This window comes from Cucumis melo, chromosome 1 (assembly GCF_025177605.1).
Source record: "Cucumis melo cultivar AY chromosome 1, USDA_Cmelo_AY_1.0, whole genome shotgun sequence".
In the NCBI taxonomy this organism is placed as follows: Eukaryota; Viridiplantae; Streptophyta; class Magnoliopsida; order Cucurbitales; family Cucurbitaceae; genus Cucumis; species Cucumis melo.
The window spans coordinates 20,724,992-20,797,080 of record NC_066857.1 but is presented as its reverse complement, the minus strand read 5'-3'; the positions used below and the strand labels follow the sequence as shown (position 1 = coordinate 20,797,080).

Below are 72,089 nucleotides of genomic sequence, written 5' to 3'. Positions count from 1 at the left end.
ACAAGAGATATGGGAACTCAATTATAATACGTTTAATGTTCCGATGTTTAAATGCGATTGGGTTCAGAATAGTGGTGGTGTTCAGATCGATGAACTTGGTTATACTTTAGTTGATTTAAATAGAGTATGACACAAGTCAGACTCATTTATACTAGCAAGCCAAGCAAAGCAAGTGTTTTATGTTGAGGATCCAAGTGATGTTAGATGGTCAGTTGTACTCACTCCACCACAAAGAGACTTTGAAGATAGATATAATGATGACGAACTTGGTGATACAATACTCCGGTGTGAAGGAATACCCAATGATATGCCAGATGTCTATTTAAACAATGATTTGGATGAAAATGTCTGAACGTACGTAAGGTCAGATTGTGAAGGCACATGGATACCTACATAATATTATAATGTGTATTCACAATTTCAAACAAGTAGACCATAAGTTTATTATGTTCATTTATCTTATTTCATTATTTATTGTTTAAAATTTGTATATCATGCTAATTTTTTCTTCATTTTGATTGACAGCTTCGCATAATATAATATGAACGATCTTAATGAAGAAGTTGGTGTCGGTGAGTTGAATGCAACAGTTGAAGAAACCCCAAAAAGAGTTGAAGCGACGACGACGACCTACTATTATGTTTGATGTAACTCGCATTAGAAGTTTGGGAGACAAGAAGATGGTGAGGTACAATGAAGACGGAGCACCTATTGGTGAGAATGGAGCGAAGTTAAAGTCTTTCATAGGGTCTGCAACCCATTATCATGTCCCAGTCACATATACGTCTTGGAAAAGTGCGCCTGCAGAACTGAAAGATAAGATATTCACTACAGTTGAGGTATATATAACTTTAATGTCCTTATTATATTTGATAATGTTCTTGTTGTATGGACACTTGATTAAGTACTTTTGATTATTTAGGCTGCATTCGTCATTGATCCAAGATCTAGGAAAAACGTTCTCTAAACTACAGGTATTTCGTTTCGTCAGTTTAAGAACTGGCTAACAACGAAATACATCATGCCGCATAAAGATGAACCACAATTGCTTCAAGTTCCACCTGAAAAGTATTCCTTCATTGAGCAAAATCACTGGGAAGAGTTTGTAAGGTCAAGGTTATCCGAGACCTTTCAGGTATGAATAACTTTTATACATGAAAATCATTCGGAATAATATTTGCTACTTTCTCATTAACAAATACATTTAGATATAGGAAAAAAAGACAATTACAACAAGATACACGATCGAAGAACAAATACAATCATAGAATCTCAAGGAAAGGGTATGGCAATCTTAAGGAGAAAATGGTAAGATGTTTAGATATTTAAGGAGGAAACTCCCATTTTTGTAGTTTGTTCTTTCTTTGTTGCCGAAGAAACCTTATAGGATTTGGGATGTCTAGTTTGATATCTGGTGTAATGCTTCTCTTTGCTTGCGTGGTGTAAGTTTGTTTGTCTGTTTGTTTCTTGTAAAGGGTTGCATAAAAAGTTGTAAGTTTGTTTTTTGTAAAGCTTTCTCATTTGGGGGGAGGGGGGGGTTGTTTGTTTCTTCTAAGGGGTTGCATAAAAAGTTGTAACTAGAATTGTATGACTTTGTCATTTGGGGGGGAGGGGGGATTGCATAAAAAGTTGTAAGTAGGATTCTTCTAAAGCTTTGTCATTTGGAGGGGGGGGGGGGGGTTGTTTGTTTCTTGTAAGGGGTTGCATAAAAAGTTGTAACATGGATTTTGTTAAGGCTTTGTCATTTGGGAGGGGGGGGGGGTTGTTTGTTTCTTGTAAAGGGTTGCATAAAAAGTTGTAAGTTTGTTGTTTGTTTCTTGTAAAGGGTTGCATAAAAAGTTGTACCTAGGATTATTGTATGACTTTATCATTTGGGGGGGGGGGGGGGGTTGCATAAAAAGTTGTAAGTGGGATTCTTCTAAAGCTTTGTCATTTGGAGGGGGGAGAGGTTGTTTGTTTCTGTAAGGGGTTGCATAAAAAGTTGTAACATAGATTCTTGTAAGGCTTATCATTTCGGGAGGGGGTGGGGGGTTGCATAAAAAGTTGTAACTAGAATTCTTGTAAGACTTTGTCATTGGGAGGAGGGGGGTTGTTTGTTTCTTATAAAGGGTTGCATAAAAAGTTGTAAGTTTGTTGTTTGTTTCTTGTAAAGGGTTGCATAAAAAGTTGTAACTAGGATTATTGTATGACTTTGTCATTGGGGGGGGGGGGGGGGGGTTGTTTGTTTCTTGTAAGGGGTTGCATAAAAAGTTGTAAGTTTGTTGTTTGTTTCTTGTAAGTTTGCTGTTTGTTTCTTGTAAGTTTGCTTTATACCTAAAATGGAACACAAGCTAATATGTTTACCACTTGAACTCCATGTTCTCGAATGAAGAAGGAGGGTTCAAATGAAGTTTATGTTGATCGAGCTAAAATGTGGAAGAAAGCTCGAGTTAACAAACAAGGACAGTACGACAACGACGACATTCAGCAAGTCGTCCATAAAATAGCAAGTCATTACATGTAAATCACACATTTCAATTATCCATTACATAAGCAATCATTTCTATAACTTACATTAATTTCGCTATCTTTTTAGGATGAGATATCAATGAATACAGATTCATCGTATGTGAATAGACACTGTTCGAATGATGTGTTAACCCAAGCATTGGGTACAAAAGAGCACAATGGTCGTGTGCGTGGGGTTGGTGGATACGTTACTCCAACAACGTACTTTCATTTAGTTGAGAAAACATCAAAAGATGAGGCAAACATTCTAGTTGAGAATGAAGAATTCCGCAACGAGTTAGTGAATTAGAGACACAAATTCGCTCAAACTTATCTACACCATTGTCTGCACACCAGAGTTGTTCAAGGCCAATAATGTTAGAGGGGATTGAAGAGAAGGGTAAGAGAATAGAAGTGGAATCGTTGGACAAACCAAAGCAGAAGGAAAAGAAAGGGAAGGAGGTGATGAAGGTGAATGAACCAGAGTTGGACGTCTTGAAGGTATGTAATCCACTATTAAACTCGAATGTCTAATATTGTAACGACCCAACTTTCCGGACTAAGCTGAGGTCACTACTCAATACCAAAACTCGACCACACAACATAAAATTTATAACGGACTGGTTACGATTTCTTAAAACGTTAGAAATATTACAAAAAAAGAAAACAGTGTCGGGCCCTATTTTAAATCACAGTCACAGAAGTTTCAAATAAAAACTCAGGTCATCAGTTCAAAAATCACAAACCAAATATTCTAACAAAATACATAGCGGAAGCAATAAGAAAACCAGACGCGTCCATATGGCCTTCACGCGTCTTTCCTGCCTCTCGTCGGTCTGCCCCTTGCTGTGCCCTTACCTGAAAAGTTTAAGAAGAGAAAAGGGTGAGTATAAACATACCCAGTAAGGGACCTACTACTGGGCCTGTTAGGGAACAATAGTTAACTTCCTATTCGGGGGTACCCTACATAACAGTCTAGTGGTTCCGTAGAACGCACATATCAGTCTAGTGCTCCTGAAGGATGCACACATCAGTCTAGTGCTCTCGAAGGATGCACACATCAGTCTAGTGCTCCCGAAGGATGCACATATCAGTCTAGTGCTCCCGAAGGATGCACATATCAGTCTAGTGCTCCCGAAGGATGCACACATCAGTCTAGTGCTCCCGAAGGATGCACATATCAGTCTAGTGCTCCCGAAGGATGCACATATCAGTCTAGTGCTCTCGAAGGATGCACATATCCGTAAGGCACACTACCCTATAGATGAAGCTAACCGTTACCCCTCAGTCCATACTATACCGTCTACAACAGTCCTACCCCAACGACATTCATATTACAGTTCCGCCATAGGCTTTGTCAGTCAGATAGTATAGGTTTAAACAACTACACCCGCAGTTGCTATACGCGTTTCCAATTCGCACACCATTAATAACCCCTAGACCCGGTCAACCAATCAATCAAAATCGGACTCACCGTCCTTCCCCGACCAAACTCCGTGATAAATGTCCAGACCAATGACTACCACGTACCTAATCGTAAACTTCAGGGTCCATCGACATAAAATCCCAATCTACAACGTAGCCCATTAACATAACCACCCTATACCGAACATCCAGCATCGGGGTCTATCCGCAAGCAACTCCTTACACCCGATCGCACACAAGCTACAACTAGCGGTCGCGTTACCTTTACATCAGACAAGAGTATAGCAACAATACTTAAAAGTCAATCACACATACATTTATTCGGTACAGTTACTAACGTGTAATCCCCTGAGGATTATTACGTTTCCAGCCTCGATTCGAGGTCCAGTAGTAGGAAAACCCTTACCTGAAATTCGGTTATGCCCCTCGATCGAGTCCACGCTCAACGGATCCACCTAAACGAAAACACAAAGGTTTTAATCGATGATACTAGTAGAAGTCATTTTAAATGGTCCTAAGCAACATCCGTTGACTTACACAAGGAAAGGAAACTATCTCCAAACAAGCCTGCCGCGGAACCCGAGAACTTATACGTCAATTCCTTAATACCTTCAAGGGATGAAAGGTAGGACCATATCTTATTCCAATATTCAATTTCGAATCGGACGTAGCAACATTAGGAAATTCATCAAAACAATCCTTACCGAAAACTCACCGTGACCCGGAGTGGAGGAAGGAAGGCTTAGGTGGCTCGGTGAACAGGGAGCTCGGCTTGGCTTGGAGGCGTTCGGCTCGGCTCGGCTCGGCTTGGCCCTTGGCTCGGCTCGGCTCGCGGCTCGTAGCTTGAAACACGGGTCGAACTGGAAACGGGTTCTCGGGTCGGGTCGGCTTGAAATCGGGCAACCACAACAACAAACCTTCGGGCGTTCGACGACGGAAATGCTTCGCCGCTTGGAGGAGTTCGACGACCGACTCTGCTTCAACGCGGCGGACGGCCAACGGAGGGGATACACGACGGTGATTGCGAACGGATAGTGGCGGCGTTGGCATTTGCTGGGTACGAAGTGGAGATTTGGAAGGGCCGACGGCGAAACCGGACGAAAACTAAGGTGAAGGTGAGGCGTCGAACGGCAAGGCAAAGAACTGGCGAAGTTCGGACGACGGTCGGGCTTCCACTGTCGCGGAAAAATGAGGCAACGTGCGGCGGCTGCGGCGTTCGTGAAGACGAGGAAGAAGAAGACGAAGTCGGGGGGGGGAAACGCGCGCCTTAGGGTTTTTAAAAAAATTTATTTTATATATATATATATATATATATATATATTAAATTAAATAATAATTATAATAATAATATTTAATAATAATAATAATAATATAATTAATAATAATATTAATTAATAATAATGTAATAATAATATTAAATAATAATAATAATAATATTAAATAATAGTAATAATAACAATAATAAATTATAATAATAATAATAAATAATAATAATAATATAATTAATATCATATTATTATTATAGCAATTTACAAAACATTAAATTCTAAAAAAAAATTCGTATCCCCACAAAAAGATAAAATTTACCTCGAAAATTCGGGACGTTACATTCTTCCCTCCTTAGGGAACTTTCGTCCTCGAAAGTTTTATTCCTCGAACAGTTCGAGATAACGGGACCTCATGTCATCTTCACGCTCCCATGTAGCCTCTTCTACCCGGTGATTCCGCCATAAGACTTTAACCAAAGGGATTTCTTTATTCCTCAACGGGTTGTTCAGTATAGCTCAAGTTTTCATCAATCTCTAGTGGCTCGTAATCCACTACATGGGATGGATCTGGCACGTACTTCCTCAGCATAGAAACATGAAACACATCATGAACTGTCGAGAGTAATGGTGGCAACGCCAAGCGGTAAGCTACAGGGCTAATCCGTTCCAGAATCTCAAATGGCCCAACAAAACGGGGACTCAGCTTTCCCCTCCTTTCAAATCGTAAGACACCTCTCATAGGTGCTACCTTTAAGAACACCTTGTCCCCTACCTCAAACTCAAGATCCTTCCGCCTCACATCTGCATAACTCTTCTGCCTACTCTGAGCAGTATGCATGCGTGATCTAATCTTCTGTATCGCTTCGTTAGTAGACTGAACTAACTCAGGACCCATCAATCTCTGCTCACCCACCTCACCTCAGCAAACCGGGGATCTACAACATTTGCCGTACAAGGCCTCAAATGGTGCCATGCCAATAGTAGCCTGATAACTGTTATTATAAGCAAATTCCATCAAATGTAAGTGGGAGTCCCAGCTACCTGGAAATTCCAACGCACACGCCCGCAACATATCCTCTAAAACTTGGTTCAGACGCTCAGTCTGACCGACAGTCTGTGGATGGAAAGCTGTACTAAAGTCTAACCTCGTGCCCATAGCAGTCTGCAAACCCTTCCAGAATTTGGAAGTGAAACGGGCATCTCTATCAGAAACAATCGACACTAGCACTCCATGTAATCTCACTATCTCCGACATGTACAGCTGTGCCCACTTACTAGCAGTATAGGTGGATTTACCCGGAACGAAGTGCGCTGATTTGGTAAGCCTGTCCACCACAACCCAAATCACTGTAAAACCCCTCAGAGTTCTCGGCAGTCCTGTAATGAAATCCATGGACACATTTTCCCACTTCCATTCCGGTATGCTCAAGGGTTGTAATAAACCCGCTGGTTTCTGCCTTGGTGCCTTAACCTGCTGACACACCAAACATCTACTAACAAATTCTGCTACCTCCCTCTTCATGTTACGCCACCAATAAACCCGCTTCAGGTCCTGATACATCTTCGTACTACCCGGGTGCATGGAAAATGGGGAACTGTGAGCCTCAGATAATAATTCTGTCTTAACCGCACTATCTGACGGCACACAGAGACGTCTCTCAAACACAAGTCCACTATCAGAGGATATGGAGAACCCATCCGCTTGCCCTGCCTCTGCTAGGCCACGTTTCTCAACCAAATAAGGATCGTTACTCTGAGCACCAATGATCCTTTGCCTCAAAGTTGGCTGTACCGTCAACTGGGCTAACTGCATAGTGACTGCCCCCACTGACACTGCAATCTCAGCCCGCTCGAGATCCCGATGCAATGGGGCCTGTCGGGTAATAAGTGCTGCTAAATGTGATACCTTTCTACTAAGAGCATCAGCTACCACATTTGCCTTGCCTGGATGATACAGTATCTCACAATCGTAATCCTTCACTAACTCAAGCCATCTTCGCTGTCTCATATTCAATTCTTTCTGAGTAAAGAAGTATTTCAAGCTCTTATGATCCGTGAATATCTGTATCTTTTCACCATATAAGTAATGCCTCCATATTTTCAAAGTAAAAACCACCGCTGCCAACTCTAAATCATGTGTAGGGTAGTTCTGCTCATGACTCTTCAACTGACGAGACGCATAAGCGACCACCTTACCCTGTTGCATCAAAACACAACCCAAACCCTTCTTGGAAGCATCACTATAAATCACAAAAATGCCAGAACCATCAGGTACAGTAAGAATCGGTGTGGTAACTAGCTTCTGTTTAAGGTTCTGGAAACTGTCCTCACATGCCTTGCTCCAAACAAAAGGAGCTCCCTTCCTGGTCAACTGAGTAAGGGGAGTAGCTATACGAGAAAAATTCTCCACAAACCGTCGATAATAACCTGCTAAACCCAGAAAGCTACGAACCTCACTGACTGTGGAAGGTCGGGTCCAACCGGTGACTGCCTCAATCTTAGCTGGATCCACAGAGACTCCAGCCTTAGAAACCACGTGGCCCAGAAAGGACACCTGCTTCAGCCAAAACTCGCATTTCGAGAACTTTGCATACAACTTATTATCCCGAAGTGTTTGCAAAACCATACGTAAATGCTCCTCATGTTCGGCCTCTGTCTTGGAGTATATCAAGATATCATCAATAAACACGATCACAAAAGTATCTAGGAACTCCCTAAACACTCTGTTCATCAAGTCCATAAACACTGCCGGAGCATTCGTCAAACCAAAAGACATCACAATAAACTCGTAGTGTCCATATCTGGAACGAAATGCTGTCTTCGGTACATCACCATCCTTAATCCTCAGCTGATGGTATCCCGACCGAAGATCAATCTTAGAGAACATTGTGGCTCCCTGTAACTGGTCAAATAGATCGTCGATCCTGGGCAATGGATATCTGTTCTTTACGGTTACCTTGTTCAACTCCCTATAGTCAATGCATAGACGCATCGATCCATCCTTCTTCTTAACAAATAAAACTGGCGCACCCCAAGGTGACACGCTCGGTCGAATGAATCCCTTATCCAGCAATTCTTGCAACTGCACCTTCAGTTCTTTCAGCTCTGTGGGGGCCATTCTGTAAGGGGCTCTGGATATAGGAACCGTGCCCGGCTCCAACTCTATGGCAAACTCAACCTCTCTGTGAGGAGGTAACCCTGGAAGTTCTTCAGGGAAAACATCCGGATAGTCCCTCACCACCGGTTCTGATGACAGGGATACATCGACCTCTCTAGTATCCACCACGCTCGCTAAGATACCCCAAGTACCCTGATTGAGCAGTTTACTGGCCCTGATGGCTGAGATTACCTGAGGCAACGACCTCGACCCTTCTCCTTTAAATTTAAAACTGGCCATCGAGGGAGGGTCAAACGTTACCTCCTTACGGGAACAATCTATGCTGGCGTGGTTAGCGGCCAACCAATCCATACCCAGGATTACATCAAAGTCGAGCATATCCAGGACTAACAGCGTTACTTCAATCACATGGCCTGCTATCTCAATCTGGCATGATTTCACCTTTTCCTTCGACAACATACACTCCCCGGAAGGAGTAGATACTGATAGAACATGGTGTAAGGGCTCTACCTCTAAGCGGGCATGCAACACAAATGCGGAAGAGATAAAAGAATGTGACGATCCCGAATCAAACAAAACTAAGGCGTAATGCCCCAATACTGGAAGCGTACCTGTCACCACCGTGCCTGCCCTCTCAGCTTCAGTCTTGTTGGTAGCATGACCCTACCCTGATGTGGAGCACCTGCTCCCTGATTCTGCACGTTCTCCGTAAGTCTCAACGGGCATCTATCCGCTGTATGACCCTCTTGCCTACACTTAAAGCAAGTCCTGGTCCCGAATAAGCAACGGCCCAGATGGTGCTTTCCACAAGTGGTACACAACGACTTCCCTCTGGCTGCTTCCCCTGCCTCAAAAGGTTTCTGCTGGAAGCGGCGAAACTCGCCACCTGATCTGAAGTTCCGCTGTGGCACTGGAACAGGCTGCTGCTCAGCCTTCCTCTTCTGTCCCGATGTTGAACCTCTACCAGCGACCTTAGACGAGTTAGCCCTCTCCTGTAAACTGAGATCCACTGCCAGGCGCAGTGCATCGGCATGAGTAGCGGGTCGGAAAGCTCGGACCAAACCCTGAATGTCCAGTCGGAGGCCTCTAACAAACTTATCAGCTCTGGCCGCCTCGGTCGCTATCATCTCGGGGGCGAAGCGGGATAACATGTCAAACTCCGCATCATACTGCTCCACTGTCATGTCACCCTGCTCTAAGTTCAGGAACTCCTGCCGCTTGGCATCTCTCAAACTAGCAGAGAAGAATTTCGCAGAGAAGAATTTCGCATAGAAACTCTCTATAAACTGTTGCCATGTGATCTGACTCACATCACCACCTAGCATTCTCTCTGTAGTCTCCCACCATGCAGTACCTCTGTCAGTCAACATAAAAACAGCACACTGAACTTTCTGATCCTCAGGGCATTTCATGTATCGGAATATGGTCTCCAAAGACGATAACCACAGCTGAGCCCTGGTGAGGTCCTCCAAAGACCCTTCGAATGTCGTGGGATTATACTTCCTGAAATCCCTCAGGTGCTTAGCCTCTGCTGACAACTGATTCGGCACAACCTGGGGCGCAACTGGTACTAGAGCCGGAGCTGGAGAAGGAGCTGGTGCTGGAGCTGGCGCTGGAGCTGGCGGGGCAGGCTGCTGCTGCTCCCGTATCTGCATAATCAAATCTCTAAACCTCTGCTCCATGGCAGCTAGATCCGCATGAGTAACTGGCGCAGCCGGGTAAGTGGCTTGGGCTACAGGCTGCACCTCAGGCTGAACACGTCCTGCTCCTCTTCCTCGGCCTCCTCGGCCACCCCTACGTGCACCTCTCTTTGGCGGCATTTCCCTAACAACCACCAATGATCCCTTTAGTCATAAATGGTAATTAACTTTGCAGTTTAACTTAGGTAAGGTAATGCATATAGAGTTATACATATACTTTCATGAGAGCGTACCTGACGAGTGGCAAGGATCGTTTTAGCCATAAGGACACAAAACACGGACTCACATTATAAGTCAGTCTACAGAACCTAAAACTTAGGCTCTGATACCAACTGTAACGACCCAACTTTCCGGACTAAGCTGAGGTCACTACTCAATACCAAAACTCGACCACACAACATAAAATTTATAACGGACCGGTTACGATTTCTTAAAACGTTAGAAATATTACAAAAAAAGAAAACAGTGTCGAGCCCTATTTTAAATCATAGTCACAGAAGTTTCAAATAAAAACTCAGGTCATCAGTTCAAAAATCACAAACCAAATATTCTAACAAAATACATAGCGGAAGCAATAAGAAAACCAGACGCGTCCATATGGCCTTCACGCGTCCTTCTTGCCTCTCGTCGGTCTGCCCCTCGCTGTGCCCTTACCTGAAAAGTTTAAGAAGAGAAAAGGGTGAGTATAAACATACCCAGTAAGGGACCCACTACTGGGACCGTTAGGGAACAACAGTTAACTTCCTATTTGGGGGTACCCTACATAACAGTTTAGTGGTTCCGTAGAACGCACATATCAGTCTAGTGCTCCCGAAGGATGCACACATCAGTCTAGTGCTCCCGAAGGATGCACACATCAGTCTAGTGCTCCCGAAGGATGCACACATCAGTCTAGTGCTCCCGAAGGATGCACACATCAGTCTAGTGCTCCCGAAGGATGCACACATCAGTCTAGTGCTCCCGAAGGATGCACACATCAGTCTAGTGCTCCCGAAGGATGCACATATCCGTAAGGCACACTACCCTATAGATGAAGCTAACCGTTACCCCTCAGTCCATACTATACCGTCTACAACAGTCCTACCCCAACGACATTCATATTACAGTTCCGCCATAGGCTTTGTCAGTCAGATAGTATAGGTTTAAACAACTACACCCGCAGTTGCTATACGCGTTTCCAATTCGCACACCATTAATAACCCCTAGACCCGGTCAACCAATCAATCAAAATCGGACTCACCGTCCTTCCCCGACCAAACTCCGTGATAAATGTCCAGACCAATGACTACCACGTACCTAATCGTAAACTTCAGGGTCCATCGACATAAAATCCCAATCTACAACGTAGCCCATTAACATAACCACCCTATACCGAACATCCAGCATCGGGGTCTATCCGCAAGCAACTCCTTACACCCGATCGCACACAAGCTACAACTAGCGGTCGCGTTACCTTTACATCAGACAAGAGTATAGCAACAATACTTAAAAGTCAATCACACATACATTTATTCGGTACAGTTACTAACGTGTAATCCCCTGAGGATTATTACGTTTCCAGCCTCGATTCGAGGTCCAGTAGTAGGAAAACCCTTACCTGAAATTCGGTTATGCCCCTCGATCGAGTCCACGCTCAACGGATCCACCTAAACGAAAACACAAAGGTTTTAATCGATGATACTAGTAGAAGTCATTTTAAATGGTCCTAAGCAACATCCGTTGACTTACACAAGGAAAGGAAACTATCTCCAAACAAGCCTGCCGCGGAACCCGAGAACTTATACGTCAATTCCTTAATACCTTCAAGGGATGAAAGGTAGGACCATATCTTATTCCAATATTCAATTTCGAATCGGACGTAGCAACATTAGGAAATTCATCAAAACAATCCTTACCGAAAACTCACCGTGACCCGGAGTGGAGGAAGGAAGGCTTAGGTGGCTCGGTGAACAGGGAGCTCGGCTTGGCTTGGAGGCGTTCGGCTCGGCTCGGCTCGGCTCGGCTTGGCCTCGGCTCACAGCTCGGCTCGGCTCACCCTCGGCTCGGCTCAGCTTGGCCTCGGCTCACAGCTCGGCTTATGGCTCGGCTCAACTCGGCTCGCGGCTCGGCTCAACTCGGCTCGCGGCTCGGATCGCGGCTCGGCTCAACTCGGCTCGCGGCTCGTAGCTTGAAACACGGGTCGGACTGGAAACGGGTTCTCGGGTCGGGTCGGCTTGAAATCGGGCAACCACAACAACAAACCTTCGGGCGTTCGACGACGGAAATGCTTCGCGGCTTGGAGGAGTTCGACGACCGACTCTGCTTCAACGCGGCGGACGGCCAACGGAGGGGATACACGACAGTGATTGCAAACGGACAGTGGCGGCGTTGGCGTTTGCTGGGTACGAAGTGGAGATTTGGAAGGGCCGATGGCGAAACCGGACGAAAACTAAGGTGAAGGTGAGGCGTCGAACGGCAAGGCAAAGAACTGGCGAAGTTCGGACGACGGTCGGGCTTCCACTGTCGCGAAAAAATGAGGCAACGTGCGGCGGCTGCGGCGTTCGTGAAGACGAGGAAGAAGAAGACGAAGTCGGGGGGGGGGGGGGGGGAAACGCGCGCCTTAGGGTTTTTAAAAAAATTTATTTTATATATATATATATATATATATAAATATTAAATTAAATAATAATTATAATAATAATATTTAATAATAATAATAATAATAATATAATTAATAATAATATTAATTAATAATAATGTAATAATAATATTAAATACTAATAATAACAACATTAAATAATAGTAATAATAACAATAATAAATTATAATAATAATAATAAATAATAATAATAATATAATTAATATCATATTATTATTATAGCAATTTACAAAACATTAAATTCAAAAAAAAAAAATTTGTATCCCCACAAAAAGATAAAATTTACCTCGAAAATTCGGGACGTTACAAATATTGTACGTCTTACTGAATTTGGATGTTCTTGAATTAGGAGAGGAACTTAATAAAAATGCCTACAGAAAAAGAAGTTGTATGTGAATCGACATCAACTTTGTCATTAGCGTTGAAGTCGATTCTCAGATATGCTGAGAAGGTAATGTAGAAAGATTCCAACATCACTTTTTCACTACTCGCTGACCTTTTTGGCATTAGTCAAAAGACTTCTGTGCTTCGAGAGGATATCATCGATCTTTGTAACATGAACGAAGTGAAAATGTTTACATTGGTGGCCTATATGATGTAAGTTAATTTCATTCCTTTGCATCTAAATTTATGTATCTTCTTTACGAGTTTATATATTTTGTAGGTACTTGTATTCATCTGTTATTGGTTCGAAAGAAAATGTGCAGTATGTCTTCGTAGATCCGTCCCTAATCTCTTCTGGAAACACACAAGAATCTCGAATTCGAAACTTGTGTAGTAAATTGATGGTGTCAAAACCAAACCAAGTAGTTCTTGATCCTTTTAATCCCGGGTAAGTTTAGTTAGGATATTGGTTGCATTGACAATAAAATAGTTGTAACAACCCATAAATTGAAGGAACTTATTATGGGTATTACATTAAGTGGACTTCGAAGTTAAGGAATGTATTCGGTTGTTTTGTGTTGGATTAATTAAATATATATACATGGGTGTGTATATTTAATTAAAGATTATGGAGTTTGGTAGAATCTGTTATTAATTAAGACATGAGAGCCAAGTATCCCAAGTTGTTTAAAGATTAGAACTTTCGAGGACGAAAGTTGTTAAAGGAGGGAAGATTGTAACGCCCCAAAAATTAAGATAATTTTAGAGTTAACTATCTTAATTTTGTTTAATTAGATTTAATTTATTGGGCGTTATTTTGAATTCATTTAATGAGAATTATTTGGTTTATGTGGAAATTGAAATTAATTAAATATTTCTTGGATGAATATTTAATTAATTAAAGGTTTTGACATGTGATGTTTGTTGAGTTTTTGATTAAATGGTAAGTTAAGAGAATTAAGTAAAGTTGTGTATTTTTAGTGTTGTTGAAGTTGAATTTAATTAAATAAGTATGGATGTTATTTAATTAAACTGTAGGGTGGAAAGTTTGTTGGAGATTTAATAATTATATGTATATGTGGAAATATATATATAATTATGTTAAAGAAAAAGATAATTATATTTGTAAAAGGATAATTATTTTGGAGAAAGATAAATAATAATTAATTATTGTGGAAGATAATTAATTATTTTTGGAGAAAGATAAATAATAATTAATTATTGTGGAAGATAATTAATTATTTTTGGAGAAAGATAAATAATAATTAATTATTGTGGAAGATAATTAATTATTTTTGAAGAAAGATAAATAATAATTAATTATTGTAGAAGATAATTAATTATTTTGAAGAAAGATAAATAATAATTAATTATTGTGGGAAATAATTAATTATTCTGCAGAAAGATAAATCTTGTTTATGGAGTGAAGTTGTTATGGTTGGGTTAAGATAATTCATGTTGGAAGTTATAAGTGATTTATTGGAAAAGATTTGATTGATTAAATTAGTTGAGAATTTAAGTTAATTTGAGATTTTGGAAGGAAAAGTTGGTTTTGGTGGAATTGGATTTAATTGAGTATATATATATGGATATATATATATTTAATTAATAATTTAAAAAAGTGAAGTTAATTATATTATGGAATATAATTATATTTATTTGGAAAAGAAGATAATCCCTGAGGAGAGAGATGGTTGATTTGATTGGACGAAAAAGATATATATTTATTTATAAGAGAGAATAATGGTTGAAATAAATATATATGTTTATTGTACATTTTGGTGAGAGAAAAATAATAATAATAAAGAAGTATTATTATTATTAATGGTTGTGCATTTAAGACATTTATTTAGGAAAGATAATGGGAATAAAGATATATGTATATTTTTTGGTATTATATATATATCCTAAAAGGAAAAGGAAAATGAAATAATAATAATAAATATTATTGTTATTATTTGGGTCTATAAATAGCATTGGAATTAGAAAGTAAAGGAAAAAGAAAAAGGTTCTTCATCTTCTTCTCTAAGATAACCATCTGCTGTCACGCCTCATCAGTTGAAGTTAAGATTGGTTTCTTTGGAAGCTTGAGGATTTAAAGTGATGAATTTTTCCATCAAGGATAAGAGAATTTTTCCAACCTCCATTTGAGTAACCTTGGTAAGCCAATGAAATTAAATTAATATTTTATTAATTTAATTTTGGATCTATTTGGGGTTTCTTTAAAAGTTCAATTGGCTAAACTTTTTAAGATCTAAATCTTGGATTTTTCCCAATCAAGGCTGAATTGGTTTCAACCCATTTTGTTTGAGAAGTTAATTAATTTTGGAGAATTTTTTGATGTTAGCCAATTGCTAATTTTATTAATTAAGATATTGAGTTTTCCTTTTATGATTAGGATCAAGTTAATTGGAGAATTTTTATTGTCACTTAGGGAGTACTTTGTTTGGCTAAAATCTCAAGGTAAGAGATTCTCCTACTAGACCTTCGAACTAAATTTAAGAGACTGCATGTAATTATGATTATGCGTTAATGGTAGTTAAAATGCATAACTCATTATATTGATTGATGATGATGACTGATGTTATGTTAATGACCGGTAGATTGATGTTGATGTTGATGCATGATATATTAATCACATGATTAAGGATGTTAAGATTAATACTCATGCCATGTTATGATGTTATGTTATGCTACATGCTATGGATAGTGTGTTCTGTTAACTTTGTCTATTAGAGTCGTACCTGCATGGGTGTCCTTCGGGATCACTACCTATTCAGGACTGCGTAGTCCGACGGAACCGCCAATCTAGCATGGATATAGATATGATTCGAGTGATTCGACGGGATCCTCGCAGCCCGATTGTCTTAGTGTTTCCTCCGGGTTCGCTACAGACCAGTATGTCTTAGGTGCTCCCTCGGGACGTCGAAGACCAGATTTTGTTCCTACGGGAGCGCATGTTACACGTGTTCAGGAACGTGCCAGTTATTGGGTACCTTTTTCAGGACTCTAATGGGAAGTTAACAGATACCTAGGGGGACTAGTAGTGGGTCCCTTACTGAGTATATGTTTATACTCACTCTTTCTATGTTTAATATTTCAGGCAAAGGTAAAGGTAGAGGAAAGCTGGCGAGCGACAAAGAAGGATCCGTGACATGCCATATGGGGACTCAGTTTTGCTTCCGCGCCTATGTTTCAGTGTTTTAATATTCCGTTTTTAATGAAAATTTAGTCTTCCCTCGTTTAAAGAAAGTGTCTCTTGTCATTGTTTCTTTTTAGTAATGACCTCAGCTTAGTATAAAGAGTTGGGTCGTTACAATAGTACTTACATTTTTGTATAATTAGGGATCATTGGGCACTGCTTGCTATAAATGTGTATGAGGATACAGTGTTTTACCTTGACTCGCTAAGGATGACATCAAAAGCAACTACAAGATATGTAACCGACACGTAAGTTTAATCTTTTATATCATGTAGTGCTGTTAATTCTAATGCATGTACAATATTCTAAGATATGTGCAATCTTATCTTGCCAAAACAGAGCAATAGCGATATTTCACTCGCAAAAGAACATTAATAAAAGCAGAAAACAAACTTTATGGCGAACAGTAAAGGCAAGTATAAATATTTATATTCAATTGTATTTTGTAGATTATTAGCAATTAAGACTAGTCCGTTATTCTAATTTTTTTGTTTTTATAGTGTCCACTACAAGTCGGGAGCACTATGTGTGGATACTATGTCATGAAGTATATGAGAGAAATTGTAAATAGGGGAAGCATTGTCATCTCGAATTCGGTATGTTATATATCAAACTATTTCTTTTGTATGTATAATAATTTTCATGAATACTAATTCATTTATTTTGCATGTCTACAGATTGATACACGAAAATCATACTCACAAGCCGAGTTAGATGAGGTGCGGGTTGAGTTGGTAGAGTTTTTGGGTTCGTACATATGATCTAGGACTTATTTGTCATCTCTGAAAATCTGTTGAAATTGTTTATATATATATATTGGTTTTGTAAATGATATATGAATATGATGCAAAGTTTTGGAAATGATATTGAATGGATGATGTTTAGTAGCCATTTGATGTATATTTGTCATTTATATGTAGTTGAATTTTTGAACCAATGAGAGCATAATACAGGAAGAATAATATAAAATAAATTACAATTAAAAAAATGAAAAATTGCTTGACGGTTTTGAAATGTCATTAACAATATATTTCTTGATGGTTTGCAAATGTCATAAATAACAATATTCTTGATAGTTCTAAAATGTCATTAAAAAGCACTCTTGACGGTTCCCAAATGTCATGAAAAAGAGTACTCTTGACGGTTATTAAATGTCATGAAAAATGAACTCTTGACGGTTTCTAAATGTCATGAAAAATGCACTATTGACGGTTTTTAAATGTCATGAAAAATGCACTCTTGACGGTTTTAAAATGTCATGAATATTCGTATTCTTGACGGTTTTCGGACTTCATCATCTCATTCTTGACGGTTCTAAACGGTCATAAAAACGTATCCTCTTGACGGTTCTCAACTGTCATGAAAAATTGAATACTTGACGGTTATAAATTGTCAACGATACCAATTCTTGACACTTTTTACAACCATCAAGAAAATGACCTTTCTTGACACTGGATTCAACGACGGTTTTGAAACCATCAAGAATACTCATTCTTGACAGTTTAAAACCGTTAAGAGAGTCAGTTTCTGTAGTAGTGATATTACGTGCGTTGTTGACAATGTGATTGATAAGACACTTTTGGTATTTTTCATTGTGGGCCTGTAGGCTTTTTCCTTTTTTGCAATTGTTATATACAGTGTAAATATTTTGCTGCTTTGTTATATTTTTTAAAAGATCCCATTGTTGAAATTTATGTCATAAAAGTCGTAGTTTGTAATCATATTCTATTCAATAAAGTCATTGTTAAGAAATTGAATACTATAATCTTAAATCCAATAAATTAACATCCCGAGGCTATTTTTTGAGTAAACTCGAACTGTATGTAGAAACATAAACTTGGATCAAGTTCAAGTATATAGCCTAAATAGTCTATAGTATATGAATAAAGGTTGGACGCCTTATTTAGAGAAACTATGGATGTGGCCCATTTTGTATTTAGTACAAATGAGGTGATCCTGAATCGTTCATGTTAAGACATGAAAATGGGGGTATCCTATGTAAAGTTTTTATATAAGATTGAACCAGGAAATAGTCACTTTTACGTTATAACGTTGTTTACTATTTAAAACTGACTATCTCGATTATTGATAGCCTAGGTAACTTAATCTTAATCCTAAGATAACTATGAACTCCTGTTCACATGAGATTATCCTTAGATCTGCACAGGTGAGGACAACTCATTAGCATTGGCCCAATAAGCCTTCCATTTCAGGGGTAAGATCGGGTGGATAGCTGGAAACATAGGGTGGAAGATGGAATTCACTCCTACCCATTTTAGGGTTAGTAGATAGGTTGTTCCCTTAAGGACTGAATCCAAGTCTTGAACAAGGGGCCCCACCCTCTCATTAGCTCGAGAGGAATTCAGTTTGTAGGTTGGACCTTAAACGAATTGTTCAATAGTGGATCAGTGGGATTTAAGCAGCAAGATGTAGTCTTAGGGATAAAACAATATTTTGACCCAGCTGAGCTTAGGAACAACTTGTGAAGGATTAACTTACTGATCATGGTTATATCAAATGGACATAAATATATCTATAGTGAGTGCAGTGCAACTATGAGACTTTAGTGGAATGACTCGTTAGTTAACGGATACTGGTTAGCTCGGTCTAAAAGAGTTCAGTCAGTTAATCGCGAATTGTTGGAGCCCATGATCTATAGGTCCATTAGGTTCCCTTGCTAGCTCATATAGACTAAACTTAGAACAATATGATGGAATGAGTCGAATTGTTCGAATTCTGCGAGGAGAGAGAAATCGACAAGTATATGTGATATAGTCATTGGATTTCAGTTTAGAGGTGGAGCATTATGTTTAAATGGGATCTAAATATTAAAAATATGAATGCGGATTCATACTCGAAAGCTCAAAAAATAATGGAAATAGTCAAAGTTGTAAAAAGTCAAAATGTTGACTTTGAATTTCAAAAGTCAAACTTTGACTGGTAATGTATTCAAATGTGATTTGAATCTTGAGAAAATAAATGCGGATTCATGCTTAGGAGGTCAAAATTAGTCAAGATGGACAAATTGTAAAAAGTCAAAATGTTGACTTTTTGGTTTAGAAAGTCAAAGTTTGACTTTGACCAAATGACAATTTTACCCTTTGACCAAAGTTAGTGGAAAAATTAACATTTTGTTGGATAAACCCACTGACTATAGTGGGCTAGGTGTTAGCACACTATCACTACTACAGAAATTGGATTACTTGACGTTAATATAGTGTCAAGTAAACCTTTACTTGACGTTTTTAAAAGCGTCAAGTAATCGACTGTCAAGTATAGTCAGATTACTTGACACTAAAAAATCGTCAAGTATACCTTTACTTGACACTAAAAAACCGTCAAATTTACCTTTACTTGACACTAATAAATCGTCGAGTATACATTTACTTGACACTGTATTGACGTCAAGTAAACTACTGTCAAGATCGCATACTTGACACTATTTTACACGTCAAGTAAAATTGTATAGTTGACACTAAAAAACCATCAAGTAAAATATTATATTTGATTAAGGAAGATCGCATACTTAACACTATTTACACGTCAAGTAAAATTGTATAATTAACACTAAAAACCGTCATGTATTTAACGTTATGTATATTGTTTATTAATATATTAAATATACAAATTTTCTATTTTCTGTTTCTTACATTAGGTACATTTCTTTCCAACCATAAGTTACACAACAAGAAAATGACAAATAAACCAGTAAACCAACAACAATTTCATTCTTCTTAGTAATGTCATCAACAATTACAGAATTTCAATCCAAATATAACCAACTAAAATGTGTTGTATACAAAAACTAAAATCTATCTCTTTGCATCTATTGCCTTATGTATATAAGCATAATGGCTATGAACAAAACATTTACACAAAAAAGGTTATGAGCATTCTCATATGTTAGCCATTTAAAAAATTAAGATCATATCTAAGTGTCTAGCATATGTACCAAGCTAAAAATTCAGCTCACTCCACTCATACTTCATTCAATTCAAGCTGTGAGTATGAGTTTCTCGTATCAATCTGTAGAACATAAAAAGTCGAGTAGACATTTTGTTAAAAAAAAAAGGTCACATATTATACTATTTATAACATTACAATGTAAGTAGTTTAAAAACATACCGCATCAGTAATAATGCTTGTGTCCTTATTCACGATTTCGCGCATATATCTCATGACATAATATCCACATTCAATAGTACCTACTTGTAAGGGACACTATAACACAAAACCAAATAACAATACATATTAGATTATGTGCTAAATTAAATTGCAAATAATTTTATAAATATATTTACCTTTACCCCTTTCCAAAATGTTTATTCAAAATTTTATAAATAATTCAAACGTTTATTACTAAAGCAATGCAATTAACAAAGAGGAATATTTGGTTCTTTATTAAAAGAACATACACATATACTTCTATTAAGAAAAGAGAATGTGTAATTGTATAAGAATTCCTTGGTTATGTAGATGCAACCTTTCCACTTTAGACAAAAAAAAAAAAAGGACGAGTGGAGCACAAATACCTAAATTCCTTCCTGGTTTATGGCAACTACTTGCTTCTTTGGGGATAGATGAAATTGTGTTGAATATTAAAACAACATCCAGTAATATCTGCACAACAGAAAAAAGATACAAATGCATCATAATCACAAAAAATTTGAAAATAGTAATTATGTTACAATTTACAAAATGACAATCCTTGAAAATTTATTTGTAGGAATAGGTTTTTAACTTAAATACTAACTATGAAATATTGCTAAAATGTCAAATGATACCTATTTTCTTAAATACTAAATAATAAAAATGGAACTTGTTGAACTAACACCCAAATATGTGCCTCTAATTCCAAAATTACAAAGCAAAACCCTGGAAAAAATGTCGACAAGTAAGATAAATTTCTCACAATCAAATGGTCAAGGGTAATATTTTGCATAATGAATTTTTCTTTTTCCAAATTAGTTTCCATAGTCTGGCAAATAAATTAGCCAAGTGAACTGTAAATTTTGTTGACTTAAAATTGTTATATATGAAACTATTAGATCGGTCCCTACAAGTGGACTATTCTACCGGTTAAACATTAAGAAGAATATATAAGAAGCTTCAGTGCATGCTCAACTACTACTTCATGCATCAAAATTGAACAATGCACCGTAAAACATTAAGCACAATTCAATGAGAAAGTTTAGCAAGCTTTATCACTTTCAAAATTGAGAACTATCGAAAATTGGTTGGCAACAAAAACGACATACCTAATGCCTCCATGAGGAATAAGCTATATCATAACTCATGCATCTCCAAAGGAATAAGCTATATCATAACTTTCAATTTTTTGGGTGAAATTCTCAAGGATTTCGAACAAAAGTACCAATGGTTGTGAATGATTAACATCATCAATTAGGAGAATATATCATTGATGAAATAAAAGAAACCATTAACTTTTTGGAGTACATTTCTAGAAGCACAAAAGAAGTAATGAATAGTTAAAATGTAACCCATGTCAAATTTCAGTGCAAAATTTGAAATTTTATTAAATTGTTTCTCAAGGGATTTTTCACAAACACCTTAACTCCAATTGAAAGTTTACCTGTTGAATAAGTGTAAGGCTGATGGAGACGTCACAACAACTAGATTCTGAGAGGAGGGTGAAAGCTTCGGAGTGGTTTAGAAGCTCATTGCCAAGGCCCAATACACGATAGTGACCAAGGCAAGCATTTAAGTGAAAACGTATAATATAGCCATCTATTTGATGTACTTGAATTTCTGTGGCTTTCATATAGTGTACATAATTTTACTGAAACATTTGGGACTATAGGGGTTAGAACTTTTGAATTCTATAATAATCATATTTGAAAGTGATAGTGATAAGTTGTTTTTAAATGGCTTGGTTATGAAAGTGATGCATATTCTTGACACTCTCAACCTAAAATAAAATTGACAGAAAATAAAATTAAAGTGAAATGCAAAACCAATTTCTTAGGGCCAGAATTCAAATAAAAAAAAATTACAGTCACAGAATGGCTTCTTTTTTGTAAGAGAAAAACATTTGAATTGCAAATCAACAAACATATATCCAAAAGTAGTATTTATAAGTTCTTTATATATATATAATAGTTATCAAATGAGGCGGAATTACACACCTTATTATAGGTATCCTAACTTTGAAGCGGTTTAGGTGGCAAGAAGGTCTGCAGTCGTCCTCAACCGTGCTCGGTGGAGCGAGTTGGCTCCTACGTGAACGTCCATGATGGAGCGGAATGGGTCTATAACCATGCACGGTACCTGTGCGTGAAGCGTTTGTAGAGAAAATTGGTGAAGCGTCTGCGTCTCTAGACAGAGCTTGTCCTCAGTCGTGCACGGTGATTGTACGAAGTTAGGGTCTGGTGGAGCGGGAGCGTCTGAGTGTACGAACGTCTGCCGTCTAGAGGTTGGGTGTGGAGGGAAGATCGCGTAATGGTGAAGAGAGAGAGTCGTAATTGAAAAAATTGGGGAAAGAGGGAAAAAAGATAGGGTTTTGTAGAAATTTGGGGAAAATGGAAATATGGAGGCAAACGGAGTGTGAGAGATATGGAAGGGGAAAAAGTTAGGCTTTTTTTACAAATTTGGGGGAAAAGGAGATTTGGGAAAGTTAAATTAAAAGAGGAAAAAAATTAATTTAATAAGTTTATTTTAATAAGCTTATTTTATTATGTTTATTTTAAATTTATTTAATGAAAGGATGGAATAAATAGTATTTTTATACTTTTTATTTTTTATTTTTTTATTTTTTTATTTTTTATATTTCCAAAATATTTTTAAATAAAAATGTAAACTATACTTGACGTTCTTTTCACGTCAAGTAAATATTACCTATACTTGACGCGACCACAACGTCAAGTAAACTCTGCACTATACTTGACATTAATAAACCATCAAGTACAATCTCTACTATACTTAACGCGAAATAAAACGTCAAGTAAAAGCTAACGTAAAATAATTTTAAATTTTTTTTTCTTCAAACTATACTTGACGCGTTTTTCGCGTCAAGTAAATGTCCACTATACTTGACACGGATACAACGTCAAGTAAACTCTCCTTTATACTTGACGCAGAAAAAACGTCAAGTAAAAGCCCACGTAAAATAGTTTGAAAATTTCCATAAAAACTCCGCTTTTTTTAGATTATACTTGACGTTTTTCCTTTAAAATTGTGAATACTTGACGTTTTTTTAACAAAAGTGTCAAGTATGTAAAAGTGCCTAGTGTCAAGTAAAGTAGATTTTGTAGTAGTGTATGCAAACATTAAGCGCACTAATGGTTAGTGGGTTATGTGTTGTTGACCCATGTGTTTGCATGTACATGCAACCTTGCATGTGAATTTTCTATAAATTGGGCTCTTGAGGCTTTATGGAAAAGGCTTGACATTTTTCTAAAACAAAATTGGGCTGCTGAATTTCCTATTTGATTTTCTAAAATCAAAATTAAAACCCAACCCTTTTCCATATATTTTCCATCTTCTTTCTCTCTCCTGGTTTCCTTCATCCAACGGGTCCCACAACCTGGTTTTGATTCTAAAGGATATTAGGTCAATGTTAGTGGTGGTTCAAGCATCAATCGGAGCTTCGAACGTAAGTTTTTCTTAAAAAACCCTATTTTTAAACTTATTTCAGTTTATGGTTTATTTGTTAATTAATTGTAATTATGATAAAATTTCGGTCTTTCTTCCGCCATGCTCGTTTAATCTCTATCACCCATATATATACGCATTTTCAAAAATAATAATATAACTAAAATATTTACAATGTATAATAAAAAATTTTATTCTATCAATGATAGAAACTGATAAACTTCTATTAATGTCAATTAGTGCCACTGATAGAAGCATATCAGTGTCTATCAATGTTTATTATTAATAGAATTTAAAAATTTGTTATATGTTGTAAATATTTTGTCAAATTTGCTATTTTTGACGACTCCCCACACACATATATTCAAGAGAAAAACTATATATGGAGTGGACAAAACTTTAACCTAGCTACTATATATTCTACTATGATTTCTTTGACATTCATAAATAATTATTTAGAAAAATGTGGTAAAGTTATGATATTTGGGAAAAATAATGAATTATTAATGCACGAATTACATGATATATAACAAGATAAAGGAAAATTGTAGAAAGAAAACTCAATTATGGCCATCTTCTCTCCTTGATGTAACTTGCCTCCTATATAACTATCAATGAGATGGACAGCACCAAAAATTTCTAATATATTCCCATTACAAAACAAAAATTTTCCCACTATCCATTACATTTTTATTTTATTTTATTACTCACTACGTGTTTTCTCCATTTAATCACACTGCTTAATCAAATTTATGTGTGTGTATGTATAGTCCATGGTTTGATATTTGAATTTCTATACTTTTATCGATTCATGCATTAGCAATATAAGATATGATGATGTATATAATATTGAAAAAGCTCCCCTTCTCTCTCCCACTAAGAATACTAGAAAAGGTAATGTTAATTAATAATTCTATTAATACATATATACTTGAAGGATAAGTCAAGTTAATTAGATACGTAGCTTAAGAATCAAGCAATTAATTTCATAATACATTCATTAATCAACATATGCAAGTTACCCATATAATTAGCAATGAGTTTTTGTGTTGTCATTATACGGCCATGTGAGCTTGACTAATTATAACATCAAACATAAAGTGTGGTTGAAATTTTTGAATTTGTCAACAATTACTACAAATGATCACATGGAAGTGACAACAAATTATGGCCCCAACTAAACACTTTAATTCTCTTTTTTTCCCCTTATGTATATAGTTAGTTACGTTATTATCCTATAACCCAATATGAAAGTCAAATTATTTAATGCGCGCTCAAATATATATATATATATATATATATATATATTCTTCTTCCATCCAATTAATTAAAAATATTATAAATCCAAAAAAAAAAAAAAATATATATATATATATATATATATATATATATATATATATATATATGAGATCTATGTATTAAACCTAGCAGAATATACCCTTCAAAAGTTTTATCATTTGACTTTTTAAATTTACGTGTTCTATAACCTATAAAATCTTGTTTAGAGTTCTTTTTCCACACACATCTTATTTACTTTTTAAAAAATAGATACCTGAAAATATAACATACAATAAAATTACCTGGAAGCAACAAAGTTTAAAGCAACAGTAGAAAAGTTGTAATTTGTAAAACATAGAAAAATTGATAGTATAACCAAAAGATAAACAAGATTTCTTAAAAGTATGATTATTCCTTTCAAGCTGAAAACGAAAATGACAATTTAAACCATGGAAAATATATAATGGTTTTTCTTAGGAAGAAATCATCAGGCAAAGAGGCTATTTAATTATGGGTGTGAACCACTATTTACTGATCAAACTTTATTCATTATATTTTATTGTTATGGTGTTATTTCTATAGCAAAATTGGAAAAACACAAAAATGATAGAGAATGACATAGTGAGGAATGAGAATTTGATTGAATATATATTCAAATATGGAGATAATATAAATGAACCCCATATGAAAAATTGATAAAGCACGAAAAGTAATAATTAGAGTTGAAAACGAAAAGGTGAAATAATTAATTGGGATATAATCTGAATGAAATTGAAAGGGGGGGTTGGTTTGGTTGGTAAGTAAATAATGAAAATTTCCAATAATGTAGAGGCAAAATCTTGGTAGTATTCTTGGATATATGGTGGGTCCCTTTGAAAGATTTTGATATTCAATTTCTACTCTATTTAATTCAATTCATGCCACCTGATCCTTCCTCTCTAGCTGACTCATTTTTTCTTAATTTTGCCTTTTAATTTTCCCCCCAATACTTAAACAAAATTCACTTCTTTCTTTGAGTTTCAGTTTAATTCTTCATGTGGGTTTTACTCGCACAATATATTAGTACAGTTAATTAGCAAGCTAAGATCAATTTCAGAAGATAGTAATATTATTATAGTACTGATCATCAAATTAAATGGCATCGTCGGAGATGATGATGAGTGGGAGCTGCAAAAAGGGGAATGGTGCAGCCGCGCCGTGCGCTGCCTGCAAGCTTTTGCGGCGGCGGTGTGCTCACGACTGTGTGTTTGCTCCTTATTTTCCGGCGGATCATCCCCACAAATTCTCCAGTGTTCACAAAGTCTTTGGTGCTAGTAATGTCAGCAAATTGTTGCAGGTTCATTCCAATGATCTCCTTTCTCTCTTTTATTCTGAGTAGGACAAAAATGATTTTTAACTATTGGAAAATCACTTAATTTAACCCATCAAGAATACGAGGATATCCTCATTAATTACCCTAAAAATGGTATTGCGATCTCTACTCATTTTCTCCTATATATTGAAAATAACTATGTTAGAAAATTAGGGAAAGTTTTTTTAGTACTGCTGCAATATCTATTTTTCCACCTCTCTTCTCATCGGATTCTATATCATTTCTAGTGGGGTGAGAATTTAATGATAGGAGTAATATGTGAATTGTTTTATTGTATTGAAATTTTTTTTTAAAAACGAGTGAGATAATTATCTAATGTGTAGTTAATATTGAATTATGATCCAATCCAATATTTGCGTTAGAGAGTTTAAATCATTAGTCATGAATTTTGAGAATTTTTTTTTCTTTTGTCTATTTTTGTGGCTACCTAAAACTATGTAATTAATTTCATTTTGGTATCTAATCTAATAGCTGCTAAATTTAAAATTTGTAAAAACTACTTCATCATGTAGATATTATACATCTAAATTTTATGCCTAATAGAATTCAACAGTTCTAACTTTTTTTTTTTTTTTTTGTCTAGTCCCTAATTTAGGGGCTAAAATTTGAATTTTGGAAATTGAAGGATTAAGAAAACTTATAATTTAATATAAAATATAAATTGTTTTGGCCAACCCAGTATAACGTGTCTTTTAGTAATGGAGTTCTTTCTCTACTTTTAAAAAGCAAGAGAAGGCTATCTTTTGCAAATTCTTCTACATCTCACATGTAAGAAAGAAAAGGGTTTGTTTTAGGTGTCCGGATTAGAGACGAATAATTTAAAAGGATTGCATGTTAAATTTTAATAAATGTTAAAAAAGAAAAAAAAAAAAAAGATGCTCTATTATGCTTGCTTATTCAGAGTGGAATTAATAAATCTATGTTTTTAGCTAGGTACTTTATCATTTTATTTGGTTTTTTTTTTTTTTAATTTTGAAATGTTTTCTTTAAAAAAGAAAAAACAAACAAAATTGGTCTCAAACTTTTGGTCGTGTGGGAATTGTTACAAGTGAGCACTCCAATAAAATGTAATTTATTTGAATTTACACTTTTTTGTTGTTGTGTGTTGTGTTGTTGGTTTTGGCGTGGGGTTAATAGAATGATAGAGATGTTTCGTCTAATAGGTGTGGCGGGAAACTTTTAACAAATCTAATATATACTTTTTAATCACTAACTATTGGCGTAATGCTGACGTTTTAATCATTTCTACAGTGAATGGAGGCTTAAACGTCATGTCGTCCATCTTTTCCATCTCCCCAGCTACACCGACAACGCCCTTTTAACCTTCTTCGTTTTTTAAGTCCAAAGTTATATATAAATATACATATATAGAAACATTTTTATACCAATCATCCATGTTCTATTTATTTGTAGTTGCTTAAATAATTAATGACACCCTTCAAAAATAAATGAAAGTTAACTCGTCAACAAGCACTTTGGGTTTTAACCTCTCTTCTAACCCTAATCAGATGGCCATCTTCATTTTCCTTTACTCCATTGCAGTATTTCGTGGGAGAAGTACAACAACGTTGTTGAAGAGGGAAGAAAACTTAAATTATGATAGATGTGGCCATCCTATTAGGGATATATAACTATTTCTGTGGCCAGAGAGAGATTAACGGATATAATGTAATATATAAATGTGGTGAGTGCGCTTTGACGTAAATATAAGGTTAGTTATCATTTATCTTTTTAGGATGGGTCATTGATCATTGATCATTTGAGGGACATTTGTACAAAAATTTCTCAAAACAACCTTGTTCTCTTTTATGTATTATATATTTAGGTGTAATGGATAAGTAAGAGTATACGAGAATTTGAACCTCTCGTGTTTAGAAAATGAGGACATGTGAAGTTCTTCGTCTCAATAATTATTTGTTTATTTTATTTTTTTACTTTTCTAGAAGCCTTGAATTATAGTTTAGAGAGTTTCCAGAATTGATATATGACAATTTTGTGATGGGCATGTTGAATAATCCAGGAGTTGCCAGAGCAGCAACGGAGCGATGCAGTAAGTTCGATGGTATATGAGGCAAATGCAAGGATTCGAGATCCGGTGTACGGATGCGTGGGAACAATATCATGTCTACAACAGCAAGTGGATGCATTGCAGCAACAACTAGCAATAACACAGGCCCAACTGGTTCAATTGAAAATGGGGCAATTTACAACAACATCACAATCATCATCTAGTACAGATGACTTCCTTTCTCCTCCGCCCAATATCAATGTGGCCGCATCCTCATCATTATGGTCCTGCTAGTAATTTCGTTCGTTTTGGCCCATTTTAATTATGACTATACTTTTACTTATTTATTGAAAAAACATATCTTGTTTTTTTTTCTAAATTTTACTAATAGCTTTTATTTGGCTACTAAGGGTGTCAATTTTTTTTCCTTCGTTTCTATTTTCTATTTCTCCTTTCCTACTTTTTAAGTACAAGAAACATGAATATATTTAATAATTATTATTGTTTTCAGTTGTTAAAAACAAAATAAATAGAAGCATAAAAACGTGTTATTTGACAACTATTTCTTCTTCTTCTTTTTTATTTTTATTTTGTAATAATATAATTTAAAAAGATGTCATACATCAGCGGAGACAGAAATGAAATTATCAAAATTTTATATAATCTATTACAAATAAGTCTCCGATTCACAATTGAAAACAATAACAAAATTGTATCTATCCTTCAAATGTTATCCAAATTTGATCAACAAAGTTATCTTTCATCAAGTGCCATTTAGAAATTATTTCAACTCGAAACAACGACAATGTCTTAAATTATTTCAACTCACATCTAAGTCAATCATATGACTATATGCAATTTGTATAGCAAACTTTGTGTATTTTCAATGATCATTGATTCATTGCTAAAATAATTGAATCGATTATCTTGACGATCATTCGATCTAATGTAATTGTGAAGCGTGCAACATGTTATTGTTGGAATGATAAACATGTTCTATTATTCAATAAAATTGTTATTGTTCTATTACTTAATATAGTTGTTATTGTATAAGTGATTTGTTCATTATATCCCTGAATTCAATAAATCGAGTCCCCATGTCTATAATATGTATACTTGAGCTTTATAAATTGACATAAAAGTGAATCAAGTTCAAGTTAATAGCATAAACGGTTTATACTATAAGAATGAGGTTGGACACCTTATTCTTGGGGACACTATGGATGTATCCCACTTTGTATTTGATACAAATGAAGTAACATGAAACGTTCATGTGGAAGACATGTTGATATGAAAACTCTAGGATTTGAAATTATAAACTCAATTGGTGAACTTGTTGGGTTTTATGTCATAAAACTCGTAATTTGTGAATGTTAAATATTTCTATTATTTAAGAAAGTTGTTGTAGTAGTATTGTTCAATAAGTTGTCAGCGTAAGAAAATTAGTTTTCATTGACAAAGTTTTAGTGGCACAAATTGTTTTTCTCGGTAAAAGATCATTTATAGAAACACATAAAAAATGTGTCACAAATTATTATTATTATTAACAATACATTTTTTATCTGCCTTTCTAAAAAAATTTGTAACAGTCGATAAGTATCAACAAATATTGAATACTTTTAGCAATAAACTAAATGTTAACATTTCTGAATCTAAATCAAAGAACATAATGCAAAACATAGCCAATAGAAAATACAAAGTGGAAACAAGTCATTTTGGTTAAGGGTAAATAAGAGGCATTTTGAGATGAATAATGCAATTGATGAAAGGTGATGCGAGAAGAAAATGCTTGCGTTAAGTGCTGAATGCATTGAAGCAAAGAGACTCGATAGGATTAATTAACAAAGAAGAAGATGAGGTTGATGCTAAGAACTAGGCGTTTGGGTAGTAACGCGAAGAGAAATACCTATGCCTAAGTGTGGTTGCAATAAGATGGACGTTCGTATGAGGTGACTGGACGACCCTTTGAGGGAAAGTAAATATTCTGTCGTTTCCCTATAAAAGAGTTAGGTGATAAAGAGTTGAGAATTTTAAGAAGATAAGTTTAGCGTTTCAAGGTAAATGCCTAATCTAAAGTGACAGTTGGCATCGTGTTGAACTTAGATTGGATGTATGACCTTATGAGTGATAGTTTGACACGTGTAAAGCGTGGAGATGACCCACCGATATGAAAGGTCACTATAAATATTAGAACCAACAATGCCAGAAGAAAAGGGAAAGAGATGCTAAACATTTTGATACTTGATTAAAAGAAAGTGTCGAGTGTTGAAAGGCCGATAAGGGAAATAACTAGGTGATAAGAGAAAGTCGAAAGCAAAAAGGGAAAAGAGTTGAGGCTAAGTATTTCCGTGAGTGATTTTATACTTAAATGAATATTTACAAATGAATTCTTGTGAATGGAAGAACTTTTTGTGTGTATTGAAAGTATTTCTTGTAATCTTACGCTTGATGTTTACTCTATGAGATTGTTACTAATGTAATGTTATGTGTTGAAAGTAAAGCTTTTGAGCTAACACTCCTTATTTATTAATTGTAATGATTGTGTGATGCGTGGTTTTGTATGACCAATCGCGAGACTTTGGTGGAAATTCTAGGTTTAATGCGAGATGTTGGTGGAAATGAATCCTGGGTCTAGGTAGGTAAACATTGGTGAAGTGAATCCAAGGTTTGAGCAAGGAATAAGTTGTGTTCTTAATAGCTAAATGCTAGTGGAAGTGCATCCAAGATCTAGGTGAGATTGAGTATTGTGAGACGCTGGTGAAAGTGAATTCCAGGTCTATCATGAGACGCTGGTGGAAGTGAATCCCAGGTCTAAGCGATAAGATGCTAGTGAAAGTAAAACTCAAGTCTAAGAAAAGAATGAGTACTACGAGACGCTGGTAAAAATTCCAAGTTTATCGCGAGACGTTGATGAAGTGAATCCCAAGTGTAGGCAATTAGATGAGGATGAGAGAATCCTAGGTCCTCTTGATGAGTGGTGAAAGTCTTTATATAATGAACGCGTGAAATTTATTGTGATTGTTGTGGTTTATAAATTGATGCGATGAGAATTTATGATTATGAAAATAAGATTGCTGTTATTATGAAAATAAGATTGTTATTATTATTGAAAATGTGGCATTCCATAAAAGGTATTTCCTAAACTCATCACTCCTAAGTCTTTGACTTACATTCTAAGTTTCCTCTCCCGAGGTTGTCAGGCATTGAAGCTAAGTAAAGAAAAAATTCTAGACATAGAAGCCAAGTAAAGGAGGGTAAGATGGGTTGTTATGTAAACTTGTGCGACAAGCAAGCAGTGTCATTCTATTTTGCATTTAAGGATTTCATAGGCAATACTCCTAAATATCGAGGGTTGCAGCTCAGTTTTGAAGAGAGGTCGCCGACTACATCACATTTTTTTGAGTCCCAAGACGATGAGTGGAAGAACTCAGCCAAGCATGAAGAGCCAACTAAATGTCTATGTTTTAAATCTTGTTGTAATCGTAAATTTTAAATTCCTTTTGTACTTGGATGTCAAGTGTTAAGTTAATAAAGAGAAGAAGTTATATTTATTCCATTGCATTGTTATTGGTGTTATCGCCTAGTAGTTAAAAAGTTAATTTGAGCAAAGTGTTGAGGACTAAGTGATGGAGCTAAGTCCAAAAGTTATCATTCCACTGTGGTAAATATCTCTATAGTCCAAAGTAAAATCTTTGTGATGAGACAAGTTTAAGAAGTCGTTTACTTACTAGGCGTTCAGAAAGTTATTTCAGGGTGAGATATGCTATGAGGGTCTAGATGGCATGCCCTCATCTGATTGCATGGAGTGGTAATTAGGCCAAAGTGTGACAAGATTTTATTAAGAGCAATCAAAACTACAATTACAAAAATCAACAAGATCAACAATAGGTAATTTATTAATCTAACTATATCATCGACCAAAACAGCAAGAAACTTAAAGTCACGCGTGCCAGAAGATGCCTCTGAAACTAAGACCCAAACTCGTTGAACAATCCATGTAAACAACCACCGACCGACTGTAGAACACCCAAACGTCGAAATCTGCCACCAAAACCCAAAAGAACTTGTCGACAAATGTCAAAACCACTGCCAGCGTTATATGCAACTGCTCGAAATGAACGCTGTCAAACTCACATCAACGTCGAACGTTGGTGCTCTCTCTTTACATTGGAACGCCGAAAAATGTAGGGCTACTCTCTTTCAGTTTTGTATGTTGTCGCCGAAGCTTCTCTCTCTTGGTTTTTTTAGCTGCTTCCCCCACTTCACATTCTCTCTTTTCCCTAAATAAGAGCCCCAAAAGAAGAAGAAGTAAGTAATTTCAAAACCCATTTTAATATAATTAAATAATTTATCATTTTTCTACAAATCTCCCTCATGACAAACTATTTAAGACATCAAACTGATTCTTCAAACACCCTATCATCTAGATTTAACCTTCAGCTCATCTAACAGGTATTTAAACCTATAAGTAGGAAGAACTTTGGTTAACATATTTGACAAATTCTCAATTGTATGAACTTTTACAAGTTCAAAATCTTTCTAAGCAATAACATTTCTGAGGTAATGAAATTTGACGTCAATATGCTTAGACTGTTCATGATGAGATGGATTCTTCACAAGATGAATAGCACTTTGGCTATCACAATGGATGATAGGAATAAAATCTTGTGATAACTACTCACCGACAATTCTTTTCAACCACACTGCTTCCTTCACTGCTTCACTAAGAGAAATATGTTCTGACTCATTGGTAGACAAAGCAACAGTTAGTTGTAGAGTAACTTTCCAACTGACAACATTACCATACAAACGAAAAATGTGACCTGATAACCTTTCATCAAGATCTATAGCATAATCTACACATGTAAGGCCTTCCAAAAGTGAGGATTTATCACAAATCCGGCTAAAACACAATGCCACTGGCACTACCATTCAAATATTGAAACACCCATTTAATTGCATTACAATGCTCCTTCCTAGGATTTGACATAAACCTACTTATCATACTCATATCATAACCCAAGTCAGGCCTAGTAAAAATCATCAGATACATACTACTTCTAACAACATTACAATAGGAAATATTAGACATCTCTAAACTTTCTTGTTAGTAATAGGACATTGAGATGAATAAATTCTAAATACATAAATTACCAAAATACTTAATAGTGCAAATAGCACAATATAATGCATATACCGTATACTTTTATTTAATGAATAAATATGTTTACACTTACCTTCACTGTTTTCCATATTGGTTGTTTTCTACTTGTTTGAATATTTTTATGAGATCGGAAGCTAATAATAGCCCTATTGCCATGAAATAACTACACGTTATAATGAAGTGAACTTTAAGACGAAAAACATCATATATAAAAGAAGCTTACATACGTGTCAATTACATATCTAATATCTACTCTTGATGTTGTTTGAAGTGAGTCAAGATAATAGACTGTTTCATCATATGCGTTAATGTCATAGGTGCCCAATGACCACAGCATAGAAAGAATACGAGTATATTGTTTTCATATAACTTAATTTCATAAAACTTGTTTTTCTACCTAAGTAACCCAAATAACCAAGATTCATACAAACCACTTTGTCTACGCTAAATCAAAAAAGTTGAACCCCTCCCCCCCCCTAAAGATTGTCTTAACATAATTCATAACCTAGCTTCTACAATTTTCCCAGATGATGAATATAAAGAAGAGGTTCAATTTAAAGAAGCAAATCACCTAAAAGTATGAGTCACGTGTTTGAATATCAATGGAAGAAGAAGCAATATACATTTTAATGAATTGATTAGTATTGTATTACCTACCTTGGATTAGATGGAGCCAGAACGAGTTGGTTTTTTTTTTAAATCATTAATCTACTGCACAGATTGCGAGCTCTAACTTCTTGGGTATTTGTCCAACAGATATAAGGGACGGGTCAACGAAGATGTAATTTGAAACATGATCTTGTGATTGCAAATACCTAAGAAAGATAGAAAAGTAAATAAACAAGTACTTATATAAAAAAACTAGAGTGGACAGATGAGTACTTATGCCATATATGCAACTAATGTCAAAGTCTTGACTTCTCGTATGTTACAAAAATCAATAATATATTCTCGAAGAACACAAGTCTTCCTACCGATACCAAACAATGAGAATGATAGTTGGTAACAAATCTTTGAATCTTTGTACATTACCTTTTCAGTAATTCTAAGTATTGTCTTCAAAGGTAGTGGTATGTTGATATTCAATTACAACTTCTTTTTCATTAGGAACCTAAGAAAGTCATAAATCCAACATTGCTAAACTTTATAAGACTTATAGAAACTCATGCATCAAATTTTGCTAAAATTTAACTAATTACCTCGATAGCATCCTCATGTTGATCATTCAAAATAATCACATCCACATTCACCTCCTCTTTAACCACCTTCGTTGTGACATTCATTTTCTCATTTTTCATATTTTTTTTTACATTGAATCACATATCCCAAACTTGGTCTGGACCAAGATCCATGTGCAGACGTCAGTGTAGATTGTGTTGGTAGTGAATATTCTCTAACTCTTGAACTCGCAAATGCAGCTTTTCATTCTCTTGACTAAGCTTCTCAATTCTTTCACTTCGTTTCTTTCAGTGTTTTGTTGTGTGGAAGTAAGTTGTTGGGGTGATAAACCCGCTAACTCCACGTACACATCTACTACTCTCTTTTGTACCCAAAGCTTGTATCAAAACATTGTTTGGAGATGACTATTTGTCAACACAAGTCCTTGAGATCTCATCCTAAAAATGCACAAAAATATAACTTAATTTCATAAAACTTCAAAACTTTAAAGAATGTAAAATTGTTATGTGCTTACTATATGATTCACTTCTTGGACATCTTCATTGTCGTATTGTTCCTTATTATCTACACGAGCCTTCTTCCACATGCTATTTTGGTCAAGATCACCTTATTCTAAAGGTATATTTTTTTACATTTCAACATATACATCCAATAACTTGATTAAGAAGCTTTTAAGACTAATTCAAACATAAACTACTTCTTGGCAATTCCTCTTGAAGATTAGCATAACTTATTCTTGAAAGTCAATGGTTATACTTATTTTTCTTTCGTCTCTCTTATTGAAGTTTTCTTTTGTCCTACACAAATATAACATTGTGTTGGGGTTTTATAAAGTTTCTTAACAAATATTTAATACCTAAAATATAAATAAATTCATTGATACCTTAAAAAGTGGGCATAGTCTAAATCTAACAAAAATTTTCCACTGTTTTTGGTTAATGTAAGAATACATGTCCAGTGGTCATCTCAAAAGTTTAGGTTCATTCCTGAATGGCAAGATATGCTTCTTCGTCAACCAATGCTTAAATTTATGGAATGTTGTCCTTGCAATCTTAAGATCAATGCTCTTTCTAGACCAACTATCGATTATAAATGCAGCCTGAGATTGGAGATTAGTTAGTGTAATATTGTCAATTAAAATAAACTTGTACAAAAAAACTTAAGCAAATTTACCTTAACTATGTTATAGATCTTTTCCTTCAATTCTGAAGGCATATTTGTTCATGATGCATAGTTAATGGGAATGTGGTAGTGTACACAGGACCCAATAAAAGAGTTTAGCTTCACCCTATTTTCTCCAATAGGTATGCCATCTTCGTTGTATTCTACCAATTTTCTCTCACCTTCATTCCGAACACGTGTCACATCGAACATGATCGCAAGTCCTCACTTTCTTTGTTTTTTAGGCTTTTCTATATTTTGTTCATCAGCTGATCTAACAACTAATCCATCAATCTCAGCTCCACCAACCTCCTTGTCTCGATCATCCCTTACTATCGTTGGCTCAATGTGTAAGGAGAATATCCTTTTAAAGCAATACTAAAAAAAAATTAAAATGTAGATTATATTAGGCATACTAGGCATATACAAAATCAAACATAGCATACATGTACATGTACATAATAAGTAGAAACCCACCCACAAATCATTATCATCCAAATCATTACTTCCATCTATATTTGGCATATCACTAGGTACTCCTTGACAATGTAAAATGATATCTCCAAGTTCATCGTCATTTGATTGATCTTCACAATCTCTCTATGGTGGAATAAGCACAATTGACCATTTAACATCACTTGGATCTTCAATGTAGAAAACTTGTCTTGCTTGGGTTGCCATTATAAATGAATCAGACTTGTGACCTATTCTTTCTAAATCAACTAAGACAAAACCAAGATCATCGATCTTCGTACCACTATTGTTCTCAACCCAATCGCATAAACACTTCAACATTGAACGTATTACATTTAAGTTCCCATATGTCTTGAATCACATTGTAAAAGGACATATCTCCAATGATGAGATTTTTATCTTTTGAACTAGACATTTGTATTATTTTTGCCACTAAACTAACTCCACTATTTTGAACACTTCGATTCTTATCATAAGACTTCATGTGACAGCGACATCCATTAATGACATAACTGTTATACTTAATGACAAATGGATGAGGGCCATGAGCAATCCATCTTAAGTTATCTGAAACTTCAACATTTTCCATCTGAATCTTAGATGCAACCTACCCTGATAAGTATCTTAACGTCATTACAAAGTTCATCATAAAAAATATCAGTAAGTTTAAAATTTCACCTAGTAAGTTTAAAATTTCACCTCTTCTCTTAACCAAGATATGAAAGTTCGATTGTGTACTTCTTAAATCCATTTTTGATGAAGAACCTTATTTGGATATTTTAATGGCAATAGCTCTACGTCTTTACTTCAACATTGAAACATTGTAATATATAGTTAAGTTTATGTCATAAAATTAAATAAAAATAGAAGACAAGATAATTGAAACTTTAACTTACTCTATATATAGTTGCACATCAATTATATTAGCCAAAACATACTGATGAGCTTAGTATAGAAGATCTTGTTTAGGTTTGAAAGAAAACTCCTGCAGACAATGGTCTATCAAATCTTGAATTGTCTAAAGATGCATCTAATTTGTCAATGCCTAGCCCAACAGAATCAACCTCAGATAAGAAGTCTGAACAAAACCCAATAGCTTCTTCTACTATATAACTTTCTGCAATACATCGCTTTGGACGATGTTTATTTCTCATATAGTTTTTTAGAACTTTCATGTATCTTTCGAAAGGATACATCCATCTTAGACATACAGACCCACAAGTTTTACTTCTCTAACAATGTGTACAGTGAGATGCATCATATGGTGAAAAATGGAGGAGGAAAATACTTCTCTAGCAAACACGTAGTCACCATAATATCTTCTTCCAACTTTTCCAGTTGTTGCACATCAACGACTTTATTACATACCAGATTGAAAAATATAGAAAATCGACGGATGGCATACCGAACTGTTTTGAGAGCACAAATCTTATCACAATAGGAAACAATTATTGTAAGAGCACGTGACAATCATGAGATTTTAAACCATTAAGTTTTAAATCAGTCGTCGACACAAGATTTTTAACATTGGAAAAAACCTTCAGGTACCTTTACTTATGACAATGTCTTCAAAACACAACGTTTCTCTTCCTTTGTAAGAGTATAACAAGCAGGAGGAATATATATTTTTTCCCCGTTGATAAAATCAAGCTCTGGTTGAATTTTTAAATGGACTAAATCACGTCTAACATTCAAATCATCCTTACTTTTTCTGGAAATATCAAGAAGCGTACCCAATATATTCATATAAACATTTTTTTCAATATGCATCACATCTAAACAATGTTAAACATGAAGATATTTCCAATATGGTAGCTTAAATAATGAAGACACTTTATTCCAACAACTCCTTGCATTTCCTTTCATATGCTGTTTTTTTGTCTTCATCTTTCCTCTTGGAAAGTCAAGGTCTTTTATTCTCAAATATATGGCTTCTCCAGACAAAGGTTCTGAAATTGTTTTAAGCTTCTTTTCACCATTAAATGACTTCTTTTGACACCAGTATGAGTGGTTGCATGCAAGAAATCTTCGATATCCAAGGTATGTCATTTTCATCTCATATTTTAATCTTATAAAGGATGTATTATCTCCACAAATTGGGCATGCCTTATACCCTTTCACATTACATCCACTAAGATTTTCATATGCAGGGAAATCATTTATTGTTCATAACAAAAACAACTATTAAATTGAACAATTCTTCTTCATTAGCATCATAACATTCAACAACACTTTCCTCTAAGAGTTTTAAATCCTCAATTAGTGGTGTTAAGTACGTGCTAATGTCATCCCCTAGTTTTCTTAGACCTGATATCAACATTGATAACATCATGAACTTTCTTTTCATGCACAACCATGGTGGAAAATTATAAATAACTATCATTACGGGTCAACAACTATATTTAGAACTCATTTCACCATGTGGGTTGATTCTATTAACTGACAATGCTAAACGAATATTCCTAGGTTCAGAACCAAAGTTTGGCCACTTCGAATCTACTAATTTCCAGGCTAGTCTGTAGGATGTCGTAGTTTTCCATCAACTACTTGCTCATTAGCATGTCGAATCAAATTTTTAGCATTGTCAATACTTCAAAACAATCTTTTGAAACGTGGAATTAGTGAAAAGTACCATAGAACTTTTTTAGGAATCTATTTTTTCCCTTCATTTGCATTATTAGAATACTTCCACCTTGATTCACCACCACTACAAGAAAAGATATCTACTATGACAGTTCATTTCATCCAAAATTAGAAGGAGGGAAGAAAAAACTGTCATAAAAGGTAAAAATGCGCGTTTTTGGCGGGAAAAGGCGGAATTTTTCGGATGTGAAGAATTTATGACAGTTTTTAACTGTCATAAATTTATGACAAATTTTAACTGTCATTGAATATAAATAATAAAATAATTTATTAATTTTTATTTCTCTATCTTACTTTACCCTTTCTCATCCCACGCGATTCTTCCTCTCTTTTTTTCAATTTTTTTCCTTCTCTTCTCTTCTCAATCTCACGTCACTTTCTTCCCTCTCTTCTTTGAACAGTTGCCGCACCACAATCGCCGTCGTCCCTCGTGCCCAGCTCATGCCCATTCGTCGTCAAATAGTCATTCGGGCTAGTTTTTTTCTTCGACCACCGTTGTGCTCACCACCACTGTTGGGTAAGTTCTTTTTTTCTTTGGGCCACTCTTCTTTCTTCAATTTGCCTCAACCTCTCTGATTTGCGTCAACCTCTCTTAGTGTCTTAACCTTTGTTTGATTAATTTCTTAAGACAAACACTCCCACGCTCGCAATCGTTACTAAACCCTATGCTTCTTTTCAACTCTTGAATTAATTAAACCCACCAACTACAAGTGGAGTATGCATTTGCTACGATTTTCGTCTATTACTTTACTAATTGTCCATCAACGGATGCTAGTAGCAAATGGACAATGCCCTCACAGAAACTTCTATTTTCTCCTTGGTAGGTATTTCGGTCTTCCTACCCAACCCCACTTTTTTTTTTCATTTTAATTTCATTTCTCATCGTTATTCTCGATTTCAACCAGTCAACATTTGATATCGAGACCAACCTTTTCATTTAACCATTGTTTGTTTTGTTTACTCTATTTTTTAATGCCCACAACATGTTTGATGAAATGATTGAATGATGACATTGGTTTTTCTTTGGGTCGTTGGTCATTGATAACAGTCCACTAATCAGATTGTTTGAAATTTTAGCTTGTTTGGTTTTGGTTATTTAATATTTTCTATCAAATGGAGTGATACTAAAAAAGATGTGTAGAGGTTGAGTTTGATTGAACGCATGCCCTCCATGTTTTATTCGAGCTAATGTGTATAAAATGGCAAGACCTCTTTTAGGGTTGTTGAAGCCGTTGACCTTATAACTTCTTTGAAATTTTTTGGTTTACTCTTCGTTGTTGGCTGTCCGGTATCACCAAGTGTTAGTCTTTATTAATCCTATTAAAGTGTATATGTTTGATTCAGTCTTAGTTAATCTATAGATTGTGAGATGAGCATTAGAATCCACAGGTATGAGTATGTGTATAGCTTGTGCAATTACAAAGACCTTGTTGTTGGAAATGAAACTAAACACTGCTCACTATTCATATTCATCTCAATCTCATTTATAAACTATGACAAAGACAAACAAAAAGTCCAACAATGCATATCATCACATTGTCAAAACAAATTCAGATAATATTAAGCATTGATTGATGAAGCCCAACAATTAAAGATAACTATTTCCAAGGAGGACCAAAATGAAGCAAATTGGAAAAGAAAAAAAAAAAAGATCAAAGCAACTGTGGCTGTTTCATAGTGGATCACCTGGGCACTCACAAACTTGTCTGTGAAGTGCATCTTCAAGATATGTTTAAATGGATGTGCTATAGATTGTAATGTCAAGATATGTTAAACTTGAATATTATGTGATGACTTTTGACAAGATATGTTTAATTTTGGAATCGGGTTTTTAACATATTGAAATATGCAATTCTGCAAGTAGAGTTTTTGACTCATGTTGATTATATAACACTGTTGTATATTTCCATGATGTTTTATTACCACAAAACTTGTATGCATAAAGATTTTTTGTAATACACTGTTGTATATTTCAAATCAAAATTATATATGTTTTTTGTTCTTTTTTCTTGCAAAAAAGAGATATGTTGAGGCAGCCCGGATTAGAGAAAAATACCCAGACAGAATTTTGGTAAAATTTATGACTTTTCTTGTTTGTTATTCTATGTTTAATTTAGATTTTCTTGATCTTTTGTGTCATGAATTTGGGATTGGTTTACCTTAACTCTGTAATCTTTTAGTATATATGATTGTATGCGTTAGTGTTTATGTGAATGTATATTATGTCAAATGGGATTTTTCTCAACAGAACAAATAATTTCATGATTGCTATTAATGGCTTATGCTTATTGATTCTTATTCCTTATCTATTCCTATCATATTCCATTTATGAACACTGTTAAGTTAAGTTTGTGTGTTTGGTTGTTTTGTAAATTTTTTTGTTTATTTTTCTAAGCGAAAATTGTTTCTAGTGTATATTTCATTAAAACATTTAGTTGAAAGCTTTGGTTTCCTTAGCAATGCTCTTATTGTGTAATATCACAATTTAATTATTCTAGACAACAAAGAACCTAGCATGTGATCTCCTTCTCACATTTCTTCCCAAGATGGTCATTCATAGTTTTCAGTGCGGTGTTTTATTGCTGATGTTTTATGTTCTAATTTGCTCTTATTCATTTTGTCCTTGTATCTTTAGGAGCATGGGGTACATCTTACAGTGTCCTTGAGTTGTAAGGTGTGTAGTAGTGTGCTTTCTTTCAAACTCCTTCCACATGTCTGCAGTTTCAACTATTTTGCTCAAAACCACATCCTAAGTCTTCTCACTGCTTTTATTATTTCATATTTTCCATTTTTCTTGTTATCTTCATTGTGAAATTTGGACCCCAAATTGACTTTTGGCTTCAAAATTGCAGTCAAACTTTGCTATATTGGATGAGAAAACAAGAATAGTAACCAGCAGGAAGGCTGATAGACACTTTAAGGAGGAAATGCCAATATTATGTGCAGCACTTGAATGTGTTCCGGAGGTTTATATGTCTGTAAACAAAACCATTAGGTTGATTTCATGGGAATATTTTCCTTTCAACTTCTTATCTTTTTTTTTTTCTTATTCCTTTATACCAAACCCTACACCATTTCAATGGTTTCTTTTTGAAAGTGAACAAGTCAACATTGAATATGTTGCACATAGTGGAGCATTATGTTACTTATGTGTATGTTTCTCTTACATCTTCCTTCTTTTTCATCTTTTGATTTTCTAGTGATAAATATTAACTTTTCTATTTTTTTTTACTGATACTTTCAGCTATCCCAACTTGAAGAGTGTTAAAAAATTTATTTACAAGAGAGGATTTGGAAAACTCAACAAGCGAAGAACTGCTTTAACTGATAACTCCATGATCGAGCAAGTTTCAAACTGAAAATTATTGTTGTATTCTGTAGAAGTATAACTTTGTCCATAGCATTCAATCTTTTCTAACTGCTTGTTGGCTTTGTTTTTTCCAGACTCTCAAGAAGTTTAAAATTATTTGCGCTGAAGATCTCATCCATGAGATTATGACAGTGGGACCTCATTTTAAGGAGGCAAACAATTTCTTATGGCCCTTCAAGCTGAAAGCTCCTCTAGGTGGTTTGAAGAAGAAGAGAATATTAATTCTACGCAACTTGAGAAAGAGGAGGAGAAAAGAGCAAGGGAAAAAGTTATGCAAAAACTTGAACAAGATAAGGTTTCCTTTCTCCACCACTTTTTTCTTAGTTTTGTATTAACCAATAATGTATTTTATCGGAGTTAGATACATTTTGAAGGATATTTCATTTTCATTCTCATGATTTCCAAGGATTTATAGCTAAGCATCCTGAAGTTTTAATAATTAGTTGGTGTTTGTTTATTTTCTTACTCTGTCTTTCACAATGTGGTTCATATATGGTACTATAGGCAAGGAAGCCTTCAAGTTTGTTGTGTGGTAAGTGAAAATAATTTTTTTCCATGGTTATGATGTTGAGAGTTCTATACATATTTGTTTCTGGCTTTTAAATTTGAATCGTCTAAGTTTTATCGAAAATTTCCTCTTTTTTCTTTCACTTTTTCGTTCATATCCCGATCCTCCTCTCCCATACACTATATGGTTCGGCTCCATCTCCTTGTTGAAGGTCTAAAATTGTTCATTGAAGGTCAAAAATTGCTCATCGAAGGTCGAAAAGGTCAGAAATCCTTGCTGAAGGCCATCTTCTCACCGAGGTTTGACACCTAAATTTCTCCATTTTTAATTTTTTTTATTTATCTCTAAATTCGATCATAATAACCTTAATGGTTTTAGCCACAATGTTTTTCCCCGATTCTATTGTACTAGTGCATCTCTTCTATTCAATATAGAAGTTCCTTTCATTTCTCTATTCACCTTTCTTTTTGTCTCTTTTTGTCACTTGTCTCTCTACCAAACAATTTCCCCTCACAATATATTTTTCTTTTTGTCACTTTTCATTGTTCTATCATATTGTAGTGATCCAGAGGATAGACCAAGACCAAGGCCTATTTTAGCAAGGTTTGTCTAAATTTACATGTGTTTGGTAGCTTACGTTGTGTTTGATGAAATACCTCAGTGAAGCATTTGGATGATTTTTAACTGATTTTTGTTTGTTTGAATTAGAAAATCAAGGCCAAGGGAGATTTCAGAGTTATGTCTATTAGTATTGAACAAGATGGTTTTCATTTCACGTTTTTCCAATGCCATTTTTTTGAACTTTTCATTGTTCTATCATATTGTAGTGATCTAGATGATAGACTGAGAGCAAGGCCTATTTTAGCAAAGTTTGTCTAAGTTTATTCACTGATCTTTGGTAGCTTTGCTGATAATATTCTGGAAACTGTATTGATAAATAGTCTCTCCTTCACTTCAATGTTGCAGATTGAATTTGCTACTACAATTATTCTTGCCTTTGTAATAGAACACCAAAAGAAGTCTTTACAGCCACAGGAGTAAAGCCAACGTTGACTCCCAACTTGAATACCCTAGCTCTAGTTGAGGTGCTTTTCTTTTTTCATTATTAAGATGGAGAGAAACCCAGTTTATGCTTCTCTATTTTAAGTTTTAAGTGGCTTTGTTTATTCGGTTCCCCCAGTTTCAGTAGGAGATTCAATATACTTTGTGCTAGTGCATCGTTCGATCAATCTTTTTACTTTTAGCCATTGATATGCTTGTAGGTGTTTTAGTTTTGAGTTTTGTTAAGTATGTGGGCTGAATTTGTTGGAGTGTGTTGTTGAAGTGTGGTGTTGATCATGAAGTGTTGTTCATCTTGTTGAATCATTTTTTTTTCCTTTTCTTTTCTTATTAGGTTTTGCCACAATCCATTGGAGCAACGAAGCCATATTTACGCCAATTCATTGATGTATAGGTTTTTTTGTAGGTTTAGTAGGAAATTTTTTTGTTTAAATGTAGTTATTTAAATAGTTTGTTCATACCAAAACACATTTGTATCAACAATTAAAGCAATATTACAAGGTGTGTTTCTTTCTATTAAAGTGTTTACCGTTTTTCTATATGTGATTGTATTGGTTTGTAATGGTACATGTAATGGCAGGGCGACAAGAAATACAAGATTCAATAAAAAAGAGGGTTGTTGAAAACAGTGACTAAAAACACAACTATGACATTTAAATTGAAAAATAAAACTGTCATCGAAAAAGTTTTATTGACAGTTAATTAAAGTCATGGTAAGTAAAATGATGACAGTTAAAAAGTGTCATAAATGATAAATAATGACATTTAATATCAGTCATAGAATATTAACAATGACAGTTATCTTTCGTCATAAAATGTAAACTATGACAGTTATAAGCTGTCATAAAATATAAACAATGATAGTTATTAACTGTCATCGAAAATAAATAATGACAGTTATACTCTGTCATAAAATGTAAACTGTGATAGTTATTAACTGTCATCGTAACTAAATAATGACAATTATAATCAGTCATAAAAAAGTTTTTTCGTGATAGGTATTATATGTCATTGAAACCACATTTCGTGACAGTTTATACAACTGTCATAAAATACTTTCCATGACTGCCGCATCAATGACTGCAAAAAATTGTCACGAAAACCTTTAATGACAGCATTTAACTGTCATTGTAGGCCCTTTTTCTACTAGTGCACATTCATGACATTTAGTTGCATTATCATATTCTTTTCTACACAAACAACAATCTTTAAAGGCTGAATGAATCTTTACATAATTCATTCCTAATGTACCTAAAGTTTTCTTTGCTTCATACATTGATGTTGGGATCTTATTGGCAGTAGGCAAACTTTCCTTTAAAGTTTCCAAAAATCCACAATTCCACAACAAAACAAAAAATAGACATAAAATTTCATTTCATCCGAGAAAAAATTGAAGTAGGAGAAATTGAAGTTCTGAAGGTTTATACCTCTAAAAATGCTGCCAGCATGCTAACCAAGCCAATTTCAAAGCTGAAGCTCCAAAAATGCTTTGAGCTGGTAGGCTTTGACTTACTTGAAAAAAGGATGATAAAAATCAGAGAATAGAAGAATCAATAAACCCTAAAATGTTGGATTCAAGGTGGAGATTTGTGACAATTATGAATAATTCCAATATAAGAAATCGTTTTTTGTTATTGATTTTTTCTATGTAAACACCTCTATATAAAGGTGTATACCAAAATAACAGAAGACTTATCATCTCATACAAACAAAATGAAAACGAAGAAAGCAAAAGATTTATACTCATCTCAAGAGTTCGTCAAGAAAGTGATCCTCCTTGTGGATGTACCCATTTTTTGTCGAACCATATATATTGTGTTCATCTTCTTCTTCTCCTTTATCTTCAATATGTGTGTTCTCCTCTATTCAAAAAATAAAACTCCATTAAGAAACTAGGTTTTTGCAGAATAAGAGAAAAAGAGGTAAAAAGAGAAAGAAAGGTATTATCAATTTAATTTTCTTATCTTTCTCGTTTTAACCTTTCACGCAGATGAAGATTAAAGCAAATTAGGGAGATTCTTTCATGTGTACATGACCAATAGGTGAAAGACATGTTTTCTTCTCTCTAGTTATTTTTCATTTTGTTTTCGGCCTACAATAAAAGTAAAAGCTCAACAAATTGGTATGAGAGTGAATCTTGGAGGATTAAAGAACAGAAGCAAACCCGAGATTGGTAGTGGCAAAAGTAGAAACTAAGCAGTTCAATGGAGAGGGAGATTTTTCTCTATGGAAGGAAAAAATTAAAGCTTTGCTAGGTCAGCAAAGGCTCATAAAGCCCTTTTAGATGCTTTAGAATTTCCAACAACACTCACAACATCACAAAGAGAAGACATGGAGTTAAATGTCTATGGTACACTAATCCTAAATTTAGGTGACAGTGTTATAAGGTAAGTAATAGAAGAAGATACAACATACAAAATCTCGAAAAAAATTAGAAAGTTTGTATGCTACTAAAGATCTCACTAATAAAATGTACCTAAGGGAGAAATTCTTTACATACAAGATGGATCCTTAAAAAACTTTGGTGGATAACATAGATGAGTTCAAGAAGATTGTTTCAAAATTTAAGAGTCTTGAGGACAAGCTCAGTGATGAAAATGGAGCTTATGTTCTCCTAAATTCTCTACCCGAATTTTACAAAAAGGTAAAAAATACACTCAGATGTGGTAGAGACTCAGTAAAAACATATGCAATTATATCATAACAAGAGAATTAGAATTTCAGTCATCCCAAAAAGACCTTCATAGTGGAGATGGTTTATTTGTCAAAGATAGACCTCAATCTAATCAGTGATAAAATAGTAGCAAGCCTCTTTCAAATGATGAAAAGAAGGTGAAACAGAAGAAGAAATGTAAATATTGCAAGAAGAATGGGGCATCTAATCCAAGATTATTTTTTCCTTAAGAAAAAGAATCAAGAGAAAGAAAAATGTTCAAAAAGGAAAGCAATCTACCTCTATAGTAAAAAGCTCCTTTATCTATATTGATACCTTTGAATCAACCCAAGGCCAAGCCAATCATGTTACCTCATTTGGTAAACATGATTGGGTTCTAGACTCTGGGTGCACCTACCAAATGACACATTTTAAAGCTTGGTTCAACACATATAAAGAAATAAGTGGAGAGTCAGTTTTCATAAGGAACAATGAAACTTGTAACATTGCTGGAATTGGATCAATCACTATGAAATTAAAAGATGAGATTGTGAAACTTTTTAGAAATGTTAGACATGTTCCCCACTTTAAAAGAAATCTTATTTTCCTAGGAATACTAAACTCTTTGGGTTGTAAATACAAGGGAAAAGGTGGAGTCTTTGAGATTCTAAAAGGCTCTAGAATAGTCTTCCTTGAAGAAAATGTAAATGATCTTTTTATAATCAAAGGGGTTAAAATGTTAAAAGAAGTTAATGTTGTTTCTGCTCTAAATCTAACTACAGCTGAACTTTGGCAAAAAAGACTGTCTCACATTAGCCAAAAAGGGCTTGAGGCTCTATCCAAACAGGGCGTCCTACCTCACGAAATCATTAACAAACTGTCTTTTTGTGAACATTGTGTGCTAGGAAAGGCAAGGAAACAAAGTTTCACCAAAGCACAACGACTAAATGAATCTTAGACAACATCCATTCAGATTCATGGGGTCCAACATCAACTCCAAGCCTAAGTGGCTCAAGGTATATCGTATCCTTTACTTATGATTTTTCTAGAAAAAACTGGATTTATTTTTTAAAAACTAAAGATCAAGTTTTTGAAAATTTTAAAGAATGAAAATTAATGATAGAAAAACAAACAGATAAAGAGAATAAATATCAATATTTAAAAACTGGCAATTAAACCTCTCTTATTCTTGACACTTATAAACTGTCAAGTAAACCTCTCTTATTTTTTACACTGGATTAGTTGACACATTGAAAAGCGTCAAGTAAACCAATACTTGACAGTTAAAAAGCGTCAAATAAACTCAGTTTTGTAGTAGTGATCTTAGAACTAACAATGGTTTGGAGCTTTGTGGAGAGGTTTTCAATGTTTTCGTTGAGAAAATGGTATCACAAGACATAAGACTGTGAGATACACACCTCAACAAAATGAGGTGTCAAAAAGACTCAACAAAACAATCATGGAAAGAGTAAGATGCCTACTGTCTGATGTTATCCTAGAAGAAAAATTTTGGGTTGAAGTTGCTACCTTTGCTATGTACACACTAAACAGAAGCCCTCATACCACTTTAGGGTTCTTGACGTCTGAGGAGAAATGATCCAAACACCCACCAAATCTAAATGATCTCAAGGTGTTTGAATGTGTAGAGCATGTTCATCAAAACGAAGGGAAACTAAGGGCAAGAGCTACTAAATGCATGTTCGTTGCCATCTTAGAATGGGTCAAGGGTTTCAAGATGTAGCACCACACTGGCAAGAAGTTCATAATCAGTAGGGATGCTCATTTCAAAGAAAATGAGATGTTTATGTAAGGGAAAGGTAAACTTGATGAAAATCCTAAAGCCACAAAAACCTAGTGGAGAATACTAGAATCATAAGGAAGAGTAATTGGGAAGAGTAATCGTTATGTGTGTGGGTGGGTGCTTGCGCGTGCTGCATGTGTGTGTGCATACATGTGTGTGTGTGGATAGAAGTTATGAATGAAGAAATGAATTCACTAAATGTGTGTGGATAGAAGTGTGTGTGCGGATAGAAGTTATGAATGAAGAAATGAATTCACTAAATGTGAATAATACCTGGACCCTATCTTCTCTACCTAAAGGATGTAGATGAATAGCATCAAAGTGGATCTATAAACTCAAGGAGGGAATTATAAAAGATTCACAGCCTATAGGTACAAGGCAAGGTTGGTAGCAAAGGATTTCACTTAGAGAAAAGGTATGGACTATTATGAAATTTTCTCTCCTGTTGTTAAACAGACTTATATTAGACTTCTTCTATCCCGAATTGCCCAAAACAACCTTGAGTTGGACCAAATTGATGGTTTTGAGGCAAGGAAAGAAATATCTCTATTGCTTACTATAGAAGTCAATCTATGGGTTAAAGCGAACCTACGTGCTGGTATAAAAGATTTAATGACTTTATAACTGGTTTGGATTTTCTAAGAAGCTCATTTGATATGAGTGTCTACATAAAACTCAACAAACTATATGGAAAATGTCTACTTGTTACTCTATGTTGATGACAAGCTCCTTGCAGAAAGCTCTAAAGATGACTTAGTTCATGTCAAAGATCTTTTGAGTAAAGAATTTGACATGAAAGACATGGGGGAATCAAGGAATATCCTAAGGGTTGACATCACTAGAGATAGAGACCAATCTATACTAACTAGCAGTCAATCAACCTATTGTGAAAAGGTAATCAGGAGGCTTAACCTAACACATGTCAGACCTGTAACTCTCCTTATCGAACAACACTTTAAACTACCAACTGCAAATTCTCATAATGATACTAACACAGAACACAAACAACAAATGGAGAATGTGCCCTATAGTCAAGTTGTGGGAAGTCTAATATACCTAATGATCTCTACAAGACCTGACTTATCTTATTCAGTAAGCCTAGTTAATAGATACAAGGTTAATCCTGAGAATACGAGGCATTGGGAAGCAACCAGATGGATACTAAGATATCTAATCTAGTATAAGTATGCTAAACTAATCTACCAGAAGGTCGCAGAATTAGGCTCATAACTAATTGGCTATGTGAATTCTAACTTTGCTGGTGACAGTGATAAGAGAAGAAACCTAACAAGGTATGTCTTTCTCTATGACCCTAATATAATCAGTTGGAAAGCAACCCTACAATGATATATTGTTGCCCTCTCAACCATAGAAGTAGAAAGAAGAACTGTGGCTTAAAGGATTGATGGACTTTAGAATCAAACAGTCAATTGTAAAAAATTACTGTGGTAACCAAAGCACCATACATCTATCTAAAAATTCAAAATTCCACAATAGAACAAAAAATATAGACATAAAATTTCATTTCATCCGAGAAAAAAATTGAAGAAAGAGAAATTGAAATTCTAAAGGTTCATACCTCTGAAAACGCTGTTGATATGCTGACCAAGCCCGTTTTAAAGCTAAAGCTCCAAAAATGCTTTGAGTGGTAGACTTTGACTTACTGGAAAAAGGATGATGAAAGTCAGAGAATAGAAGGATCACTAGACCCTAAAATGTTGGATTCAAGGTGGAGATTTGTAACAATTATGAATTTCAACATAAGAAGTTATTTTTTGTTACTTATTTTTTTTCATGTAAACACCTCTATATAAAGGTGTATAACAAAATAACAGAAGACCTTTTATCATCTCATCCAAACAAAAACATAAAAAAAAAAAAAGCAAAAGATTTGTACTCATCTCAAGATTCGTCAAGAAATTAAAGTGATCCTTCATGTGTATTTAGGGCACACATTTTTGGCTGAATCACGTATATATCTTGTGTGTTCATCTTCTTCTTCTCCTTCATCTTCAATCTGTGTGTGGTCCTCTATTCAAAAAACAAAACTTCATCGAGAAATTAGGGTTTTGAAGAATAAGAGAAAAAGAGGCAAAGAGAGAAAGAAAGGTATTATCAATCAAATTGTTTTTTCTTTCTCGTTTTTACTTTTCATGCAGGTGAAGATTAAATCAAATTAGGGAGATTCTACCACATATATGATCAGCAGGTAAAAGACGTGTTTTCTTCTCTGCCAAAGTCTTCTCTTCAGTTGTCTTCTTTTTTTTTTTTTTTTTTTGCCTGCAATAAAAATAAAATCCCAACAAAACTTTGGGCGTAATTTGAAGCTCTCAATTCCCTTTTCAAATATAACAAATAAAAATATTTACAACAATATAACAAAATTTTAGAATTTAAAATTTTGCTATATTTTGAAAATATTTTTAGTATTTTTTCATTTATAATAAATTTCTAACAAAAACAGAATATATATGTATGTATGTATAGGTTGGTATCATTCATCATATTAACATGTCTAGATCTTCTATGTGTGAACAGTTGTTACCTTTTTCCTTTCAAGGATTCCTTTGCCTTTATTGTTCTTTGTGTTACTGTGTATTATTGTCTTCTTTCCTTGTTTTGTTATGGTTATTACATCGATGTCCAAAAAGGAATATATTTGATGTGGTGGTGTCAACAACTCGAATGGAGGGATAATACATAAGCTAACCATAAGGGAATCCGAAGACCATTATTGATCAATAATATGATTTAAGAAAAGCTTAAAAAAAACTTTGATATTTAGTTAGATATAATACCTCTCCAGCATTAAACAACGTTTTGCTCGAAGAATGCATCATTTGTTGAAGAGAAATTTTGGTTTAAATTTTTTTATTATTATTATTTTAAGCGGTATTTGAAGTAATTTTTTAAAAAAGAAAACTAAAATACGGAAATATGAACCAAACGTGCATATGTTGTCAATAGAATGAATATTTCTAGGTCCAAGAATAAACCCAACTCAAATAAGTAAGATAGTAAATTTCAAGAGAGATAATATATATATAGAGAGGAAATTCTACATCTGTTTGGGTGCTTTAAAATGTAGTTTGTAATTATCATTTAGTTTCTCAAGTTATTCAAGGAATATGTAAGGGTGATATACGTATAAAGGTTTTTTTTTTTTTTTGTAATTTTATCTGCAAAAATAACTATTTGATAAGTTATTGAATAGGATTGTGAGAGAGATTTCTATTCAAACACATAAATAGATGTGTTCTCTACTCAATATAAATAAGAAAGTAAACATTTTAATTGGAAAAAATGCAAAAACAGTCTATTTTTTCCATATATTTTCTGTTTTCACCCTAATTACTCTAGCCTCGCATTCAATAGAGCGCTGAATTAATTGAATTTCCCACGTCGTAAAACTTAATAATTGAGAATGATGATGAAATGTATATAAATTAAAGACAAATTTTCTTTAATGGGAACGACTAAGAATAATTTTCCAACTATGAAACCAATTAAAAATCAAAATCATGTGAACTGAGTTCAAAATGGGAATAAATGGTGAGGAACAACAACATTAAAAGAAGAAAATAGTAGAATATTATTACATATAACTGTGTCAATTTTTGGGGCCCAACCACAAATCTCCAAAATACAAAACAATGTCAATTCAAGATATGATGGAAGTTTGTTTACCAAAATATAGCAAAATATTTATATATAAACAGTGAGTAATGAGTAGTAAGACAGGCTCTGTGACAAAGTGAACCCATATATGCAATAGTGTTAAGTGTATGTATGTTGGTGCCGAATATTAAATATAAATATAATAAAGTAATAATGAGATTTTTAGTAGTCAATGAATGGGTCTAGAAAGTGTGAAATTGTTGAGAATAATTTATGGGTTTTGGAGTTGAATTTGATGAATACTTGAGGGGAACTGACATTCTTTAATAGCTAGGTATAGTGCTTTCGATTCTTTTGTTATTATTTTAGGGTAAGATGTTAGAGAAGATGGGCATATGCATCAAATTAAAACCCCATTACCTCCTTCTTCTCCCCTAAGTCTGAAACCCTATGCCATATCCTCTTCCATAAAAGCACTACACTTAGCTTTCACATGATATCATTTTTTCTTATCCAAATCCGTTGTGTGTTTCTTGAGTCCGGAACATGACACACTATTTTTATACATTCCCTCAACAATATTAATGCTCTATCTGAAATGACTCCTTAGATATATATGTTTAATAACAAATTTCAACTAAATCTCAGATAACTCAATTGGTAAATTAAATTTTTTTCTTAAAAAGTTAAGGTCTATATTCCACAAAAACATTGTTCATTCAATTTTATTATTAGTTATAATAATTAATAGCTCTACTTCTAAGTTATAAAACCAGACATATGGCTGCATTTCCCCCATACGGGGCGAGGAGAGAATGCATGAAAGAGAAATCCTAGAAGAAAAGAAATATATATTTCTTTATTATTGTATTGGGGTTATGGGGCATTATATTATGGGGTCAGCTAATGGGAAAACAACAAATATTTTCAATTAAACTCACTTTCTACTCTCAGTGCTATCTTACGAATGAAAGAATGGCGACTGGGTGACACCCATTTTAGTCTTTTTTTTTTTTCTGTTAAAAAAATACCATTTAGAATAATTTTGTATGATTGAAATTTGAAACTATAGAGAAGAAAACGGCTGAAAAGATTTATTTGCCCTTTCTTTGTTCATATTGAGTTGTTTATACATTTCTCCTCCACAGGTTCCATTTATTGTTAAGATTTTATTCCACAAAGCTAAAAAGAAATTAGGCTGTAGCTAGCTAGTTAATTATATGCTATTACTTTACCACAAACATAATCTAGAGGTGTAAAGATTATGATCATTGATCACAACCAGTAGTTATATGGTAGCTAGGTTTATGAAAATGATGTGTATATGTAGTACAAAGAGGTCAAAAAAAGGAGCTTGAGATATAGCAAAAAGACACAAATATTAAGGAATAGGGTAATATGTTCGTGCAAAAAAGGAATCCAAATGTACTTTGAAAAAGATTTGATATGTTTTTTGAGGTCCAATAAAATAACACATAGTTATAACTCATTATTATTTGAAAATTCAAACTTTAACGGTGTGTTTAATTTCTTTATCAATGCTCATAATTTGAATTTTTTATTGCAACAAATTAGAGAGTATATACCCAAACATATATGTGGACTTGGTTGATTACATTAATTTAAATACATATTTTAGTCTGTTACCACCTTTTGTTTTTCAATTTCTATATATTTATATTCTCAATACACATTAACATTTTTCATGTGTTTGATGAAATTAATTAGGAAGAATTTGAAGAGCCACTTCTCCATTTCTAATTCCACAATGCGGTACTCATGTTCATACAAAGTTGGATGTGATATAAATATATATATATATATATATATATATATATATATAATATATATAAACCCAATATACTATATAGAAACAAGAGAATAATAATTTAGTGATGATCATGAACAAAAATTAATAGTATCCGATCCCATCAAGTACAAACGACAACTAGCTTTTCAAACCATATTACATATTTTTATTTATTTATTTATTTATTCTGTATCACTCACTATTTGAATCATTGGGTCAAAGTACATGCTCAACCAAAAAAGGAATCACATTTGAGATAAAATCATTCATTCAAATTAATTAATCGACCTCAAAAGACGAAGTCGAAAACATAATTAGATTCCTTGTATTGTGTGTGTTAGTCTCTCCTATGTTTCAAAATTCTAGGAATGTCCTTAAAATTAAAATTAACACATAATCGGGAAACAGTTTTAGTTGGTCAAATTAATCAATTAATTAAAATACGCTATATATAAATATAGCTACCACCACCAATTATAATAGTTTATAATATTTGAAGAGTTTCCTCTTTTTTGCCGCTCCTTTGGATCATCTTCATCAATTTCCATATCTCAACTACTGATATATGGTAGATACATTATGCTCGAGATTTCTTGTAGCCATTCTTCCTCGTCCCTTTTCATCTGCAAAAATTATTCAAACCATAAAATGTTTTATCAATTTACGAATCTTTTTCCTTTTCTCATTCATTATAATAAAAAAATCATCACTCTTTCTAATATTAAGAAATTATAATATTAAATTAGATACCTGGACACCAAAATCATGGTGGTTGTATAGTAATTCAGTGTCTTTTTGAATAGTAGTGTCATTATTCATTGTCGTTGGATTAACTTCTTGATCAGATATTGCTTCATTGTTCCTTGCAAATCTCCCTCGGACTCGAATCCTTCTGTCTGCTAAGGTTTTCCGACATGCATACTGTATTAAAAGTCGATGGGTTATATTAAATTTAATTATATTTATACTTTAATTCACTCCTACTCTTAGTGTTATATTTGAGAGTAATTTAAAATGGTTGAAAATAATACTTTTCTCAAGTTCAAAACATTGTTTTGAAAACCTCTTTAATCACTTCCAATTAATGTAATATTAAAATTTACTATTTTAAATAAAAATTTTATATAATCATCAAAATCTTTTTTTTTTTTTTTTGAATGATTACAAAAATATTTGAGGTTGATTTTAATTGTCCACTTCAGAATTGGTTTGTAAAATCCCATTACTGAATGGTTAAAAGCCTAGTGTGCTACTATGATAAATTTAATTATTATATTATTATGGGATTTTTTTCAAAACTAGAAAAAAGCAAACAAACTATAAAATTTTTGTAAATATTTTGTTAATTTTTCTATTTTTGAAAATTTTACTATTATTATAAGTCCAATGAAAATCATATATAGATGATAGTTATGGTTTAATTATTATGGTGTTATATTGTATACATGAGAGGAGATTATTACAACTAATTATTGTTGAGAGAGAGAGAGAAGTAGATACCTTGATGGTTTTGTTGAAATTTCTTTGGTTTCTTTTCTTCAAATAACGCAGGATCCTTTGTTTTCTTACTTCTTCAGAATAGCGGCCGACTTTCATGTTTGAGTCCTCAGCTACAGAAACTTGATTGCTTTGGTTGTCCTATATAATCTCAAATCATTATTATTAATTGATGAGGAAGAAATGAGCAAATCATTAAAATTATTCCTCTGAAACATAAATTTAATAATAATTATACGAGAAAAGAAGCGATCAAGAGAGGATACATAACATACCCCATTATGGGTAGGGAGAGGATTATTATTATAAAATGATGGTTTGATCTCAGGCACCAATCCGAAACAATCGTCCTGAAATTCATAGAACAATTGATGGTATGGTAATTGACATCCAAGATGGCAATTAAAATCTTGACATGATGATCCTCTTGCATTATTATTATTATTCTGATGGGAATGGGAAGGAAACGAGGGTAGCATGTCTTGTTGAGGAAACGACCACGTAGCCGGATCAATAATATCAGAAGAAGGATAATATTGATTATGATGATCAGTATAAGGTTGATGATGACGACGACGACGATGAAGAGCCCCAAAATTATCATCCTCCAACAAAGGAACTAAATTATCAGCAGTTTCATCATGATCTCCCCAGAATGGGCCGCCGACAGACGCCGCCGTTGGAGGAGGAGCTGCCGAGGATGTGTAGTGATCGTCATAGTAGAATTGATCGGGAATAATTGAAGCCATACAATTGTTGGGGTAATGGGAACTACAAATTGAAAAATAAAAAAGACAAAGGGTTTGGTTTTGGTTCTTTTGGGATTGGATGTTTGCTTTTAGATCATGGATATAAATATATGCACATATAGAAGATATATGTGTGTGTGTGTGTGTGTGTGTGTGTTGTGGGGGCAGTGGAATTCATTGGGTAAAGGGAAGCAAGTTGTTGATGTTTTGGGTGTGGGGGCAGGAAGGGCAGCTGACCGGAAGAGTGTTTTTTGGGAGTTAATTAAAGACAGAGATGATTTGCATTGGGACAGCTTCCAAAAAAACTCCTCACTCAAAAACAAACTAAAACTAAAACTCTCACTTTGGTTTTATTTTCTTTTTTCTTTTAAGCTGTAAACGCGTAATCAAATTAACTGTGCACCCACTTCATTACAATTACAATTACAATTACAATTACAATTACAATTACTCTCTCTTAACTATCCATGAGTAATCCTAACTTGGAGCTTTAACTATAATTTATATTCTTCATTTCTCCTTTTCTATACTTTCTTTTCCAATTATTTCATTTTAATTTATATATATATATATATATATCTATTTATATATGCTTACTCAAAATTTAGTCTTTATATTACTTTTAATAAATTTTACAACTTTTTTTTTTTGTCTATTATAATAATAATAATAATTTTTAGTCACGATAAAATCTATGTCTAACATTTTGAAAATGTATGAAACAAAATAGTGAGCAAACTATATTAAAACATTTGAACTAAAATAATATCTTAACCTCAACTTTTAAATGTAAGCATTTCTATTTCTTTCTGGTATAAAACTGCACTTCAAAATATGTCATTTAACAAGTACTTGTAACATAATTAATTATAAATTTAAGACATTTTAAAAATTAGTTTGAATTGCTCATCAATCTAGATAGGATGAATGAGGAGAGTGTACCTACAATAATGCATTTTCTAATCTATCGTTTCTTTCTTATATTCTAGGGGTATTCATAGTCTAAGTTAAGCTAGGTCACGATAGTTTATCTTTAATCGAACTCGAAGTTGATCAAATATTCAACCCAATCAACCCTATATATAAAGGCAATTAACACAACCCAACCTTAATCTTCATATTTTTAGGTTGGGTCAGATTGAGTCATGAGATTGGTCTTTGCACAGCAAAACAATCTGTCAGAGATCAAAGTTTATGAGAGATAAAAAAGAAGTCTATTTTCCTTACGGAAAAGGTAGCATCAAAATAGTCAATTACAATTTTCTTATTAGTACATAGTGAAGTTTAAAAAACTTATGTTTTCAGTACATAAATGATTGATAGAATTTGTTTTGTTATTTCTTTTCCCAAAAATAGATATAATTTGAAGATGTTCTGACAAGTGGTAAATGCAAACCATTGTAGTCATTTGCTTCTCACCTCGAAAAGAATAAACTTATGATAATTAAAAAAAAAAATCATGCAAAATAGTGGAGGGGATAAACCGATGAGTGAGGCAAGAGATACATAATAATAACATATAATTTCAAGTTGGGTCGGATCAAGTCGATCTAATTAAAAAAATTATGATTCCAAAAACCTATCGAAATTTTTTTTTTTTAATTTTTCAAACCTACCTAACCCAAAATAGAATTTTTAACTCAAATACCTTCACGATTTGGATTGGATAGATTGAGTTTATCGGACTTTTAGTATATTGTTGAGAAAATATATATAGATATTCTAAAAGTTACGTTACAATTATTTAAACAAAAATAAATAATACTACAAAGATATTATATAAAATGACAAAATGAAGTTGTTTAAAAATTTACTATCTTATCCTAACCCAAAAATATAATTGAACTTTCTTCATTGTTATACATATATCATATCAGCCTAGATGAAGCTAGAGTTTATGTGTTTTCTAATCTCTAAATATTGCAATAATGTTGATGCAATAAAAGAGACCTAAATAAGGAAATCAACTAATTTATTACACCTTCAATCCACTAGTTGTTGAGTTGGCCTTAAACTAGTTTAGCTTACCCAATAACAATATGTAGTTTAGGTAAATGGTTTGCTAGATGGTGTTAGAATGAGAATTAAGCTAAAAATTAACATGCTATTTGATGTAAAATTGAAAATGATAAGAGAGGTTCAGTAATTGGTTGAAAGGTAAAAGTGAGAAAGAAAGAAAGAAAGAAGAAGAAGAAGAAGAAGAAAAGAGCAATGGAAGAATCTATTGATCACATGGGGCCTCAAAGATTTGGCATCAACATGTCAAGTACACAACATATATCCTCCAAAACTATATATGTTTATTATTTTAAGCAATAAATATTACACAATTCCATTCACTAACTAATACATCCTAAATCAAATAAGTGGAAAAAAGTTACAAACAAAATAATGTAATATTTGGAAATTATATCTGTTGTCCTAGATTTATTGAGCAATTTTCATTTTTCCTTCCACATTCTTGTACTTTGTGTCTTGCACCAACTTTAATTTTTCTCTCCTCCAACCCAAACAAATAAACCCTACCTTTTTCTGCTTTCATCATCTTTCCCCATCCTTATATCCTTGACTTTATTTTGGCTATAAATTTTTCTAATATTTTAGGGGAAATAATACTACAGAGTAGACAAATATATGAAACCTTATTATTATATGTTTTCTTAGGCACCGCCAAACTATTCTTCCCTTATAACCAATATACCTTTTTCTTTTTTCCTTTTGTTATCGTTGTTTTGGGAAATGTACAGACGTGTTATTCATTTTTTATATATAAATGAATCTTTTTGATTGTTGGTCTATCCTAATATATTGTATTATCTATTTTGAGCTTAAATAGTTTACATTATTTTTCCCTATTAAATTCTACATAAAACATGAAAACCACAAATCAACTAATCTTTTTTACCTATATATAAATATAACTTTACTTTTCACACGCATATGTTGTTGCTATTCATTGTAGGTTTCTGTATATTAGCCACATGAATTGGGGAAATAATTACTACCTACTCACCTGATAACTATTTTATTTTTCTATATTTGAAAACTGTGCTTATTTTTCTCACCATCACATTCATTTTTTTTAAGAAAATATGCTAAGAAAGATGAGTTTTAAAAATTAAAACTAATTTTTCTAGAAAAAAGTTTTAAATTTTGTTAAGATTTGCATATCTAAATGAATAATAGAGATTTTGAATAAGTCCTAATGAATTGCTGCATGCATGAGCTAATATATATATACTCACCGGCGAAGAGCTAATTATTATTCCCTTTGCAATATTATGGCATACTGGGAAATAGTAGTGATGAATATATAGAACCTATTTTTCCTTATTCATTAAAATTTCATTAAGTAAATATTTTCTAAGCTTTTGTTTCATGTACATATACGTATTATTTACAAGAATTTGAACATAATATATATATATATGTTCCTTATCAATCTAGTCAAAAGCGTAGATTCTTTTTATACGCATTTTTATAAAATTAAGTGGCTTATCATAGCCATATTGTAACGACCCAACTCTTTATACTAAGCTGAGGTCGTTACTAAAAAGAAACAATGACAAGAGACACTTTTTGAAACGAGGGAAGAATAAATTTTTCATTAAAAAGGGAATATTAAAACACTGAAACATAAACGCGGAAGCAAAATTGAGTCCCCATATGGCATGTCACGGATCCTTCTCTGTCGCTCGCCAGCTTTCCTCTACCTTTACCTTCGCCTGAAATGTTAAACATAGAAAGAGTGAGTATAAACATATACTCAGTAAGGGACCTACTACTAGTCCCGCTAGGTGTCTGTTAACTTCCCATTAGAGTCCTGAAAATGGTACCCAATCTCTGGCACGTTCCCGAACACGTGCAACATGCGCTCCCGTAGGAACGAAAATCTGGTCTTCGGTGTCCCGAGGGAGCAACTAGGACATGCTGGTCTGTAGTGAACCCGGGGGTAACACTAAGACAATCGGGATGCGAGGACCCCGTCGAATCACTCGAATCATATCTATATCCATGCTAGACTGGCGTCCCGTCGAACCACACAGTCCTAAATAGGTGGTGATCCCGAAGGACACCCATGCAGGTACGACTCTAATAGACAAAGTTAACAGAACACCCTATCCATAGCATGTAGCATAACATAACATCATAACATGGCATGAGTATTAATCTTAACGTCCTTAATCATGTGATTAATATATCATGCATTAACAATCATCAACATCAATCTATCAGTCCTTAACATAACATCAGTCATCATCATCAACCATCGACATAATAATCTCAGTCATCATCATCAACATCAACTATCATCATCAATCATCAACATAATAATCTCAGTCATCATCATCAACATCAACTATCATCATAATCTCAGTATAATCATTATCATCAAATTGTGCATCTTAGCTACCATCAATGCATAATCATAATTACATGCGGTCTCTTAAATTCAGTTCGAAGGTCTAGTAGGAGAATCTCTTACCTGGAGATTTTAGCCAAACAAGGTACTCCCTAGTTTACAGTAAAATTCTCCAATTAAATTGATCCTAATCATAAAAGGAAAACTTAGTATCTTAATTAATGAAATTAGCAATTGGCTAACATCCAAAAATTCTCCCAAATTAATTAACTTTCTAAAAAAAAGGGTTGAAACCAATTCAACCTTGATTGGGAAAAATCCAAGATTTAGATCTTAAAAAGTTTAGCCAATTGAACCTTTAAAGAAGCCTCAAATAGATCCAAAATTAAATCAATAAAATATTAATTTAATATCATTTGCTTACCAAGGTTACTCAAATGGAGGTTGAAAAATCCTCTTAATTCATCACTTTAAATCCTCAAGCTTCCAAAGAGACCAATCTTAACTTTAACTGAGGCGGCGACAGCAGAGGGTTATCTTAGAGAAGAAGATAAAGAACCTTTTTCTTTTTCCTTTATTTCCAACTTAAGCATTCCAATCTATTTATAGACCCAAATAATAACAATAATAATAATAATAATTATTTCCTTTTCCTTTTCCTTTTAGGATATATATAATAACAATAATATTTATTATTATTATCTTCTTTTCCTTTTCCTTTTAGGATATATATATAATACCAAAAAAATATATCCCATTATCTTTCCTAAATCAATGCCTTAATCTTAGGCATTTATAACTATTAGTAATAATAATAATACTTCTTTATTATTATTATTTTTCTCTCACCAAAATCTACAATAAATATATATTTATTTAAACCATTATTCTCTCTTATAAATAAATATATATCTTTTTCGTCCAATCAAATCAATCTATCTCTTTCCTCATGGATTATCTTCTTTTCCAAATAAATATAATTATATTCCATAATATAATTAACTACACTTTTCCAAATTATTAATTAAATATATATATATCCATATATATATATACTCAATTAATTACAATTCCACCAAAACTAACTTTTCCCTCCAAAATCTCAAATTAACTTAAGTCCTCAATTAATTTAATCAATCAAATCTTTTCTAATAAATCACTTATAACTTCCAAAATGAATTATCTTAACCCAACCATAACAACTTCACTCCAGAATCAAGATTTATCTTTCTACATAATAATTAATTATCTTCCACAATAACTAATTATTATTTATCTTTCTTCAAAATAATTAATTATCTTCTACAATAATTAATTATTATTTATCTTTCTCCAAAGTAATTAATTATCTTCCACAATAATTAACTATTATTTATCTTTCTCCAAAATAATTAATTATCTCCCACAATAATTAATTATTGTTTATCTTTCTCCAAAGTAATTATCCTTTTACAAATAATTGTATTTTTCCAAAATATAATTATTTTACTTTTTCTCCTTACTAAATATTCTTTCTCCAAAATAACTATCTTTTCCTTAAATAATTATATTTCAACAAATATAATTATCTTTTCCTTTAACATAATAATTATATATATATTTCCACATATACATATAATTATTAAATCTCCAACAAACTTTTCACCCCACAATTTAATTAAATAACATCCATAATTATTTAATTAAATTCAACTTCTACAACACTAAAAATCCACAACTTTACTTAATTCTCTTAACCTACCATTTAATAAAAACTCAACAAACACCACGTGTCAAAACCTCTAATTAATTAAATATTCATCCAAGAAATATTTAATTAATTTCAATTCCCTCCTAAATCAAATAATCCTCATTAAATGGATTCAAAATAACGCCCAATAAATTATCTTAATTTTTGGGGCGTTACAATCTTCCCTCCTTTAACAACTTTCGTCCTCGAAAGTTCTAATCTTTGAACAGCTTGGGATACTTGGCTCTCACGTCTTAATTAATAACAAATTCTACCAAATTCCAAAATCTTTAATTAAATATACACACCCATGTATATATATTTAATTAATCTAACACAAAACACCAAATACATTCCTTAACTTCTAATTCCACTTAATGTAACACCCATAATAAGTTCCTTAAATTTATGGGGTGTTACAATCTTCCCTCGCTAAGAAACTTTCGTCCTCGAAAGTTTTAGTCCTTGAACAATTTCGAGTATCGAGCTCCCTTGTCATACTCTTGTTCCTAAGTAGCCTTCTCAACTTGGTAACTCTGCCATAAACTTTTTCCTAAGTGGAACTCTCATGTTGTGCAACACTTTACTTCACTTGACAAAATATTACTTTTCTCAAATACTTTTCTTTCTCTTTGCACTTATCCAAGTAAAACTTAATTCATAACTCTTCAAAAACTACGTTCTATTTTTCCAACTTCGGACTTCCACCCTTAATAAGGCATTCTCCACCATTTAGCAATCTTTAGAACTCACTAATTTCTCTTTTCTTGTTTGATAAAGTTCAAACTCTTGTCCAACTATTGGCTTTCTTTAATGACATCAACTTAGCTAGTTATTCTAAAGGAGTTCGTTATTTCATCACTTGTACTTTAAACTAGATGTAACTTATCCTTCATGGTAAACTCAAAACAATTTCTTGAAATCTCACCAAAATAACTATGCACTAAAGTTTGCTTTGTTCCTTCTCCAGCAACTCAATTCTAAACACAATCAAATGTGCTTGATATACTTGAACTTAACCATGCCTTTAGTTCCCTTTAAAACCACCAACATAACTTATTTCTTAGATATCCAGTCACAAAACAGTTCATCACGCTGAACACGTCCAACTCTTTTGCCTACTCAATCACCCCTTTGAGCATCTTTACGTGCCAACATTTTTCCTAAACTTCAACACCAAAACCATCACCATTTAAATCATAACATTCATGCAGTTCTAGTTTAATACAGGCAAGGTCACGTGCATATTCATAATCATGTATCATAAAATACATACCTGGCGAGTGACGAAGGACCGTAATAGCCATAGGGACAAAATCAAAGACTCACATCGTAAGTTAGTCTACAGAACCTAAAAGCTGACGCTCTGATACCAACTGTAACGACCCAACTCTTTATACTAAGCTGAGGTCGTTACTAAAAAGAAACAATGACAAGAGACACTTTTTGAAACGAGGGAAGAATAAATTTTTCATTAAAAAGGGAATATTAAAACACTGAAACATAAACGCGGAAGCAAAATTGAGTCCCCATATGGCATGTCACGGATCCTTCTCTGTCGCTCGCCAGCTTTCCTCTACCTTTACCTTCGCCTGAAATGTTAAACATAGAAAGAGTGAGTATAAACATATACTCAGTAAGGGACCTACTACTAGTCCCGCTAGGTGTCTGTTAACTTCCCATTAGAGTCCTGAAAATGGTACCCAATCTCTGGCACGTTCCCGAACACGTGCAACATGCGCTCCCGTAGGAACGAAAATCTGGTCTTCGGTGTCCCGAGGGAGCAACTAGGACATGCTGGTCTGTAGTGAACCCGGGGGTAACACTAAGACAATCGGGATGCGAGGACCCCGTCGAATCACTCGAATCATATCTATATCCATGCTAGACTGGCGTCCCGTCGAACCACACAGTCCTAAATAGGTGGTGATCCCGAAGGACACCCATGCAGGTACGACTCTAATAGACAAAGTTAACAGAACACCCTATCCATAGCATGTAGCATAACATAACATCATAACATGGCATGAGTATTAATCTTAACGTCCTTAATCATGTGATTAATATATCATGCATTAACAATCATCAACATCAATCTATCAGTCCTTAACATAACATCAGTCATCATCATCAACCATCGACATAATAATCTCAGTCATCATCATCAACATCAACTATCATCATCAATCATCAACATAATAATCTCAGTCATCATCATCAACATCAACTATCATCATAATCTCAGTATAATCATTATCATCAAATTGTGCATCTTAGCTACCATCAATGCATAATCATAATTACATGCGGTCTCTTAAATTCAGTTCGAAGGTCTAGTAGGAGAATCTCTTACCTGGAGATTTTAGCCAAACAAGGTACTCCCTAGTTTACAGTAAAATTCTCCAATTAAATTGATCCTAATCATAAAAGGAAAACTTAGTATCTTAATTAATGAAATTAGCAATTGGCTAACATCCAAAAATTCTCCCAAATTAATTAACTTTCTAAAAAAAAGGGTTGAAACCAATTCAACCTTGATTGGGAAAAATCCAAGATTTAGATCTTAAAAAGTTTAGCCAATTGAACCTTTAAAGAAGCCTCAAATAGATCCAAAATTAAATCAATAAAATATTAATTTAATATCATTTGCTTACCAAGGTTACTCAAATGGAGGTTGAAAAATCCTCTTAATTCATCACTTTAAATCCTCAAGCTTCCAAAGAGACCAATCTTAACTTTAACTGAGGCGGCGACAGCAGAGGGTTATCTTAGAGAAGAAGATAAAGAACCTTTTTCTTTTTCCTTTATTTCCAACTTAAGCATTCCAATCTATTTATAGACCCAAATAATAACAATAATAATAATAATAATTATTTCCTTTTCCTTTTCCTTTTAGGATATATATAATAACAATAATATTTATTATTATTATCTTCTTTTCCTTTTCCTTTTAGGATATATATATAATACCAAAAAAATATATCCCATTATCTTTCCTAAATCAATGCCTTAATCTTAGGCATTTATAACTATTAGTAATAATAATAATACTTCTTTATTATTATTATTTTTCTCTCACCAAAATCTACAATAAATATATATTTATTTAAACCATTATTCTCTCTTATAAATAAATATATATCTTTTTCGTCCAATCAAATCAATCTATCTCTTTCCTCATGGATTATCTTCTTTTCCAAATAAATATAATTATATTCCATAATATAATTAACTACACTTTTCCAAATTATTAATTAAATATATATATATCCATATATATATATACTCAATTAATTACAATTCCACCAAAACTAACTTTTCCCTCCAAAATCTCAAATTAACTTAAGTCCTCAATTAATTTAATCAATCAAATCTTTTCTAATAAATCACTTATAACTTCCAAAATGAATTATCTTAACCCAACCATAACAACTTCACTCCAGAATCAAGATTTATCTTTCTACATAATAATTAATTATCTTCCACAATAACTAATTATTATTTATCTTTCTTCAAAATAATTAATTATCTTCTACAATAATTAATTATTATTTATCTTTCTCCAAAGTAATTAATTATCTTCCACAATAATTAACTATTATTTATCTTTCTCCAAAATAATTAATTATCTCCCACAATAATTAATTATTGTTTATCTTTCTCCAAAGTAATTATCCTTTTACAAATAATTGTATTTTTCCAAAATATAATTATTTTACTTTTTCTCCTTACTAAATATTCTTTCTCCAAAATAACTATCTTTTCCTTAAATAATTATATTTCAACAAATATAATTATCTTTTCCTTTAACATAATAATTATATATATATTTCCACATATACATATAATTATTAAATCTCCAACAAACTTTTCACCCCACAATTTAATTAAATAACATCCATAATTATTTAATTAAATTCAACTTCTACAACACTAAAAATCCACAACTTTACTTAATTCTCTTAACCTACCATTTAATAAAAACTCAACAAACACCACGTGTCAAAACCTCTAATTAATTAAATATTCATCCAAGAAATATTTAATTAATTTCAATTCCCTCCTAAATCAAATAATCCTCATTAAATGGATTCAAAATAACGCCCAATAAATTATCTTAATTTTTGGGGCGTTACACATATAAAACCCAAAATGTTGCCTAAAAGAATCTTAGTTGGTCCATTATTGATTTACCTTTAATTACATCAATCTTATCTCTTCAAAATTAAATTCAAATTGTTAGAGAGCAGAATATGATCTTCATAGTGAGTTTGTTGGACTTAAAATGTGAGTACGTAGAAACTTGAACAAAGTTATTGTTCATCATATATATAATTAACAATAACTTTGTTCAAGTTTTTTAAAAACTGCTTATATCATATATATAATTAAGTATCCGATTCAAAAAGGTTTCTCAACAAAAGATTTGTACTACTGTTTTCTTATCTTAAAAAGTGATTCCCATGCTTTCATTTCTTTTCTTTCTTGTCGCTGCCTAAAAGTATATATCAAGCTATCTAATTAAACTAACACACACATATATAAATATATTATTATTGAATAATGAAAAACTCAAGTACTGAAAACGCAAGTTGTTTAAGTGATGCCTTTTGTGACACAAAATATGATCTTTTTTTTTTTTTTTTCCTTGAGTCAATTTGCTACAAAAGTAGTGAGTTAAAACAAAAATGAGATTGAACAGAAGATTTTGTAGCGGTGAAGTTGGTATCAGGTACCCATCATCGATTTGTTTGCCCCTTTGTATCCCATCAAACATATTTTACCCTAAAAACCCTCTCTCTATGAATGTGGGCCTTACCCACTTGCATGGTTCTTCTTAAAGTATATAACTTTGCCGATTTTCTTTGACTAAAGGTACGAATCCAAAGACACTCCCAAAATAAATAAGTAAATAAATAAATGAATATATGTATGTATGTATGTAAATTATATGTGGTTGATATCAAAGTTCGAATGGTGAAAAACACACACAGTAACGAAGTTTGATCCAACAAAATGCAAACATCTAACATACTCTAATGCTTAAATCACAAAATATATTTGTGTGTAAGTTGAAAGTTTAAAATAACTTTCTACATGTAGTTATTATGATGCAATTATAAGTGTAGTCTGAACTAGATCATTCTTCTTATCTTGGAGTTGCACTAAGGGTTATCCTTTTAATTCATTAGGTTGTGATATGAGCGAGGTTTATTTGTCCATTTGAAATTTTTCTAGGACGTTAGACAAATGACATGGTCATGACAATAAAGCACCTTCTACACCTTCTTTTATTCTTATTTTGGGATTAATTAATATGATTTCAGCTTGGATCAGAGTATGCACTGAGGCACGTTCCTATTGAGTATTTTTTGTTAAGCTCGACCTTTGGCTCAAATCAATCATATTTCTCTAGGCTCATTTTGGAACTATAGTGTCCTTTTTTTTCTTTTTGAATTTACTTTGTCTTTTTCCTTTTTTTTTTTTTTTTTGTCATTTTAGTTATTATTGCTTGATATTAATTATGTTCTTTAGTCAAAAATCACCAACTAGAATAAAAATCATGGTCAAATTAACCATATATATTTAATAAATGCCTTGATTAGTTAGCAATGTAGTTATACATTAGGATGATGATGCATGTGAAAAAAAAAAGTGTAAACTTCAATTGTCACTGCATGCATGTATCGAGAAACAAGAGACATGCATAAGGTGTAATGTGGTTCAGATAGAGGAGTAAATAATGGTGCATATTGGCTGAAAATGAATCAAAATAGAATGATCATATATATTTTTAAAGAATATAATTAGATCACAAGAAAGCCCTTTTTTTTTTTTTTTCTTCCTTATGTTGGCCACTTTCACCATGAAAATATGCTTCTTTTTTCTCTTTTCTCTCAATGTCTGGTCTTGTATGTAGGGACGGGGTTTGTTCCTTTGGAAATTCTTTGTTTGAAGGATATAATATATGAGTTATGATCATGTCTACCTTTTTTGAGAACATCTTAACTTTAATTTTAAATGGTTTAATTATACATATGTAGAGAGAGAATATGAGGGCCGGGAGTGTGTGTGTGGGGTTTGCCCCTTGGCTCTACTTTCTCTAGTCCATATACTCTAAACATATATACACACTTCATATCCACACTTTTTCCTTTCAATTTCAACCTTCTTTCTCTTCATATCATGCATTGAATTTTTACAAAAGCACCCTAAAATAAATCGTTAATAAAATAATAGAAAATTATACATTTGGTGGGTCATGTGGGACTATGTTACTCTATAAGTCTTCCTCTTACCTACATTTTACGACCACAGTGACAATTATTTTCGCTCAACAAGAAAAATAACAATCTACGACTTGCCATTTGAAAAAATAGCAAAATTATTTTTTTCAAAAATGATGAAACAAATAAAAAATAAAATAAATAGGAATTTGAAAAAAACCAAAAATACCCCTATATATATATATATATATATATATATATATATATATATATATATATATATATATAGAATGTGCCAACTACTTCCTAACTCTAAAATAAACCATAATTACACTTTAATAACTTGGAAATACAATTACAGATACACACTTATCTAATCAAAATTTAGCAGAGATCATTCATCTCCACTTTCCTTTTTCGACTCTCTATCTTCCCCCTCTTTTTTTCAAGTTCAAATTCGAGTTACATTCTATTTTCTTCAATCGATCGAGCAAACCTAAAATTTCACTTGAAACGGCAACCCTAACCCTAATCTCCACCTTCCACCACAACAAGACGGGAGTCTCCAAATGCCAGCATGCGTCGACGAAGATTAGAAATGGCATCGAAGAAGGCTCTTTCGATGTACATCCTCATTTCAGGAAGAATGTCGTCAGAAACACGTCGGGGGACCCATTCCCGATGTGCAACCAACATGGCATTGAGATAACCCTTATCCTAATGTTGATTTGACCGACAATGATAAAACATCGACACAATCTCACCCCAATGTGACGTTTATACGTTGTCAGTAGGCCACCGCTAACGTCCCCTTTAGGCATTGAGAAAATCTCTCTCGACATATTCAAGAACACGTCGAGGGAAGGGCATTGATTCCGACGCTTTGGATGTGTTCGAAGATATTTTAATATATAATTCTTTATTTATTGAATTTTTCTTTTTTCATGCAGTATTTTTCGGTTCCAATTCGATTTAAATTGAATAAAATTGTAAACAATAAGCAACAAATTACTAAATAATTATACAAATATCAAATAAAAAAATAAATATATTATAATTAAATGTTACATTGTCTAAAAATATTTCAAAGAAATTACATAGAAAATAAAAAGTACATTTACAACAAGTCCGCACCTACAATGACACAAAAGTAAATTTATACATACATACATATATATATATATATATATATATATATATATATATATATATATATATATATATATATATATACATATATATGTATATATGTATGTATGTATATATGTATGTATAGATGTATATATATATGTATGTATGTATGTATGTATGTACATATATATATATATATATGTACATATATATATGTATGTACATATATATATATATATATATGTACATATATATATATATATATATATATATATATATGTACATACATAGATATATATATACACACATACATCTATATATATAATATGTACGTACATACATATAGATATATGTATGCACGTACATACAGATATCGCTGAATAATGCAAAGTAAACAACTTAAAGTTGAAAAATATACATCGTAAGTGCTCACGGGCTCTTCTGTGCCCGACTCATTTCTTCAATCATCTTCTTCATTTCTTTCCTTTGTTGTGTGTGTAGCTTTGACGTTCTTCTCTGTTCTTCAATCATGTGCTAAGCTTCTTTAAGCTCGAGTCTTTGCTGCCCAATCAGGACTTTAGCTTTTTCGATCTCCCTAGATTGCGAAAATGAGAGGTCGAGGAACTACTAGCACAACTCTTGTGGGAGTTAGCTTGGATCCTCAACCAAGACCTTTTGAGTAGTCCGATCATCTACCCAAGACAATGTCTCAAATAACTCGTCCCTAGAGAGTAGTTGAGAAACCTTTAGGGTAGACTAGGATTAGAGTTCCAATATTTTATTCTGCAACAAATTTTGTAATTAAGTTATGAAGGCATAAATAAAAGTACAAAATAAGACAAGAGTACCACATAAATTTACATGCGCATCCGCTGTCGCCTACAAGCAAATTGGCCACTTCGAGCATGTGTTTCTCTGAATAACTCCACACGATCGACTGATTGGCCTTGTTCCTCAGCGAGCTCATGCTGTCATTGTTGAAACGACTTGGACTTACTACTATGATTATAAGGCTGCTTTTGTCTAGCTGCTTTGTTCGTCTGTGATTGCTTATTCATGAAAACAATCGTTAAAGTTATACACGCATATAAAAACTTAAACGAAATAATGTACCATTGCAATACGTAAATCTCATCTAAAATAGTGATCGCACAGAAAATGTCAATCTTCTAAACGTCCTACTAATCTGTGCGGTGGGTTGGTATATGTCTATTCATGATCGTTGTACTTTTTGAAATGTCTATGATAGTTGTCCCTGAACTCCTTGAAAGATGTGAGCATTTGATGCTCAACAAGTCTAGTAAGTGCTTGATCATTGAAATCAAGCATAAAATAGCGCTACAAAGTATAGAACCCCATACATTAGCTTGGTTATACTTATGTATGTTTTAAATGAAAACGAATTGTTTAATGAAGTTACCTATAGAGTGCCATTGACCATCTCAATGTATTCTCATCCAACATCAGCCCACTTAAGGCAGCTAGCGGACTACAAATGTATCTCTCACACTCACCAATTGTGTTGTTGAATCGAACAACATATGAGGATATTGGCTTCTCCGCTCTTGTGGCTATGGTAATCGAAATCTTACCATGCTTATGAACGTACCTCTCCAACTCCAAGTTTCGAGACTGTTGACAGATCCTAGGAGTTAGAGAGAGTTGAGGCTCATCTATTGAAGAAAGCAAATACTATTAGAAACAAATTAAAACTAATCTATATTTGTGTTCACAATTAGCATCAAAGTATCTAGACTCACCTAAATTGTCACCCATCGAGGACGATCCTCTTGCATTGTTGTACTCGTCGCCGAACTCGAAAAACAAATCATCTGTCTCCTTAAAAGCGCTCAGAAATGATGACATAGTCCTGTGAACATAAAAAAAACATTAATTAAACAAATACGAGTATCCGATCAGATTGAATATATAAAATATTGAAATAGATGGATACGTGATTCGTCATTATTATTCGTAGTCACTTGATCCGCTTTGATGTGACAATTGTTCATCACCATCTATAAACTCGTCAGCAACATGACACACAACCGATCTTTTAACCACTATAGGATCAACGTCGGGCCTACACAGAGTGTCATCCTCAATGTGTTCATCCATATGATGTCCGACAATGATTTATAGTACATTCAGTTGCTCATTCTAAACATTCTTCACTTCGAGCACGTTCCATATACGTTTATTCTAGACCACTTGAACAACTTTAAAATTGGTACCATTTTTTGGGTCTTCTAGGTAAAATACTTGATGTGACTGGGTTGTGAGAATGATTGGTTCTTCGGTGAACAAAAAATGGGACGTATTGATTAATTTATATCCTAATTTCACGTGTCTTTTGGCTTTGGTTGTTGTCGGTATCAAACCACCTAAACTTAAATAGCAAAACACGTCGTCCCATCGGATATTAAACGTCCAACACTTCATCCAAAACACCATAGAAATTG

At 33.5% G+C, this 72,089-nt stretch overlaps 1 protein-coding gene and 2 long non-coding RNA genes across 3 annotated transcripts; 2 read left to right on the top strand and 1 right to left on the bottom strand.

Annotated features, from left to right (window-relative positions):
• The first annotated feature begins 26,056 nt into the window (after positions 1–26,056).
• LOC103489649 (LOB domain-containing protein 4-like) lies at positions 26,057–28,896 on the top strand. The gene is made up of 2 exons (XM_008448902.3): positions 26,057–26,447; positions 28,504–28,896. The coding sequence occupies exons 1-2, from the start codon at positions 26,247–26,249 to the stop codon at positions 28,783–28,785; spliced, it is 483 nt and encodes a 160-aa protein (XP_008447124.1). The 5' UTR covers positions 26,057–26,246; the 3' UTR covers positions 28,786–28,896.
• Positions 28,897–32,437: 3,541 nt separating this feature from the next.
• LOC107990866 (uncharacterized) lies at positions 32,438–45,641 on the bottom strand. The gene is made up of 8 exons (XR_007821787.1): positions 45,477–45,641; positions 36,008–36,373; positions 35,718–35,933; positions 35,349–35,631; positions 34,855–35,271; positions 34,313–34,470; positions 33,174–33,230; positions 32,438–32,771 (listed from the first exon to the last, which is right to left on the bottom strand). It is a non-coding gene; the product is annotated as an uncharacterized LOC107990866 (long non-coding RNA).
• LOC127149925 (uncharacterized) lies at positions 41,145–42,072 on the top strand. The gene is made up of 3 exons (XR_007821791.1): positions 41,145–41,183; positions 41,748–41,786; positions 41,965–42,072. It is a non-coding gene; the product is annotated as an uncharacterized LOC127149925 (long non-coding RNA).
• Positions 45,642–72,089: the final 26,448 nt, after the last annotated feature.

Bases quoted from the DNA above. Each gene is read 5' to 3' on its own strand.
- LOC103489649 (XM_008448902.3), top strand. From the start codon at position 26,247: ATGGCATCGTCGGAGATGATGATGAGTGGGAGCTGCAAAAAGGGGAAT. The intron at 26,448-28,503 runs GTTCATTCCAAT...TGAATAATCCAG, and splicing joins ATGTCAGCAAATTGTTGCAG to GAGTTGCCAGAGCAGCAACG.